A 71701-nucleotide genomic window follows, 5' to 3' on the forward strand; every position below is an offset into this window, starting at 1 on the left:
GAAATCGATTTAAGAGCCCTTTAAGTCGAAAAAAGGGCTTCATCGTGTGGACGGGTGCAGGTTTACATCGATTTAACGCTGCTAAATTCGACCTAAAGTCCTAGTGTAGACCAGGGCTTGGAGTCATTATGGATAGTTTTCTGAAAACATCCACTTAATGTGAAGCATCAGTCAAAAAAGCAAACAGAATGTTGGGAATCATTCAGAAAGGGATAGATACCTCTGTGTAAATCCATGGTACGCCCACATCTTGAATACTGCATTCAGATTTAGTCACCCCATCTCAAAAAATATGTGTTGGGATTGGAAAAGGTTCAGAAAAGGGCAACAAAAATTATTAGGGGTATGGAACAGCTTCCGTATGAGGAGAGATTAATAAAACTGGGACTTTTCAGCTTGGAAAAGAGACAACTAAGGGGTGGTATGATTGAGGTCTATAAAATCATCACTGGTGTGGAGAAAATACATAAGGAAGTGATATTTACTCCTTCTCATAACACAAGAACTAGGGGGTCATAAAATGAAATTAATAGGCAGCAGGTTTAAAAGAAACAAAAGGAAGCACAATGCACAGTCAACCTGTGGAAATCTTTGCCAGAGGATGTTGTGAAGGCCAAGCCTATAACAAGGTTAAAAAAAGAACTAAATAAGTTCATGGAGGATAGGTCCATCAATGGCTATTACCCAGGATGGGCAGAGATGGTGTCGCTAGCCTCTGTTTGCCAGAAGATGGGAATGGGCGACAGGATGATCACTTGATGATTACCTGTTTTGTTCATTCCCTCTGGGGGCACCTGGCATTGGCCACTGTCAGAAGACAGGATACTGGGCTAGATGGACCTTTGGTCTGACCCAGTATGGCCATTCTTATTTTCTAGTAATAATTTTTATTTATCACTGTTTATTTTATTTAATTTATTTATTTATTTGGGAAATGTGATACCGACATTGGTGTCATTATCTTGCCTCCAACAAGTAAAATTTTCTACAAATTTGTCTCCTCATTATTATTATTATTATTTATTTATTATGGGAGAGATTTTAGAACCAGAAACACCACTATCATCAATAAGAGCTTTGTCATTGACTTCAGGGAGTGGAGGATCAAGCACTAAATGCACAAGTCTTAGAACAATACAGTTGATAATATTAGGGCCTGAAATTACACTCCTTGCATCCCTAAAGCTCCCAACAAAGTTGCTGGATATGTAGGATATGCCAGGAAGCAGGACTGGGCTCTAATTCTGCAGGGAATTCAGAACTTTCACAGCTTGGAAATACTCACTTTTTGATATTGAACTCCAATGTAGTCACATGATTAGTAAAACATAAGTTTAATGTTTATCGAGGTTCTAAGGATTCATATAATTGTAAGCAGAGACAGGGTGGGCTCCACCCTGACATCTGGTGGTGAGGTGTGGCAAGTTGTGGAAAAGAACTTCAGGGGCTGATCTCATTTGCATAGGCACACCCACCCCGCCTAGAATGAGGCCATAACTGCCCAAATGGTCACTTTGGCTGCTGTGGGATCCCCAGTGTCTCTGTTATTGGGGTGGGAAGAATAAATTGTTAGTACCCTGATTATGGGAACTGTGCTTGGAACTGTACTTGGCCTTTTTGTTATGATGGAGGACTCACCATCAACTGAGTAGCACTCACTAGGCAAGGGACATGGGTTCCAAAACTCTGTGAATTGAGAGAGACTTGAGGTGGGTATTAGTGCCTGGTGGTGTAAGCCCCTTTGTGAGTGCCTGAGGCACCAATTGCACCTCTGTCTCTCTCCACTGTGGAATGTCAGAGCTAATTTTGGGTCTATTAAGAGTTTTGTTACAGGTACTGTGCTGAATTCACTTCAGCCTTATGGTGCACCAGCACTAAGGCTCCCACTACTATGAGCTGAAATCACTGAACACTGTGTCAAGTAGTGGGGAGCCGGAAGATCTAGTGTGCAGTGGAGCCGGTCGTGAGACAGCAGTGTGTTTGTGAGACGGCGAGCTGAGCAGAGCCGGTCGTGAGACAGCGGTGTGTTCGTGAGACGGCGAGCTGTTCAGAGCGGAGCCGGTTGTGGTGGAGTGGAGCAGAGCCCTGTGGGGCAGTCAGCTTCAGGGCACGTAAGGTGCCCCTTACCTCTTTCCCCCACACCCAGGCACATTTTAGCCAGACTGGGGAGTAACACTCTGCAGATGAACTTTTGAACTCCGGGGCTGGACTTTTTTTGGACTTTGGGTGATTTGTGGATTGCTGGACTCAAGAGCCTGAGGGAAAGGATGTGGCCCAATTTTTCTGGGGTGGGTCGGTGTTCATGGTTTGGTTAATGAACACTAGTTGTGGTGTTTCCCCAATTTAATGCTGATGTTGCTTACCTCATGTTATTAAAGATTCTCTACTATACCAAGACTTTGTGCTTGCGAGAGGGGAAGTATTGCCTCCTTGAGGCGCCCAGGGGGTGTGTAAGATTTTCCCAGGTCACTGGGTGGGGGCTCGAGCCAGTTTTGCATTTGCTTTAATGAGAGGACAGTGAAGTACAGGGAGAAATGGAGATAGAGACTGAGGAGTTTTAGGGATAGCTCTGTTTCCTTATTATAACAACATGATCTGGTCAGTGATATAGAAAATGACTTTGTTGAGCTTTACCATTGTCACATGACAAGTATCAGGTCAGCAGAGAAATGGGAGTGAAGCCGCCAGGCCAGGATTTTGTAGATTCCAGATAGGGGATGTGCAGGAGCTGCAGCTCAGATCAAAGTGAGTACACTGGCCATTGCCAGGCTTCAGAGGTGCTCTGTGTCCTGCCTGTGGTATCTTTACTGAAATCTCTTTTTGCTAATAAAGTGCAGTGCACCTGAGCTCTATAGTGCTGGGCCCTACAGAAACACCCCATGCTAGGTAAGTAAATAAATCATCTATTCCAGGGAGGAAAAAGTTCCTAGCAACTTTCAGGTTTAAAACCAAGCCCTTTTTGAATCATCACAGCTAAGTATTATCAATTGTAACATCTCTCTGCCCAACACTCCCATAACTCAGACACTGCCCTCTTTACCGATAGTGTGAATTTCATACATAGAGAATACAGCCTTTCAACTGTGTATCCAGGGGGATAGAAGCTCTGGACGATAAAACTTGATATAATAATGAATATTTATTTCTCTACATTTTTAGGGAAACTTACTGCAGAGCTTGGTAAGTCTTCTTTTGCTTCTATTTTTTGCACACACTTGTATACTGATCAGAGTGTTTTGTCGTCATTGTAGTGTTGACGTTTATTTAGCTTTTTTGTTAGGTTGATTGATTTTTGGGGGGGAGGGTTGTTTTTCTGATTATTTATTTCTTGGGGGAGGTTGTTTTTCTTTTTTCAATTTCGATTTTAAAAAATGTGGAATAGAGGTAAGGCTGATCAATGTCACACAGAATAAACAAAATAATTTAAGGGATTTGAAAAGAAAGGAGCTGTCAGATTTAACTTTGATCCTGACAGTACTGAGAAATAGTGCAGAAAAGAAGTGGAAAGTGGATCTTTGTCATAAAATTGAAATTAAATTGGCAATGTTTTGAAGAAAAATGTTTGTTTCTGAAAAAGGCAATTTGTCAAGAAAAACACTTTTAATTCAAAAATTAGGATTAGCTTTCAGATTTGACTTGCTGTATCTGAGTAGAACTCATGGGACTCAGTGGAGTGACTCCGATCTGTAAAGTTAAGCACGTGCAGCCATCTTTTCACGATTGCTGCACATATATGTTCTATTCTGCTCCCTCTAAAATAGATGGGAGATTTTTCACTGACCTCGGTGGGACCAGGTTCAGGCTTTTCTGACCAGGTATTTTGCATCCTAATTCGAATGTGTCCGTTGAAAAATCTGATCGTAAGTTTTTTGACAGTTGCATAGTTAATGGGACCTGACATAATATAAAAGAGTGTGTTAAAGGTGTAGCCTCTGTGAGAGAAGCACTTACACAATCTAGGTGTGTTTCTGATTCTTTATTTTATCATAAACATCTGATAGACATTATAAATCTATTTTTCCCTCAGTATACCATTCTGTACCCTATTGAATCCTAGAGAATTTGTTCTGGGGAATTCTCATCTCTGATTATGTGGTTGGTTTCAGGCTGGAGAAAGTTTGCTGCCCCTCTGGAAAAAGGTAATTGAAGATCATACTGTATCAATGTCCATCACCTTTCATAAGAAAATGTTGCACCTTCTCCTTGATTGCAGCAGTGAGTAGTTCAGGGCAGACCTCACAAGCATCCTGTATGTCAGTGCGCATCAGGATGTGAGGCAGGTTTTATGCTTATGTCCTGCCACAACACAATGCATCCAGATTGTACACAGCTCCTCCCACTCCTCTGTCTGCATGTGCACTGCCCCCTGCAGGGCTTTCTGAGAGCACCTCCCAGTCATTGTACAATGGAACATGACCCTGCCCAGCTGCTACCCCAGGGCCAATACCTGCCCTGTCTTCCCATCAATCGCCTTCCTGCTCCTGCTCATGTCTCCTCCTCACTCTTCTTCAGCCCTCACTACCTGGGAGAGGGACAGAGCCATGCTCTGCAGGCAAGGAGCAACTGAATTCTGTGTCTGGTGTCTAGATACCATGATGATGGAGATGGGAAAAATGTTGACTAGAATTACAGCTAGAGGGGCTGGGGTAAGTGAGGAAATAAAATGTAGGGGAGGAAGATCCTGCTTCCTGCACATGAGCCAGAGTGAGCAGCGGAGGAGAGATGGGTGGGGGAGTGAAGGTGGTGGTGGGAAGGAGAGTGTTGCCGGCACCCAGTGCCGAGAGGCTGAACAACAGCTTGAGTTGGTTCGTTACCCGGTGTGCTACACCCAATAATCACAACGGGGTGGAGAAGCAGAAAAGTTTATTTGCAGCTGCAAAAAGGTACAGGGAGAATAAAATCTCAAATCCTGCACACAGAGCAGGAAGTTACACAGGCTTTTATACATCCTTTTTCCCAGCATACTTATCCAATAGCAAGCTGCCCCAAGTATCCATATAGCCAGCCAATCCAGTTCCCAGCTAGTTCCCTGATTCTCTGTATCATTTGTTAAACTATACATAAAGCTTCTTTATTCAGCATTGTTCTTCCATATCTCCCGTTTGGCCTTGCTTAGTTTCAGGCAGTCTGACTCTGCAACATACTGTTGCAGATTCTCAGCATAACTGCTGTGTGTGCCTCCAGGCAGGGGGGCCAAGGACACTTGGGCCTAGTACGCAGAGCTGCTGCGAGTGCCTCCAGGCAGGAGGGGGGGCCAAGGACACCGGGGCCTAGCGCAAGGGGGCTTCATCGACACTCGTGGTCTTCCATCCCCTCGAGTTACCTAGTGGCCATGCCCCAGTGTTCCCAACAACTCCCCCCTTTGAGAACACTCAACAGCCTTGGCTCTGAGTTTTCTCACTTAGGCTACTTATTTCTTTACAATAGGACTTTGCCTAAGCACTTTGTGATAGCCCTGAAGAGAGTGACTTATTAACTTTTGCAAAAGGACCCTGACACATGACACTGCACAGCATAATACCAGTAATACAAGCAATACAGGAAAGAGAAGTTTCAATAACAGGCTGTTGGGAAAAAGCAGCTTTATGTAGAGTTTAACAAATGATACAGAGAATCAGGGAACTAGCTGGGAACTGGATTGGCTGGCTATATGGATACTTGGGGCAGCTTGCTATTGGATAAGTATGCTGGGAAAAAGGATGTATAAAAGCCTGTGTAACTTCCTGCTCTGTTGTGCAGGATTTGAGATTTTATTCTCCCTGTACCTTTTTGCAGCTGCAAATAAACTTTTCTGCTTCTCCACCCCGTTGTGATTATTGGGTGCAGCACACTGGGTAACGAACCAACTCAAGCTGTTGTTCAGCCTCTCGGCACTGGGTGCCGGCAACAGCTTTTGGCGTCCCTAGGTGGGCGACGAGGCTGCAATTTAGCCTTGCCCGGACCCCTCCTGGAGGTCGAAGATTGCGGCGAGAACCGACGCCCAGCGCGCACCGGTGAGTTCATCGGGGGCCTCGGAGGAGACGCGATTTGATCGACCCCAGAGGGCACAACGGTGCAATGCACTCATATAGTGGAGAAGCTGTTGTGGACGGCGGTGAAGAACCGGTCCCTTAGACATGGGGGAGGAGCAGCTGCAGGCCACGGTGAAGAACCGGTCCCTTGGATAAGGTAGGAACCTTTTAAAATCCGGATTATATGCTCTGTTGGAACCTGGGGACGCCCAGAGTTACCCTGTAGGTATGGGACAGGGACAGAGCTCAGAGGTTAGGGCACGGTGTACGCCCCTAGAGTGCATTCTAGCAAACTGGAAGGTATTTGGTGCGGATCCAATGACTAAGAGCCAATTAAAACGATTCTGTACAGTTGACTGGCCTCAATATCAACTAGAGGACCAGGAGTGGTGGCCACCAGGAGGGTCAATTAATTACAACACGATCCTTCAGTTACTCCTGTTCTGTCAGAGAACAAGGAAAGGGAATGAACATATGTATGCGCATTTGTTTCTGACTTTATGTACTCGACCAGATATTTTACAGCGCTGTAATCTGACTCCGACTGGTTCGGTAGCAGCTAATGTTAGTCCCCAGACCCCCAACCCCCTCTGTAATGGCAGAGCCGGTGTCCCCTTCGGCCCCCACACTCCCACCGTATAAGGGTAGGATGCCTCTGGTTACAGAGATTGCCCCCTCGGTGGGACTCTATCCTTTGCTTACCGAGACTGTTGTGGCTTGCCCAGGGGCAGACGGACGTCAGGCTACCACTATGCAAGTTTACACCCATGTGCCATTCAATCCAATAGACTTAGCAGCTTTTAAAACACAGGCTGGGGAATTCTCAACAAACGCAAGCAGGTTTATTTCAGTCTTTGAGGGGTGCCTCAGTAGTCACAAGCCGATTGAGACGACTGTAATATCCTCCTGAGAACCCTGTTGTCTGAGGTGGAGAGGGATCAGGTTACAGCTAAGGCAAGGGGAGCGTCAGCATTCAAGCGAAAAAAAAGAAAGGAATCTATCTGTCAAGTTCCTCTCCAAATAATTGTAAGCGGCTCATGGCATTTCTGGGTATGGCAGGCTTTTGCAGGATATGGATCCCAGAGTTTGGACTGTGGGCTAAACCCCTGTACGACTGTGTAAAAGGAGCAGATCATGACCCCTTCTATTGGACCCCAGAGGCTGACAGGGCATTTAAAATCCTGAAAAGAAAATTGATGGAAGCCCCGGCTCTGGACCTGCCGGATCTCTCTAAGCCGTTTCAGTTGTATGTATATGAACGAAGGGGGCTGGCCCTAGGAGTGCTTACACAGCTGTTAGGAGCATGGAGACGTCCCGTGGCTTATTTTTCTAAGCAATTGGATCAGGTTGCAAAGGGTTGGCCGGCATGTTTACGGGCGGTCGCAGCTACTGCCGTATTGCTTAAGGAAGCGGAGAAGCTAACATTGGGAGGGGTTATGCAAATCTATACTCCCCACATGGTCCGAGCCTTATTGGATGCAAAGGGAGGGCTTTGGCTCACCCAGGCTCGGATTGCTCGGTACCAGGCTAAGCTGTTAGAGAACTCTGAAGTCACCTTACAGCCTTGCCCCTCCCTTAACCCAGCCACCCTCTTGCCAGAAAGAGAGGAACAGAAACATGACTGTTTAGAGATCATAGATGTCCAGTACTCCAGCTGTCCGGATTTAAAGGATGTACCCCTCCCAAATGCAGATTATGAGTGGTACACTGATGGTAGCAGTACTGTAATAGATGGGCAAAGGAGGGCGGGTTATGCTGTTGTGACCCTCCATGACACTGTGGAAGCTGAAGGTTTGCCTGCTGGGACCTCTGCCCAGCTTGCCAAACGAATAGCCCTGACCCGTGCACTTGAACTGTCAAAAGGAAAGCGGGTCAACATTTTTACTGATTCCAAGTATGCTTTTGGTGTGCTGCATGCTCATGCTGGCCTATGGAAGCAAAGGGGAATGCTGACAGCCCAAGGCTCCCCAGTCAAGTACGGGCCCCAAATCCTCCAGCTCCTAGAAGCCGTACAACTCCCCTCGGAAGTGGTGGTGGTACACTGTAAAGCCCATCAAAGGGAGGATCAAGATGTGGCCAGAGGTAACGCTTGGGCAGATAGAGAGGCTAAGCATGCTGCCACCCTGCCATCCCCTCAGACTGAGAACGCCCATATGCATGCCCTTATCCCATCAGTAGGGGAGCTTCCAACCCCTCAGTACTCTGGGGAGGAGAGACAGCTAACTGACAAACTCAGTCTCCGGGAAAAGGAGGGATGGCTCCATTCCCCAGAAGGAAAGGTCCTCTTACCAAAGGGCCCAATCCGGCCAGTGCTTCAGAAACTACATCAAACCACTCATGCTGGCAGGGGAGGCCAACAGTGTGGGTGTAATGGTTCCTCCCCTTTTAGGGAAACACTTACAAATAATCTTACCACAAAAAAGGGGTTTGGAAATGTAACTTGCTGTCCAGTTAATATCTCCAATGTAGCAAGCCAATGGTGGGTTTGTAGTGATCCCTATGGCGAGTGTAATTTGAACAGCACAATTAGAAACGCCCCCACTTGTACCCAATCAAAAAAATAAGATGCTCCCATAGAGGCATATAAATTGTTTAAAAAAGCAGCCAAAGCAGCCTTAAATATCCCAGGAATCCCCTTAAGAAACAGTCCTTACTGGGCCCTACAAAATCACTATTTTGTATGTGGCCGAAAGGCTTACAAGGTGCTGCCAGCCAACTGGACAGGTAGCTGTTGTATAGCTCATGGAGTTCCTCATCTTTCTATAACTGCCACACTGCCCAAAGGAAAGATTAGAAATGCCCGAGACACCTCTGTTGAGTCACGAGAAAAGACCCTGCGGTGACTGACTACGGCATTAGAGGGCAATATGAAGAATCCCCTCACAACCGAGAAGCTGGTAGGGTGCTCTGTACTGGGAATAGCACCACTGTTTACTGGGCCAGCCATGGCATGCATAGGCTGCTATACTGTAAGGCTGCAGATGGTACTTAAGAAGGTGGCCTTAAAGTTAAAAAACTCGGTTAGTAATTTAGGGTCAGCAGTAAAAACATTAAATAAAGAGGTACAGCAGCTCAGGATGTTTTCCCTCCAAAACAGGCTGGCTTTGGACTATCTCTTGGCATCCCAAGGAGGGGTTTGTGCCCTCGTCAGGCCCCGATGTTGTGTATATATAAATGATAGCAGTTATGAAATCTGTAAAAAGGTGGTACAGGCTGAGGCCCATGCCCGAGCCGGAGCACAGGTTGCCTATACTGCCCCCGAGAGCGATTGGTTGCAAACCTTGTTTTCAGGCTGGGGTTTGTCGTCTTGGCTTGGTGGTTTATTTAGCCTGCTATTGAAACTTCTCTTTCCTGTATTGCTTGTATTACTGGCATTATGCTGTGCAGTATCATGTGTTAGGGCCCTTTTGCAAAAGTTAAAAAGTCATTCTCTTCAGGGCTATCACAAAGTGCTTATGCAAAGTCATATTGTAAAGAAATAAGTAGCCCAAGTGAGAAAACTCAGAGCCAAGGCTGTTGAGTGTTCTCAAAGGGGGGAGTTGTTGGGAACACTGGGGCATGGCCACTAGGTAACTCGAGGGGATGGAAGACCACGAGTATCGATGAAGCCCCCTTGCACTAGGCCCCGGTGTCCTTGGCCCCTCCTCCTGCCTGGAGGCACTCGCAGCAGCTCTGCGTACTAGGCCCAAGTGTCCTTGGCCCCTCTGCCTGGAGGCACACACAGCAGTTATGCTGAGAATCTGCAACAGTATGTTGCAGAGTCAGACTGCCTGAAACTAAGCAAGGCCAAACAGGGGAGATATGGAAGAACAATGCTGAATAAAGCAGCTTTATGTAGAGTTTAACAAATGATACAGAGAATCAGGGAACTAGCTGGGAACTGGATTGGCTGGCTATATGGATACTTGGGGCAGCTTGCTATTGGATAAGTATGCTGGGAAAAAGGATGTATAAAAGCCTGTGTAACTTCCTGCTCTGTTGTGCAGGATTTGAGATTTTATTCTCCCTGTACCTTTTTGCAGCTGCAAATAAACTTTTCTGCTTCTCCACCCCGTTGTGATTATTGGGTGCAGCACACTGGGTAACGAACCAACTCAAGCTGTTGTTCAGCCTCTCGGCACTGGGTGCCAGCAACAAGGCTAAATAAACCACCAAGCCAAGACGACAAACCCCAGCCTGAAAACAAGGTTTGCAACCAATCGCTCTCGGGGGCAGTATAGGCAACCTGTGCTCCGGCTTGGGCATGGGCCTCAGCCTGTACCACCTTTTTATAGATTTCATAACTGCTATCATTTACATATACACAACATCGGGGCCTGACGAGGGCACAAACCCCTCCTTGGGATGCCAAGAGATAGTCCAAAGCCAGCCTGTTTTGGAGGGAAAACGTCCTGAGCTGCTGTACCTCTTTATTTAATGTTTTTACTGCTGACCCTAAATTACTAACCGAGTTTTTTTAACTTTAAGGCCACCTTCTTAAGTACCATCTGCAGCCTTACAGTATAGCAGCCTATGCATGCCATGGCTGGCCCAGTAAACAGTGGTGCTATTCCCAGTACAGAGCACCCTACCAGCTTCTCGGTTGTGAGGGGATTCTTCATATTGCCCTCTAATGCCGTAGTCAGTCGCCGCAGGGTCTTTTCTCGTGACTCAACAGAGGTGTCTCAGGCATTTCTAATCTTTCCTTTGGGCAGTGTGGCAGTTATAGAAAGATGAGGAACTCCATGAGCTATACAACAGCTACCTGTCCAGTTGGCTGGCAGCACCTTGTAAGCCTTTCGGCCACATACAAAATAGTGACTTTGTAGGGCCCAGTAAGGACTGTTTCTTAAGGGGATTCCTGGGATATTTAAGGCTGCTTTGGCTGCTTTTTTAAACAATTTATATGCCTCTATGGGAGCATCTTATTTTTTTGATTGGGTACAAGTGGGGGCGTTTCTAATTGTGCTGTTCAAATTACACTCGCCATAGGGATCACTACAAACCCACCATTGGCTTGCTACATTGGAGATATTAACTGGACAGCAAGTTACATTTCCAAACCCCTTTTTTGTGGTAAGATTATTTGTGTTTCCCTAAAAGGGGAGGAACCATTACACCCACACTGTTGGCCTCCCCTGTTGGTCTTTATTTAATACCCATCAGCCCACTGTGTAATAACACAGGAGCTCTTTCCCACAGGGTGCCCATAGTGATCAGATTGGTTTCAGGTAAAACATAATACTCCCTCAGTGAGTACTGCAACTGAATACTCCTGGTCCTGATAGGTGGCTTGCTGTAAAGAGGTCTTGTTCCAGAACGGTGAGTCCGTTCTTTCCTGCTCTTTGGTGGTGGCTAATTCTGCTAGGGTCAGGGGCAGCATATCAAGGGGCATTCCCGTTTTGGGGGATAGTGGAGTTGGAGCACATACCCAGCAATCAGTCTGGTTTGTTAAATTAGCAACATAGTGCGCAAGCAAAACAAAGGAGTTATGCTCCCGATATGCACAGTTTGGAAATACCAATACAGAGAATAACAATGTTACCCAATTAATTATGACCAGAGTCTTCCCAACCCAGGGTCTCCAGTACCTGGGTGGGCCCATTTTAGCATTAAGGTGCCCGCTATTTGTGTCTTTTAAACAGTAGCTTTAGCCCGAGATCTCACTAGATGAGGAGTCAGCAGGTTGGACGGTCCACTGTCCTGCTGACAAGGGGGTGGTTACTGCCTTCAGACGAGAGTGATGGATCCAGTTCTTGTGTCCCTCGATCTTTGCCGCTGTATGGGAGATCAGCAGGACGGTATAGGGTCCTTTCCACTTTTCCTGGAGAGGCTCGTCTTTCCAGGTGCAAACAAGCACAGAGTCACTGGGCTGTAAGGAGTGAATGGGAGAATCCAAGGGGACAGGCTGGGAATCCTTGGTATACCTGTGAAGAGACAAGAGAACAGCAGACAGGGAACACATATACTGTGACAAAAAAACATTACCCAACTCCCATTCCCCTGACAGAACCAGGGTGCCATTCATAGGCCATGCTCTTCCAAACATAATTTCAAAGGGACTGAGCCCTAATCTACCCTCGGGAGAATGCGGATACGGAGTAGGACGAGGGGCAAAGCATCAGGCCATTGCAGTGAGGCTTCTTGGCACACTTTTGAGAGATGCCGTTTAAGGGTCTGATTGGTATGCTCCACTACACCACTGGCTTGCGGTCTCCAGGGCGTATGGAGTTTCCAGGGGATCTGTAAGGCATGTGAGATGCTTTGAATGATTTTTGATTTGAAGTGTGTCCCATTGTCAGATTCCATCCACAGGGGAAGTCCAAAGCGAGGAATGATCTCCTTAACAAACTTGAGGGCCACTGTTCTGGCAGTGCAGTTACGGCATGGGAAGGCTTCTGGCCATCCGCTGAACCGATTTACTATGACAAGGAGATATTTGAACCCTTGGGTCCGGGGAAACTCAGTAAAGTCTATTTGCCACACTTGTCCGGGGCCCGGAGTGGGTTCTAGGGCAGCTGGTGGCACAGGATGTCCCGGTCAGGGGTTATTCTTTTGGCAGACTAAGCAGTCCGCTTATACCTGGGCAGCCAGGGGTCGGAGTCCGGAAGTGATAAAGTATTTTCCCATTAGCTGGATAAGTGCTTCCCTGCCAGCATGAGTGGTTTGATGTAGTTTCTGAAGCACTGGCCGGATTGGGCCCTTTGGTAAGAGGACCTTCCCTTCTGGGGAATGGAGCCATCCCTCCTTTTCCCGGAGACTGAGTTTGTCAGTTAGCTGTCTCTCCTCCCCAGAGTACTGAGTGGTTGGAAGCTCCCCTACTGATGGGATAAGGGCATGCATATGGGCATTCTCAGTCTGAGGGGATGGCAGGGTGGCAGCATGCTTAGCCTCTCTATCTGCCCAAGCATTACCTCTGGCCACATCTTGATCCTCCCTTTGATGGGCTTTACAATGTACCACTGCCACTTCTGAGGAGAGTTGTACGGCTTCTAGGAGCCGGAGGATTTGGGGCCCGTACTTGACTGGGGAGCCTTGGGCTATCAGCATTCCCCTTTGCTTCCATAGGCCAGCATGAGCATGCAGCACACCAAAAGCATACTTGGAATCAGTAAAAATGTTGACCCGCTTTCCTTTTGACAGTTCAAGTGCACGGGTCAGGGCTATTCGTTTGGCAAGCTGGGCAGAGGTCCCAGCAGGCAAACCTTCAGCTTCCACAGTGTCATGGAGGGTCACAACAGCATAACCCGCCTTCCTTTGTCCATCTATTACAGTACTGCTACCATCAGTGTACCACTCATAATCTGCATTTGGGAGGGGTACATCCTTTAAATCCGGACGGCTGGAGTACTGGACATCTATGATCTCTAAACAGTCATGTTTCTGTTCCTCTGTTTCTGGCAAGACGGTGGCTGGGTTAAGGGAGGGGCAAGGCTGTAAGGTGACTTCAGAGTTCTCTAACAGCTTAGCCTGGTACCGAGCAATCCGAGCCTGGGTGAGCCAAAGCCCTCCCTTTGCATCCAATAAGGCTCGGACCATGTGGGGAGTATAGATTTGCATAACCCCTCCCAATGTTAGCTTCTCCGCTTCCTCAAGCAATAGGGCAGTAGCTGCGACCGCCCGTAAACATGCCGGCCAACCCTTTGCAACCTGATCCAATTGCTTAGAAAAATAAGCCATGGGACGTCTCCATGCTCCTAACAGCTGTGTAAGCACTCCTAGGGCCACCCCCCTTCGTTCATGTACATACAACTGAAACGGCTTAGAGAGATCCGGCAGGTCCAGAGCTGGGGCTTCCATTAATTTTCTTTTCAGGATTTTAAATGCCCTATCAGCCTCTGGGGTCCAATAGAAGGGGTCATGATCTGCTCCTTTTACACAATCGTACAGGGGTTTAGCCCACAGTCCAAACTCTGGGATCCATATCCTGCAAAAGCCTGCCATACCCAGAAATGCCCTGAGCCGCTTACAATTATTTGGAGAGGAACTTGACAGATAGATTCCTTTCTTTTTTTTCGCTTGAACGCTGACGCTCCCCTTGCCTTAGCTGTAACCTGATCCCTCTCCACCTCAGACAACAGGGTTCTCAGGAGGATATTACAGTCGTCTCAATCGGCTTGTGACTACTGAGGCACCCCTCAAAGACTGAAATAAACCTGCTTGCGTTTGTTGAGAATTCCCCAGCCTGTGTTTTAAAAGCTGCTAAGTCTATTGGATTGAATGGCACATGGGTGTAAACTTGCATAGTGGTAGCCTGACGTCCGTCTGCCCCTGGGCAAGCCACAACAGTCTCGGTAAGCAAAGGATAGAGTACCACCAAGGGGACAATCTCTGTAACCCGAGGCATCCTACCCTTATACGGTGGGAGTGTGGGGGCCGAAGGAGACACCGGCTCTGCCATTACAGAGGGGGTTGGGGGTCTGGGGACTAACATTAGCTGCTACCGAACCAGTCGGAGTCAGATTAAAGTGCTGTAAAATATCTGGTCGAGTACATAAAGTCAGAAACAAATGCGCATACATATGTTCATTCCCTTTCCTTGTTCTCTGACAGAACGGGAGTAACTGAAGGATCGTGTTGTAATTAATTGACCCTCCTGGTGGCCACCACTCCTGGTCCTCTAGTTGATATTGAGGCCAGTCAACTGTACAGAATCGTTTTAATTGGCTCTTAGTCATCGGATCCGCACCAAATACCTTCCAGTTTGCTAGAATGCACTCTAGGGGCGTACACCGTGCCCTAACCTCTGAGCTCTGTCCCTGTCCCATACCTACAGGGTAACTCTGGGCGTCCCCAGGTTCCAACAGAGCATACAATCCGGATTTTAAAAGGTTCCTACCTTATCCAAGGGACCGGTTCTTCACCGTGGCCTGCAGCTGCTCCTCCCCCATGTCTAAGGGACCGGTTCTTCACCGCCATCCACAACAGCTTCTCCACTATATGAGTGCGTTGCACCGTTGTGCCCTCTGGGGTCGATCAAATCGCGTCTCCTCCGAGGCCCCCAATGAACTCACCGGTGCGCGCTGGGCGTTGGTTCTCGCCGCAATCCTCGACCTCCAGGAGGGGTCCGGGCAAGGCTAAATTGCAGCCTCGTCGCCCACCCAGGGACGCCAAAAGCTGTTGCCGGCACCCAGTGCCGAGAGGCTGAACAACAGCTTGAGTTGGTTCGTTACCCGGTGTGCTACACCCAATAATCACAACGGGGTGGAGAAGCAGAAAAGTTTATTTGCAGCTGCAAAAAGATACAGGGAGAATAAAATCTCAAATCCTGCACACAGAGCAGGAAGTTACACAGGCTTTTATACATCCTTTTTCCCAGCATACTTATCCAATAGCAAGCTGCCCCAAGTATTCATATAGCCAGCCAATCCAGTTCCCAGCTAGTTCCCTGATTCTCTGTATCATTTGTTAAACTATACATAAAGCTGCTTTATTCAGCATTGTTCTTCCATATCTCCCGTTTGGCCTTGCTTAGTTTCAGGCAGTCTGACTCTGCAACATACTGTTGCAGATTCTCAGCATAACTGCTGTGTGTGCCTCCAGGCAGGGGGGCCAAGGATACTTGGGCCTAGTACGCAGAGCTGCTGCGAGTGCCTCCAGGCAGGAGTGGGGGCCAAGGACACTGGGGCCTAGTGCAAGGGGGCTTCATCGACACTCGTGGTCTTCCATCCCCTCGAGTTACCTAGTGGCCATGCCCCAGTGTTCCCAACAAGAGGAAGGGAAGGGAAGGGTGGGATGATGAGCAGTTTTGAAGATAATAGGAATTAACAGGAGGGTGAGTGCAGTTCCCCAAAGCAGCCGCCCTTGGGAGAAACGGGACCTGCTGCTGAGCAGTGAAATCTGAGGCATGTCAAGTCCTTGCCCCATGTGGCCTGTTGCTGTCTGAGGCAGGAGCACCTCAGAGATCCAGCATTTGGAGAGGGGAGGAGAATGAGGAGGCCCATATCACATTGAAAGGAGGAAGCAGCTGGGAAAAAAAAGGACTCATGCTGGAAATAAGGCACTTCAGGGGGAGGGGAGCTGTGTCAATATTCTTGACTTCATATAATCTGCTGTGTCCCCCAGGGGATACCAGGATTCCTGTGTCCCCCCAGGGATACTAGTCCCCTCCGTGGGGAGAGGTGGGGCCAGGAGGGGATAGACCCTGATTCTGCGGCCTGGCCCAGCTGATCCCTTCACTCTGTTACTGACACATCTCTGCCAGGGGAGTGACTCTCCCCTGCACTGTGCTGAGATCTCAGAGCTGCTCCCCATTCTGGAGGAAGGCGATTCCCTAAGTCACACTCCATCTGGGGCAGATTCTGTCACTGACATGATCAAACTCTTCCGCAGGGCTGAGCTCTGCCCTTAATGCTCTGATTTTTTCTTTCCCATAGAATGTGACTCTGGATCCAGACACGGCTCATCCCCATCTTCTCCTGTCTGTGGATTGCAAAAGTGTCAAACGGCTATTCACACGGCTGGATTGCCTCGACAATCCTAAGAGATTTGATTATGAACGTTGTGTGCTGGGCTATGAGGGGTTCACCTCGGGGAGACATTACTGGGAGAGGGAGGTGGGACGTAGGGGATACTGGGCTGTGGGGATCGCCAGAGAGTCTGTGAGGAGGAAAGGAGAGATCATATTTAGCACTGAGGAGGGGATCTGGGCTGTGGGCCATTGGGGGAATCAGTACCTCGCTGTCACTTCTCCTCGCTCCCCATTGGCCCTGAAGCCGGTGCCCAGGAAGATCCGGGTTTCTCTGGACTATGATGTGGGGAAGGTGGCATTTTTTGATGCTGATAAAGGGGTATTGATATTCACTTTCCCACCGGCTTCCTTTGCTGGGGAGAAAATCCACCCTTGGCTCTGGGTCTGGGATTTGCAATCACAGCTCAGACTGTGTCCCTGAGACACAGGAAGAAATACCCCTCTGGGACACTTGTCATCAGCCACTCTAGCCTCACGGATCCTCATCCTAAGACGCTGGAGGTCTCCAATGTTCCTGCAGAGCCTGTAATGCACAGTATCTATAAACCTGGGGGAGGGGTGGTGTCCCTTGATTTAAGAGCCATTGAGAGCAGAGATGGAGGAGGACAAGCCAATTTCCTTGGTCCTAAAATTGTGCAGCCTGTCTGTCACTAGCCTCTGCAATCCAAGAGAACTCTAGCCACTGGTCAGGTTAGTAGCTAAGGGTGTGTCTACACTGCAGCGTGTGCTCCATCCTGCCTTGCACACATGTGCACACATTAGTCAAGTCCACTTATAAAAGTCCACACTGCCGAACTGCACATGATCCGTACCCCATACACGTGTGTTGACATGAATGCTGTAGTTTCGTGTCTGGCACTAGGATTTCTAGGGACATGGAGTGCACATTTGGCAGGCTGAAGGCAATATGGTGCCACCTACAGACCATTTGGACACCAACATAGCCAGTGCCATCCATATGGCTGTGGTCTGCTGTGCTCTGCCTAGCATCTGCGAGGAGAAAGACACTGCTGGTTTGCAGTCCCATACAGACATCCAGAATGTGCACCTGTCATCCAGGGGTGCTGGAATGGGGAGTCAGGGGTCCATGGCCCCATCACTTTTAAAAATGGGGGACTATGCCCTCCAACTTTTAACAAGCCGTAAGAGCAAGCGATGGGGGGGCAGAGAGGAGTGAGTAGGGGTAGGGCCTTACGGGGCAGAGGTGGTGTGAGGGTGGGGGCTCAGGAGGAAGGGGTGATGTGGGAGCAGGGCATTGGGAGAAGGGGTAGTGGGGGAGGGCAGGGCCAGAGTTTAGGTGCCGGTGGCCCCCCACACTTTTATGGAGCTTCCATCGCTCCTGCTGTCATCACAGAGGTTGGGTCCAGGTGAACAAGGGAAACAAGGGATGGCTTACACACCTACATCCTTGCAGCACTGGGTGATGTGGAGATGTGATGAGGGACTGTAATGCTGTACATTGGCATTGTGTCTATTTCCTATGTGCTAATTTGCTCTTGGTTATTTGCTGTTGCTTTTAAAAGAATCTGATATTTTATTTAAAATCTTTGGATACAACTTCCTGACTCTTCCTTTATTTCCTGACACTCATATGCCAATGTATTGTCCAACCCAGCCAATTCATTAACAAAACAAAATGCTGAAATAACCCAAAGACCATTGCAGGCACCATAACTTCCTGTCCACAAATAATTCTTCAGAAGTGTGCAGTGTTAAATAAAGTGCAACCCTGTGCAAAAGGGGACCAATAGCTAAAGTCCAAGCTCCATGGGCTCACTAATAGTGGAACTGGAAGTCAGAAGGGCACCTCCAGTTCTCCTTCCCCCTAGTCAAAATGTTGATCTTATTGAATCCTGTTTTATGGAGGTGGAATGCACATGGTACATCTGCCCATTTCACTCCATGCATTGCTCAGAGCCCACCCAACCCCAGAGTTTTCCAGTGGCTGCTGGACGTGGTAGCATGGAAGTCGGTCTGCAGGCAGTGGGGATGGTGCTGAAGGTGGTGCTGGAGCTGGTATTGAGGGCTGCAGCTATCAGGGGGTAGCCTTTAATTTTATTTAAAGTGAATTTTGCAATGTGGTATTACACCACCATGGGTTCGGCTCTGGCAGCTACAGTTTTAAGCTTAACACAGTGAAAGTTACCTTTGCTACTTGCTTTAGATTTAGAGTTTTTAGGAACACAAAGACCAAAGGTAGTGACCACACATACATTTACCAGTGCAAGGTTTATTTTATTTTATGTTTTATTAAAGTTACAATTAAAGTTATAATTACCCAAGCATACAGAAACTTTATACAGACCTCTGCACAAGTTACAAATATAGTTATACTTTCTTAATAGTGTTAGGGATTGAATGGGTCTTTTATGGCTTGATTATTAGTAAAGGGATGGTTTCTGCTGGAGTTTTCCATAGGGAGCTCAATTTTTCCATGTTGGGCATTTTTTTTAAATAATGTGATTTTTCTGATACCTACATTGTGTGCATGTTTATGAAAGTGTTAACCTTTTATTATGGGTTTGTGTTTCCTGAAAACTAAAGGGATCCCAATTTTTTTATATGTGCAAGTTTTTTTAATTTTTATGAGCATTGACACACAACCTGTATTTTGTGGTTAAGACACATGTTGGAGACAGATGTGCCTTTACAGTATTTTTATGATTTACTATTAATTTTGTGTGTGGAAGGGGTAATTTTGTGCAATATTGCCACTTGGTACCTTTTTTACATAATTTTATGGCATTGCCATAAACATTTAAACATTGCCCCCCATGCAGGGAAGAAATAATCACCCCATATTACATTCTGTGTCAAGACAAGGCCAACATGTTTGAACTTTGTCATTGATCTGGTATGTTTTTATTCCATCTTCATATTACTGAGAAGCTCCTTCTAGCAACAAACCCAGACCGAAGACACAGCATGGTAAAAATTTCAGGGTTAATTCATTAAAAATAAGTAAGTAGGCAGGTAGGTAGGGTCTGGTTTGGGGTTTTGGGTAATCAGATCAGAGGCCTGTTACCTGTATTAGTTTCAAGAAGGAAACCTTGAAGCCCTGAGGAAGCCTTGTAGGACATTACACAATGGGAGAGAAAGCAATGGAGAGAGCTAGTTAGCTACCAGGGTGGGCACTGGAAATGTGCTCATCATAGGACTTTCACTCCCTGCCTGGAGTTTCTCTGTATGAAACATTGTCAAGAATCAAATGCTCGATTTGGGGGAAATTCAGGTGAACATTAACTAGATATAGAGCTAGGATGCAGAGGAGTGATTACAGCAGAGCTGATTTCCCTGCTGTCCTTCCACCACCCCATTCAGGACAGGGTAGCACAAATGCACAGAACCAGGAAGCCAAGTACTGAGGCCAATAAAAGACTTTTCTACTGAATACAGCCACTGGGACTCATAATCTACACTGCCAGGGACAAAGCTTTAATGCCAGTGACAGCAGAACTCGATGTCATTCTATCGGTGTCACAGAGCTACAAACGCAGCAGGCAATGCAGAGATATGCCATCATGCTTGCTCAGCCTGCAGTCCTGAATCCTTTTAAATAAAACAATAAGTGCAAAGATAATAAAAATGAATCACTAGCTGCATGTTTAATCACATGAATGAATCACATGGCAGTGTTCTCTGGAGCTGTCTCTATCTTCTTTCCTCTGGCAGTGGTGAAAGTGAGCCGGTACGGCGTACCGGTAAGAACCCGCACCAGACCATACCCAGCCTGCCCCTTTTGCCTCTCCTGTCGGCGGCCCTGCCAGTAGGGTCCGTACTGGCAGGGCTGCCAGCAGGGGAGGCAAAAGGGGCAGGGACATTAAAGCGCTGCTGCTGAGGCAAAGGACCCTGTAGCACTTTAAAGTCCCTGCCCCTTTTGCACTCCCCGCCCCCGCCCCGGCAGCCAATGGGCCTGGGCGGGGGCAAAGGGAGCAGCTGTCCTGGGGCCAGCTATTTAAAAGGGCCTGGGACTCGTGATGCCACTGCCGCTACCGCAGCAGCGGCGTCCAGGGCCCCGAGCCCTTTAAATCAACAGGAGCCCCACGCGGCCTGGAAAGGCTGGGTGGGGGATGCTGACCCCCCAGCCCTGCCCCTTCCGCCCGAAGCCCCGCCCCGTACCAGTAAGTGTCCTCAGTTACTTTCACTTCTGGCCTAAGCACGACACGGCCCCTGCTCAGAAGCATGTCATGCAAGGCTCTGTGCTCGGAACAGTGCTGAGCACCCAGACTCCTCATTTCACGGGCAGCTGGCACCTGACCTGTTGTTGCCATGGTGCTAGAGGGTCTTCTGGTTTCTGAGGTGCTCACTGAACTGCACACCAGTACAGTTGATTCCCCCTCCACCCGCCACTGTGAGCCAGTCTCGTACTGGTGCTAGTTTCAGGTGCTTTTCCCAAGGTCATGTTCCTTGCTGTATTCACACCACATGTTAAGAAGAATCCCAGAGTGCTCCTCAGAGTAGCTAGTACCACACTGGGTGGTGAGCATGAGATTGCTACCTAAATTATTCAATATCTTCATAAATGATCTGGAGGATGGTGTGGATTGCACCCTCAGCAGACACTAAACTGGGAGGAGAGGTAGATACGCTGGAGGGTAGGGATAGGATACAGAGGGACCTAGACAAATTAGAGGATTGGGCCAAAAGAAATCTGATGAGGTTCAACAAGGACAAGTGCAGAGTCCTGCACTTAGGACGGAAGAATCCCATGCACCGCTACAGACTAGGGACCGAATGGCTAGGCAGCAGTTCTGCAGAAAAGTACCTAGGGGTTACAGTGGACGAGAAGCTGGATATGAGTCATAGAATCATAGAATATCAGGGTTGGAAGGGACCACGGGAGGTCATCTAGTCCAACCCCCTGCTCAAAGCAGGACCGATCCCCAATTAAATCATCCCAGCCAAGGCTTTGTCAAGCCTGACCTTAAAAATTTCTAAGGAAGGAGATTCCACCACCTCCCTAGGTAACGCATTCCAGTGTTTCACCACCCTCCTAGTGAAAAAGTTTTTCCTAAAAGTCAACAGTGTGCCCTTGTTGCTAAGAAGGCCAATGGCATTTTGGAATGTATAAGTAGGGGCATTGCCAGCAGATCGAGGGACATGATCGTTCCCCTTTATTCGACATTGGTGAGGCCTCATCTTGAGTACTGTGTCCAGTTTTGGGCCCCACACTACAAGAAAGGATGTGAAAAAATTGGAAAACGTCCAGCGGAGGGCAACAAAAATGATTAGGGGACTAGAACACATGACTTACGAGGAGAGGCTGTGGGAGCTGGGATTGTTTAGTCTGCAGAACAGAAGAATGAAGGGGGGATTGGATAGCTGCTTTCAACTACCTGAAAGGGGGTTCCAAAGACTCTAGACTGTTCTCAGTGGTAGCAGATGACAGAACGAGGAGTAATGGTCTCAAGTTGCAGTGGGGGGAGGTTTAGGTTGGATATTAGGAAAAACTTTTTCACTAGGAGGGTGGTGAAACACTGGAATGCGTTACCTAGGGAGGTGGTGGAATCTCCTTCCTTAGATATTTTTAAGATCAGGCTTGACAAAGCCCTGGCTGGGATGATTTAGGTGGGGATTGGTCCTGCTTTGAGCAGGGGGTTGGACTAGATGACCTCCTGACGTCCCTTCCAACCCTGATATTCTATGATAGCTTGTCAACAAAAATGTCCAAACTCCAGCCTAGAAGGGGCTCTGTGCCTGTAGCAGGCACACCAATCTGTGTGGGCACCGAATGGGCACCCTGATAACAAATGGGCAAGAGTAAAGTGTCACAATCTCTAATTAAATGAAACAACTTTGTTCCCTTCCCCCGATATCTCCATCCACCATCCGTTTAGCAGGGATCTGCTTAAATACATCACAATGACTGCAAGCGTGACCATTCTTTGAGTAACTACTACAGCACTTCAGAGTAGCAGCCGTGTTAGTCTGTATTCACAAAAAGAAAAGGAGTACTTGTGGCACCTTAGGGTATGTCTACGCTATGAAATTAGGTTGAATTTATAGAAGTCGGTTTTGTAGAAAGCGTTTTTATGCAGTCGATTGTGTGTGTCCCCACACAAATGCTCTAAGTGCATGTAGTCGGCGGAGTGTGTCCACAGTACCGAGGCAACTGTCGACTTCCGGAACGTTGCACTGTGGGTAGCTATCCCACAGTTCCCACAGTCTCCGCTGCCCATTTGAATTCTGGGTAGAAATCCCAGTACCTGATGGGGCTAAAACATTGTCACGGGTGGCTCTGGGTACATATCGTCAGGCCCCCGTTCCCTCCCTCCTTCCGTGAAAGCAAGGGCAGACAATTGTTTTGCGCCTTTTTTCTTGAGTTACCTTGGCAAGCATGGAGCCCGCTCAGGTAACCGTCACCGTATGTCTCCTGGGTACTGGCAGACGTGGTACTGCATTGCTACACAGCAGCAGCTTATTGCCTTTTGGCAGCAGACAGTGCAGTGTGACTGGTAGCCGTCGTCGACGTAGTCCTGAGTGCTCTTTTAACCGACCTCGATGAGGTCAGGGACGCCTGGGCAAACATGGGAGTGACTCAGCCAGGTCATTTCCCTTTTAAGTTTTGTCTCATGGCGATTGAGTCCTACCAGCAGCAGCCAGCAGAAGATGATGGCCAGTAGTCATACTGCACAGTCTTCCGCCAAGCACCCAGGAGATGACGATGGCTAGCAGTAGTACTGCACAGTCTGCTGCCAGCAAGATGTATAAAGATAGATGAAGTGGCTCAAAACAAGAAATAGACCAGATTTGTTTTGTATTCATTTTCTCCTCCCTCCCTCCGTGAAATCAATGGCCTGCTAAACCCAGTTTTGAGTTTTATCCTTGAGGTTTTGAGTTATACCCTTGAGGGGGCCATTCATTTTCTCACAAAGCGCCCCCCTTTGTTGATTTTAATTCCCTGTAAGCCAACCCTGTAAGCCATGTCGTCAGTCGCTCCTCCCTCCGTCTGGGCAATGGCAGACAATCGTTCCTCGCCTTTTTTCTGTGCAGACGCCACACCACAGCAAGCCTGGAGCCTGCTCAGATCACTTTGGCAATTAGGAGCACATTAAACACCACACGCATTATCCAGCAGTATATGCAGCACCGGAACCTGGCAAAGCGAAACCGCGCAAGTAGGTGACGTCAGCGCGGTGACGAGAGTGATGAGGACATGGACAGAGACTTCTCTCAAACCACGGGCCCTGGCAATGCAGGCATCATGGTGCTAATGGGGCAGGTTCATTTGGTGGAACGCCGATTCTGGACCTGGGAAACAAGCACAGACTGGTGGGACCGCATAGTGTTGCAGGTCTGGGATGATTCCCAGTGGCTGCGAAACTTTTGCATGCATAAGGGCACTTTCATGGAACTTTGTGACTTGCTTTCCCCTGCCCTGAGGCACAATAATACCAAGATGAGAGCAGCCCTCACAGTTGAGAAGCGAGTGGCAATAGCCCTGTGGAAGCTTGCAATGCCAGACAGCTACTGGTCAGTCGGGAATCAATTTGGAGTGGGCAAATCTACTGTGGGGGCTGCTGTGATGCAAGTAGCCCACGCAATCAAAGATCTGCTGATATCAAGGGTAGTGACCCTGGGAAATGTGCAGGTCATAGTGGATGGCTTTGCTGCAATGGGATTCCCTAGCTGTAGTGGGGCCATAGACGGAACCCATTCTTGCTTCACATTCATGCATTCTTTATTAATTCATCACACAAATAGGGGGATAACTACCAAGGTAGTCCAGGAGGGGTGGTGGAGGAGAGAAGGACAAGGCCACACAGCACTTTAAAAGTTTAAAACTTTAAAACTTATTGAATGTCAGCCTTTTGTTGCTTGGGCAATGCACTGGGGTGGAGTGACTGGGTGGCCAGAGGCCCCCCCCACCGCGTTCTTGGGCATCTGGGTGAGGAGGCTATGGAACTTGGGGAGGAGGGCGGTTGGTTACACAGGGGCTGTAGCAGCGGTCTGTGCTCCAGCTGCCTTTCCTGCAGCTCAACCATACACTGGAGCATATTAGTTTAATCCTCCAGCAGCCTCAGCATTGAGTCCTGCCTCCTCTCATCATGCTGCCGCCACCTTTCAGCTTGAGCCCTCTCTTCAGCCCGCCACTTACTCTCTTCAGTCCGCCATCTCTCCTCCCAGTCATTTTGTGCTTTCCTGCACTCTGACATTGTCTGCCTCCACGCATTTGTCTGTGCTCTGTCAGTGTGGGAGGACAGAATGAGCTCAGAGAACATTTCATCGCGAGTGCGTTTTTTTCGCTTTCTGATCTTCGCTAGCCTCTGAGAAGGAGAAGATCCTGTGATCCTTGAAACACATGCAGCTGGTGGAGAAAAAAAAAGGGACAGCGGTATTTAAAAAGACACATTTTATAGAACAATGGGTACCCTCTTTCATGGTAAACCTCGCTGTTAACATTACATACGTAGCACATGTTCTTTCGTTACAAGGTCGCATTTTGCCTGCCCCCACCGTGGCTACCCCCTCAACCCTCCCCCCTCCCCGTGGCTAACAGCAGGGAACATTTCTGTTCAGCCACAGGCAAACAGCCCAGCAGGAAAGGGCACCTCTGAGTGTCCCTTGAAGAAAAGCACCCTATTTCAACCAGGTGACCATGAATGATATCTCACTCTCCTGAGGATAACACAGAGAGATAAAGAACGGATGTTGTTTGAACACCATCAAACATACACTGCAATGCTTTGTTCTACAATGATTCCCGAGTACGTGCTACTGGCTGGGAGTGGTAAAGTGTCCTACCATGGAGGATGCAATAAGGCTGCCCTCCCCAGAAACCTTTTGCAAAGGCTTTGGGAGTACATCCAGCAGAGCCGCGAATGCCAGGGCAAATTAATCCTTTCACATGCTTGCTTTTAAACCATGTATAGTATTTTAAAAGGTACACTCACCAGAGGGCCCTTCTCCACCTGGCAGGTCCGGGAGGCAGCCTTGGGTGGGTTTGGGGGGCGGGACTGGCTCCAGGTGCAGGGTGAGAAACAGTTCCTGGCTGTCGGGAAAACCAGTTTCTCCGCTTGCTTGCTGTGAGCTATCTACAACCTCATCATCATCATCATCTTCCTCGTCCCCAAAACCTGCTTCCGTGTTGCCTCAATGTCCCTTGAAGGAGTCAAACAACACGGCTGGGGTAGTGGTGGCTGAACCCCCTAAAATGGCATGCAGCTCATCATAGAAGCGGCATGTTTGGGGTTCTGACCCGGAGCGGCCATTCGCCTCTCTGGTTTTCTGATAGGCTTGCCTCAGCTCCTTAAGTTTCACGCGGCACTGCTTCCGGTACCTGTTATGGCCTCTGTCCTTCATGCCCTGGGAGATTTTGACAAAGGTTTTGGCATTTCGAAAACTGGAACGGAGTTCTGATAGCACGGATTCCTCTCCCCATACAGTGATCAGATCCCGTACCTCCCGTTCGGTCCATGCTGGAGCTCTTTTGCGATTCTGGGACTCCATCATGGTCACCTCTGCTGATGATCTCTGCATGGTCACCTGCAGCTTGCCACGGTGGCCAAACAGGAAATTGAAATTCAAAAGTTTGCGGGCCTTTTCCTGTCTATCTGGCCAGTGCATCTGAGTTGAGAGTGCTGTCCAGAGCAGTCACAATGGAGCATTCTGGGATAGCTCCTGGAGGCCAATACCGTCTAATTGTGTGTGGGAGGGAATGAAGGCTCCAGCTAGGGGGCCTGAATGGTGTAAAGTGAGATCCAGCCATGGGGTGGCGGACTGGAGTGAGGGGTTAGGGGCATGGATGTGGTGGTTGATCAGAGTGGGGATGAGGGGCATAGCTGGAGGGAATTTGGGACAGGACGGGGGTGAGTGTAGCAGCATAGGGGTGATGGGGGACTGGCTGGAGTGGGCAGGGAGGATGCCCTGCTTGGGGGGCTGGGCATAGTGAGGGTAAAGGGCCTGGCTGGGGGGAGGGGCTATAATGGAGGAGAGGAGAGGAACCTGGGCATACAGGTCAGCTTACATAAGTAATGCAATGTGTGACCCCCCTAGCAACTACCTGTCATACATATAGACAGCAGCAGGGGGAGCCAGAGAGATTCCCCTGCCCACATTACCCTGGGTCTTTGTGGGCCTGATTTTAGTGGAAATTGGGCTTTTCCAGTTTTCTGATTGTTCCCAAAGTCAGCAGGGTTCTGCCCGTTTGTGCCTCGACCAGGCCCATCTGGTCCGGAACTGAGCAGGTGTTCTCCAAAGCTGTCGTGTGACAGGGCAGAAATGCCTCATCAAGTTGAGTGGGGGCCTGGCTTCCTTGTACCCCAAAGATCCTGACATCAGCCTGAGCAGCCAGTTCACACACGCCCAATACACAGAAATAGTGTCATTGATTGGTCCCCCAACACCCTTTACTCTGCCCCGGCAGTGCTCATGGACATTTCTGGGTGGGGTTGTCAGGATCATCTTAGGGAGTCAGGAGCACAAGGCAAGTCCCAATGGGCCTTGTGCTCCTAACTCCATCAGGTGTGCCTACAAATCCCACCCTATAATGAGGAAAATGGAGCAGAGGGGCTGCTCAGAACTGTCTCACCTTTTCCCCTTCCCCTGGTTTGAGGGGCTGTCCCCCCAGAACCTTTCCTCTGGGCTGGGCTCTCCTGGGGGAGCTGAGCTCTGCCTGAAGTGCTCTGCTTCTCTCCCCAGCGAGTGTGACTCTGGATCCAGACACGGCTCATCCCCAGCTCCTCTTGTCTGTGGATTGGAAAATTTTGACCTGGGGCATCATATGGCTGAACCTCCCTGAACATCCCCAGAGATTTGATTCATCTCCTTGTGTGCTGAGCTCTGAGGGATTCACCTCCAGGAGACATTGCTGGGAGGTGGAGGTGGGCGGTGGGACAGCCTCTGCTGTGGGGGTGGCCAGAGAGTCTGTGAGGAGAAAAGAGGAGCTCAGTGTGGCACCTGAGGGGGGCATCTAAGCCAGAAGTCTCAAACACGCATCCCATGGGGTTATTTTCTGCGGTCCACCAGCTCCCCGCGGCCCCCCCAGCATTTACCTAGAGCGGCTCCAGCCTGGCGCGCACCGGGGGCAGGGCAGGCTCCCTCCCTGCCCCCGCACTGCTTCGGGAAGTGGCCGGGACCTGGGGGAGGGGGGGCACAGGGGGTCTGTGTGGTGCCCTGGCCGCTACTCCAGGTACCTCCTCTGAAGCTCCCATTGGCCAGGAACAGGGAACCGCGGCCAATGGGAGCTTCAGGGGAGGTACCTGGAGGCGCGGCCAGGGCAACACGCAGACCCCTGTGCCCCCCCTCCCCCAGGTCCCGGCCGCTTTCCAGAGCTGCGTGGGGGTAGGGCAGGCAGACAGAGAGGGAACCTGCCCTGCCCCCGGTGTGTGCTGGATCGGACCCACCCTCCGAACCCCTCCTAAAGCCGAACCCCCTGCCCTGAGCCCCGTGCTGCACCCTGCACCCCTGCCCCACCCTGCACCCCGACCCTCTGCCCTGAGCCTCCTGACGCACCTTGCACCCCTCATCATCATTTGAGTTTGAGACCCCTGATCTAGGCTGTGCAGAGGTGGGGGTTCCAGTTCCAGGTTCTCACCTCATCTCCAACCCCCCTGTCTCTGAACCGGGTCCCCAGGAGGATCCAGGTCTCTCTGAACTATGAATAGGGCAGGTGGCATTTTTTAATACTGATAGCGAGTCCCCGATCTTCAGTTTCCTGCAGGCCTCGTTCATGGGGGAGAGAATCTACCCTTTCTTATGGGTCTGGGGTGTAGGGTCCCAGCTCACTCTCTATTCCTGATGCACCGGGTGGCACATGGGTTCAGGTCTCATGAAATGAGTTTCTCTAGCCCATAGGTCTCCGGTTCTAGTGTCTTTGACCCTGCATGGCTCCCATGTCCCAGCAGAGACATTTAAACACAAAGTGAACAGACCAGAGAAGCTGCTGTCTCTGCCCCATCATGGTCTTTCCTGCTTGTCTCTGTCTCTCTTCCTCCGAGGGACTATGACAGCTCTGCAAGGAATGGAGAATGGGGTTTACAATCTGCTTGAAGGGGGCAGAGGGATTTCCCTGGATCCCCAAGGCTTGTATGACTCTGGTCCCACAAAAGGGAAGATGCTTGTCATTTGAAGGGAACCTGGTCATGGTCATAATGTAGTGCTCAAACTGTGGCCTGCAGAGAGCTGTCTGATTCCTAACCCTTGTTTTCAGCTGCTGTGTGGCATTAAAATAACCTTAGGTGCCTCCTTAGGATTCCTTCCCCAGGTGAACGATTGCTGTGGTTGCCACAGGAATGTTGAGGAGAGGGAAGGTGGGCCCTGCAGTCATGTCTGGGAGAGAAGATGGTCCGTGGGTCACTATGTCTACTAGTCTGGGTGTACACTGTGGGGAACCACTGAGATCTTCCGGTGTCAGAGCTGTGCTTCTGTTTAATGTGTGTCCCTGCTGTAAAACATCAAGGCCGGTGCTCCCTTCTGGAGGGCAACCACCATCTCATGTCTGGTTAGACGCAGAGAGCCCCGTGTGCAGCACTCACAGAGACTTTACTGTGTTCTTAAATAAAGGCCTAGAGACGACAAGTCCCTGGCTGTTCTTGGTGAATTGGGACAATGCTGTGCGAGCCCTGGCCATGCGGATGGGATTGGCAGACACAGCAAAGAGCTCATGGGAAGTGAGGGACCAGTGGACAGGTCTCCTGGTTCAGAAGAAAAAGAAGGTGAAATGGACACTTAAGGTGATGGGAGCAGAGGAAGATGGACAACTAAAGAATCTCTGGTTGCTTTGAGTCCCTGGCTGTGACTCATTGACAGACCTATCAATCATGCAGTGATGTGGGATTAGAACACGAGGCCGTGCACAGAGCAAAACCAGGGGAGGAGGGGAGTGGCTGCCACAGGTAACATCACTTCCCCAGCACCAGCCCAGGCAATTGGGTCCCTTCTCCTTCAAGGGACACCATGGAAAGAGGAGCTGGTGTGAGTGAGCCCTTGCATGTGAATGAATGAAGTCTGAGGGGGTGATATTAGTATGGACTCCAATCCTGTAATGACAGTGCCCTCAGCATGGGGTGTTGCTGGATACATCCCCAAGTGCATGGAATGTGGGAAGGCCAGGTGTGCTGATCTGTTGATACAGTTGATGTAAAAGTCCATGAGATCCCTGTGAAGGCTTTGCTCTAGAGGATGGGTGTGGTGAAGTTGGGGTGTACAGTGCATTTTGAGATGTGTCAGATATTAGTGAAAGCCCTCTGGAGTATTGGAGGGTGTTATCAAAAGTCCTGTAAACAATGTAAATGTAGAAGATTTTCCCCTTAAATTCTTATTTCCCGTCTTCCAAGGTTTTGGGTGGATGGGGAGGGTCCTGCGACAGTGCGATCAGGGTCTGCCACATTAGACACCTGGGTTCTTGGCCTCCAATGATCTAGCATAAACTCTCCGTTAACTAATTTAAATGGTAGCGAGCATTCTGTAGCTCTTCCCTGGGGCTAGATTCACAAATGGACACAGGTGTTGGGATGCTCAGTGGCACTTGGGAAACCCCTGGGATTCACAAAGCCTGAGTTAGGTGCTCAGGTTTCCTGTACAATGAATGGAGGAAGATGGGTACCTAAGAATGGGATTCACAAAGCCCAGCACACTCCTGTGGGGAAGTCCCCCCTCCTAACTGTTCACCCAGTGATTAAGTTACTCACCTGGGACATGGGTGTGACCCAGGGGCCTCTTTGTGCCAGCTGGCAGAGGGCACAAAGGGGCATAAGGACCAAAAGGGCTCGCTTGGTCTGGCATCTACATATTAGTTCACCAAAGAGTGTCCCGTAAGGTCTCCACAGAAAGTCTGTGTCACTCTGGTCTTCATGATCCTTGTGAGATGTATGCATGGAAAATAAGTGAGAAGTTATGTGTATAGATGCAGAAAAAATATGCTCTTAAGGTTTGTGAGTTGGGGCCAATCATAAGAAGTTGATAACCAAGTGTTTTTCAGGAAAAGGATGTTTATCTATCGGACTGTCTTTATGTACACTGATATTGTATACTTCGCACTCAATGCCCATTCTCAGTCTGTGCCAAATGCTAATCAAGTGATTGTAAAGTCTCCAGGGGAGACCCTAGACAGTGGAACACAAGCAGCAGGAGTTTTGCTGTCTGCAAGGGAAGACAGTGGATTTTGGGACTATAGCGGTAGGGACAGAGACAAACTGCATCTTTCCACTGAGGAGGCATGAGGGCAGCAGGGCTTGTCTCATGAACAGAAGATCACAGCCAAGCCCATCTGTAATACGCTGGAAGGATCTGGGGAGAGCTTTTGCTCTATATGACATGACCGTGTCTTATTGGTTGAATTTAGGCCCTAGACAGCATGTTATGATTTTATTTGATATGTAACCCTTTGTTTACAATATTTCTGCTTGCTGTCATTGGATTCTCTGTTCTTTGGTAAATAAACTTATTCTTGCTTTCCCTATAAACAAATCTAAGTGCCGTGTGTGGAGCAAAGCAGTGGTCCTGAGGTGAAACTGGCAAGCTGGGGTGTCTGTTCCTTTGGGAACAGAGAATCTGGGAATTCTGTGGGTGCCCAGTGGATCAGGGGCTGGAGGCTGCAGGCAGGCACTTGGAGGGCTTGGAGTGTGCCTGTCACTAACAGGTACAGAGAGAGCAGGTTATGCAAGGAAGTGCTTGTACTGCCAGAGGCTGGCTGAGTCACGGAGCTGACCCCCAGCAGGCACAGCCAAGACTGCCTCACACCGAGGGTAGCGAGTTGCCTTACAACCCTGGGCAGCCCCAGGAAGCCTCACAGTATGAGACCCCTAGATCAAGTCATTCTTCCACTTGAGGGCGAGAAGGGTGTGACATAATATACCCATGTCCACACCCTACACACTATTGTAATAATCTTTGTGCAAAGTGTGCCTTGTGAGGTATCATTTGAAAGCTCGTCATTAGTGTCCTGGTAAAATATGCGGCAATATTGTATGAGAAGTTATAACACCTGCATGGTGTTATTAATACATATTCCAAACTGAGGTTGGCAAATAACCTAAAGAAAGGAATGTATGCTCTGCTTAATTTGCATTTAAGACATAAACAGAGTCATCAAGCAGGAAGGGAAAGAAAAGGAATTCAAACAGGTGGAAAAAAAAAGCAGGGACCATCCTTCCACAGATACTTTTGTCTGCTGCTACCCAGCTGGAAATGTTTTTCAAGAGGAGTGAAACTATAAAAAAGAGGGTCAAACTGCCCAAGAAACCCCATTCTCTCTCCCTGCTTAGCACATTCACTGCACCTGAAGCAAGAAAGGAAACATTTGTTGGACTCTGCAGGAAGGGTCCTGACCTAAAGAGTTTGGTCAGTAAGACTGCTGAAAGCATGTAGTGAGAAGACTTTGTTTTGAATTTAACAATTTGTTAAAATAGGCACCACTGGCATTTTATCTTTATTTTTCTTGTAACCATTTCTGATTTTTATGCCTCATCACTTATACTCACTTAAAATCTCTCTTGTTGTAGTTCATAAACTTGTTTTACCTAATCCAGTGTGTATAAATTAAAGTGTCTGGGAAACTTCATTTGGGGTGGCAAGATGTGTGGACTTAATCTAACTTATATTGTCCAGGAGAGGGCTGATAAGAACAAAACATAAATTGGAGCCGGGGGGGGGGGAACGGAATCTCAGACTGGGGGTGTCTTGGGGTCAGCCTGCAGTATAACCAGGCTGGGGAGAGCCAGAGTGTAACCCAGATGTGTCTGGCAGCCTGCAGTCACACACAGACACTCAGAGTGTGGCTTGCATGCTGGAAGGCTGTTTGTGAGCAGCCCAGGTGGGACCTACTGTAGCAAGGCACTGTAAGGCACCTAAGGTTGCAGGGCAGGGGTCACACAGGTGCTCATTACTCTGGATTGTACCCTGGCATGTCACAAAGTAATTTGAGGAGGGATCTATCATGTTACAGGTGAGTGCCCTAACCACTGGGATATAGGCTATTCAGATCGGGGGTGGGACACTCTCTCCGTCTCTCCTGTTAGAAATGTTCCAGTCTGTATTAAACAATTAAAGAATCACAGGGCCAGAGAGCAAAACAGTGAAAATGACTCTCTAGCCTGGTGGTTAGCGCACTCAGCCACAACGTGGGAGACCCAGGATCCAGTCTCCCTGCTCCAGTGCTGCTTTACTTATTTATTCAAAGCGTCCCCATGGCAAAGTTCCTTTGTGAATCCAGCCCTAAGGGGAGAGCAGCATGGGACCCATTTTGCATGTCAAGTGTGTGGGGGAGAGATGTGGGAACCTAGGCCCAGATTCTCAAAGGTATTTCAGCATGTAACATCCATTGATTTCAATGGCAGTTTGGCACCTGAATGCTTTTGAGGATCTGGGCCTTTATGTCTGCAGTGACCCCTGTTGCAGAAGTGTGACCAGCTATTTGCTCTATCCAATGTTAGCAATCAGGGCACAATTAGATATAAGACTAGTTCTTTTAAGGCTCTCTTGGGCAGAAAAAAGGCAAGAAAACAACACACACAAACAACAGAAATCAGACGGTCTCATTTCTGCTATCATTTCACGTCCAAAGGCTGGATCTGTGTGTGTGCGTCTTTCTGGGACCACTGATGAGTGTATTGTTAAAAATGACAAGTTTCCTTCTGAGTTCCTTACCCATAGATAACTCACAGCTACTTACAACAATACCTGCTGCTTAGCCAAGCTTGTGCCTGTGAGTTTAATAACACTCCTTTAGGTCGGAGTTTACATTTTTCCCCAGAGTCTCCAGGGTCTGTGACTTTAACACAGAACTCACTCTGGATCAGCAAACAACATGAGACAAGTCCAGGCAGGGAAACACCCATCTGTGGCTGCCAGTTGAACACAGTTCTTAAACACACAAAAATGAACTTTACCTGACTCACTCCCTGCACAGAGCCAGGACCACAGATAAACCTGCAGAGTCTTCAAGTTGAAGCAACTTGTTTCATCTCTCTAGAGTATGTTGAAGAACCAGCCACCATGGACTCTGTGTGCTGGGAGGGACAGGACACAATTGTCTCTTCTTACCTCACATATTTCCTTATTTATTTTTTCTCTTCTCCTTTTCATTCTCCCCCCCTTCTAGCTCCTCCTTTTTCTTTTCCTCTCCCTCCTGATTCCTCCCTTGTTCATGTTGTTCACATCACAGAACCTCCCATTGCTAACACAGCACATGTGATACACAGCGGAAGGCAGAGGCAGCAGAACCACAGTGGGACCAGCAGCCATGGCCTCTGGAAGTTCAGCGGGGGCACTGCAAGATGAAGTAAGTTGTACCATCTGTCTGGAGGATTTCAAAGATCCAGTGGTTATAGACTGTGGCCACAGGTTCTGCCGAGCCTGCATCACTCAGTACTGGGGGGGATGGGAAGAGAGGGCACATGGGCCTTTTGTGCTGCCCTGTGTGCAGAGCATGGATTCAGATGGGGAATCTCCGGCCCAACTGGCAGCTGGCCAGTGTGGTTGAAAAAATTAAACAGCTGGATTTAAAAAATGCAAAAGAAGGAAACGAGAATCTGGACATAAACCCAAAGCTGTTCTGTGAGGCTGGGCAAGATGCCATCACCGTGGTGCACCCAGAGTCCCAGCCTCATGCATGTCACCTGGTGTGCCCACCGCAGATAGAAAGGGCTTCCCAGGACCACCAGTTAGGAAGAATCACAGACCTTGGATAACTGAACACTTACACTTTACTGTTGACACTAACAGCCTAATTGGATGGACTTTTCTTTGTGGTACTGAGTTTTCTCTAATGCACTTTGCTGTATTTAAACTAGGGCTGTCAAATGAATAAAAAAAAATCACAATTAATCATGAGATAAAAAATAATAGTGATTAATTACAGTTTTAATTGTACTGTTAAACAATAATAAAATAACAATTTAAATTTATTATAAATATTTTTGGAAGTTTATTTTACATTTTCAAATATATTGATTTCAATTACAAGGCAGAATACAAAGTGTACAGTGCTCACTTTATTTTATTTTTTATTACATATACATGCACTGTAAAATAGATAAACAAAAGAAACAGTATTTTTCAATTCACCTCATATTAGTACTGTAGTACAATCTCTTTATTATGAAAGTGCAACATACAATTGTAGAATTTTTTTATCCATAATTGCACTCAAAAACAAAACCATGTAAAACTTTAGAACCCACAAGTCAACTCAATTCTAATTCTTGTTCATCCGATTGCTAAGAGAAACAAGTTTGTTTACATTTATGGGAGATAATGCTGCCCACTTCTTATTTGCAATGTCACCTGGAAGTGAGAACAGAAGTTCACAAGGCACTGTTGTAATATAATATGAGCACTATATACTTTGTATTCTGTGTTGTAAATGAAATCAGTATATTTGAAAATGTGGAAAAATATACAAAAATATTTATAAACAATGTAAATTAGTATTCTATTAGTGTTTAAGAGTGCGATTAAAACTGCGATTAATCTTGACTATTTTTTAATCTAGTTAATTTATTTTGAGTTAATTCCTTGAGTGAACTGTTATTAATTGACAGCCCTATTTTAAACAGTAAGGCACAGATTCTCAAAGGTATTTAGGTGTTTAACTCCTATTGATGTCAATGGGAGTTAAGTGCCTAAATACTTTGAGGATCTGGGCCTAAGCTCTCTGGGCAAGGGACTGCTTTTTTAATGCTTGTACAGCACCTAGCACAATGGGGTTCCAGCCCCTTACTAGGGCTCCTCAGTATTACTGCACTACAGAGAAATGTAATAATAATTAACACTAAATACTATATTGCTATTGTGTATTTTACTCCCTGCAATCAACATTTCCAGCTACCAAGATGATACATGCACTAGCCTTTCCTCAATGCTTCCCACACCACAGCCTTTCACTGCCATAAGCAGCTACACCCTGCAGCCTGTAGCAACATAAAATCATAGGGCTGGAAGTGACCTCCGTAGGTCATCTAATCCAATCCCCTGCTCAAAGTAGGACCAACACCAACTAAGTCATCTCAGCCAAGGCTTTGTCAAGCTGGGCCTTAAAAACCTCTAAGGATGGAGATTCCACCACCTCCCTAGGTAACTCATTCCAGTGCTTCACCACCCTCTTAGTGAAACATGTACCCTGCACACTGTCACCAGTGTAGACAAGGCCTTAGATTCACTGGGACAAGGACTGTGTCTTCCTGTGAGTTTGGATCTAATTCCAGTCAGTCCAGAAGACCCCAGCAAGTAACATGCCCTAAAATTGTGGGAAGCAGACTGAGCAATGGCTTTGCTTTGCCTATATGCTGTCCAGTGAAAGTGGATAAGTGGGAGTAGTATAGTACCCCACACAGGCACATTGCTCTCCCCCGAGGCAGTAGAGATGCTCTGGGAGGCATTTAACCTAAGGTAGATTTATTATTATAATTAATTAATTACAGTAGCATATAGGAACCCATGTCAAGGACCAAGTGTTCTGATTAGCAATGGTCAGAAATTTTACATAGAAACTGTTCAATGGAAAAATGGGATTTTGACTAACTGAAAATTTTCACAGAAAGTGTCAACTTTTCTCTTTCTTTTTTTTCCTTCTTTTCAATTTGTGGTAGAAAACTAAAATCCTGAAAGGCAAAACTTTTTTCAAAGTTTTCAGCTGAAAATTTTCAGCAGTTTTCATAATGGTCCCTTCTATCCTTAAAATGTCTGAGTCAATAACAGCTGTTGTAACATGAATCTTTATTTAAAATATACAGACTCATACATTTAACTCAGGAAGTCCCTTGCTGAATCATTGATGGTGGCCCACACACTTCCATGTATGACATCTGCTTCTACTTGTACTGTAGCACAATCACTTCAGCCATCCTCATACTCAACATGTCTGGCCTTGCAGCATCAAAGACAATGTGAAATACTAACGGGTATGTTTGCACAGGCTGTTAGTGAACATGGAATGTGAACTCATTTTTTCTTTTCCCCTTTTAGGATGAGGAATATACATTCATAAGGTATCGTGTGGTTCACGTTCTCCTTTTTTATTGTATTCCTATTACAAGCACTGAAGAAATACAAAGAGTGAACAACTGAGCTGGAGATATTAATAAATGTGCTGTTTTTAGGACTGAACATTAGATATTTCGGGGCTCTGAAGATGTCCTTGCTGAATATATGCCTAACGTCCTTGCAAAATGCATTAATATGAGGTTAATAGAAAACAAATATAAGGGTAAGTGAATGCTACTATCATCTAACATGCATAACATGTACTATATTGATGAAGGGTGAGAGAAAAGATAGGGATGAGGTGTATGCTGCACCTTAACTGTGCATTTCTTCATTCCACATTGTCTAGTTTTAAATAACTGACAAGTTCCAATTTGGATTTCAAACCATTCATAGAATCGTAGAATATCAGGGTTGGAAGGGACCTCAGGAGGTCATCTAGTCCAACCCCCTGCTCAAAGCAGGACCAATCCCCAATTAAATCATCCCAGCCAAGGCTTTGTCAAGCCTGACCTTAAAAACTTCTGAGGAAGGAGATTCTACCACCTCCCTAGGTAACGCATTCCAGTGTTTCACCACCCTCCTAGTGAAAAAGTTTTTCCTAATATCCAACCTAAACCTCCCCCACTGCAACTTGAGACCATTACTCCTTGTCCTGTCCTCTTCTACCACTGAGAATAGTCTAGAACCATCCTCTCTGGAACCACCTCTCAGGTAGTTGAAAGCAGCTATCAAATCCCCCCTCATTCTTCTCTTCTGCAGACTAAACAATCCCAGTTCCCTCAGCCTCTCCTCATAAGTCATGTGTTCCAGACCCCTAATCATTTTTGTTGCCCTTCGCTGGACTCTCTCCAATTTATCCACATCCTTCTTGTAGTGTGGGGCCCAAAACTGGACACAGTTCTCCAGATGAGGCCTCACCAATGTTGAATAGAGGGGAACGATCACGTCCCTCGATCTGCTCGCTATGCCCCTACTTATACATCCCAAAATGCCATTGGCCTTCTTGGCAACAACGGCACACTGCTGACTCATATCCAGCTTCTCGTCCACTGTCACCCCTAGGTCCTTTTCCGCAGAACTGCTGCCTAGCCATTCGGTCCCTAGTCTGTAGCTGTGCATTGGGTTCTTCCGTCCTAAATGCAGGACCCTGCACTTATCCTTATTGAACCTCATCAGATTTCTTTTGGCCCAATCCTCCAATTTGTCTAGGTCCCTCTGTATCCTATCCCTGCCCTCCAGCATATCTACCACTCCTCCCAGTTTAGTATCATCCGCAAATTTGCTGAGAGTGCAATCCACACCATCCTCCAGATCATTTATGAAGATATTGAACAAAACCAGCCCCAGGACCGAGCCCTGGGGCACTCCACTTGACACCAGCTGCCAACTAGACATGGAGCCATTGATCACTACCCGTTGAGCCCGACAATCTAGCCAACTTTCTACCTACCTTATAGTGCATTCATCCAGCCCATACTTCTTTAACTTGCTGACAAGAATACTGTGGGAGACGGTGTCAAAAGCTTTGCTAAAGTCAAGAAACAATACATCCACTGCTTTCCCTTCATCCACAGAACCAGTAATCTCATCATAGAAGGCGATTAGATTAGTCAGGCACGACCTTCCCTTGGTGAATCCATGCTGACTGTTCCTGATCACTTTCCTCTCATGTAAGTGCTTCAGGATTGATTCTTTGAGGACCTGCTCCATGATTTTTCCGGGGACTGAGGTGAGGCTGACTGGCCTGTAGTTCCCAGGATCCTCCTTCTTCTCTTTTTTAAAGATTGGCACTACATTAGCCTTTTTCCAGTCATCTGGGACTTCCCCCGTTCGCCACGAGTTTTCAAAGATAATGGCCAATGGCTCTGTAATCACAGCCGCCAATTCCTTTAGCACTCTCGGATGCAACTCGTCCGGCCCCATGGACTTGTGCACGTCCAGCTTTTCTAAATAGTCCCTAACCACCTCTTTCTCCACAGAGGGCTGGCCATCTACTCCCCATGCTGTGATGCCCAGCACAGCAGTCTGGGAGCTGATCTTGTTAGTGAAGACAGAGGCAAAAAAAGCATTCATATTTGTTTAACAGCTGAACCCAGCCATAAGGACAATTTTGTTAAGTAATTTTCTGAGGGACAAATTCTGCCTTCACTTGCACCACTTCAAAGAGTGGGAACAAATGGTCAATTTTTTAACACGGAGAAGAAGATTTTCAATGGGATACATCCTGGGACCAGAAGTGGTGAATATATTGATGATCTAGAGAATGGGTTGACAGATCACCTAGCAAAACTTGTGGACTACTCCATTGTCTAGGTTTCTTGTACACTTAACCTTAACTCTGAAAATGTTGCCTCGTCCCATCAACCAAAATGCTCTGTGGAGGATTCTCACCCTCATGCTTCACATTGCCATGACAAAGCTGGTTTTTGTTTGTTTATATTTTAAAAAGCCTTGTTGTAGGTTGGGGTTAAACCTTGCTGAAGTCACACTTTGAACTAGTCAGTTGAACTAGTAGAAAACATTACGCTCACTGATGAAATAAGAGTGATCTCAGTCCACAACAAGGCGCCTTCAAGCTTTTCCCGCCTGCATGAGACTTAACAGCTGTCCCGGGCAAACCTCAGAGCCCTCCAGGCCACAGGTTTAGGAGGTTCTCATTTGAGGCCCACTGCAACCAGCCTTTTAGCCACTAGTCTGATGAGTCAACACTGACTCTGATTCTGTCACTGACATGACCAAACCCTCCCCAGGGCTCAGCTCTGCCTCTAACCCTCTGATTCGCTCTCCTCAGAGAATGTGACTCTGGATCCAGATACAGCAAATATCGAACTCATTGTGTCTGAGGATTGGAAGAGTGTGTGGTGGGGAGATTTTACCTCGATTATTGTGTCCTGGGATCTGAGGAATTCACCTCAGGGAAACATTACTGGCAGGTGGAGTTGGGGGATGGGGCAACCTGGTGGATAGTAGGGGTGATCAGAGAGTCTGTTCCAAGGAAAGGAGGTGTCAGATTTTACCCTCAGCATGGGATTTGGGCTGTGGAACAGTACAGGGGACAGTACCATGCTCGTGGCTTCTCTAAATACTCCCTGCCCCTGGATGGTAGTCTGAGAAGGATTGGGATTTATCTGGACTATGAAGGGATGCAGGTGACATTTTATGATACCATTAAAAGGACCCCAATTTCCACTTTCATTGCTGCCTGTTTCAAAGAGGAGAAAATCTTCCCTGTTTTCTGGGTTTGGGGTGAAAGATCCCAGCTCAGACTGTGTTCCTGAGAAGGGTAGCACATGATGCTGGGACTCTGTGCTGTCAGTCCATGGAGAGTGGGAAGGGATCAGGAAAAAATAAATCATTGTCTCTGAAAGGATGTCCTGCCTCTTGTTCATATCCTTTGTGATCATGAAGGATCACAGTAATCTGCAGGGTCAATGAATGGCATGGGGAACCCAAAGGTAATGGTGGAGAAGATGCAGGGGATTAAGAGTTGAAATCTGAGAAGCAGGAAAAGGTGACTGAAGAAGTGGAAACTGGTAGGAAGGTGGAAGAATGTGTGACTGGAGAGGGAAATTCTTGGAGAATGAGAAGGTCGGGGCTAGAGAAGGGAGGGGAATCCAGGAGTGAGGTGGTGTGGATGAAGAAGGGGAATCTGGAAGTGGATCACAAGCGGGAGATGAAAGGTGTAATCTGGGGGTGAAGGGGAAGGTGTTAAGGACTATATAATTCAATCTTGACACAAGAAAAACCTGCTGTGGTGATGAACTATAAGATGGCCCCAGCTATGGGAGGGGAGAGATAGAGATGGGACAGGTTGTATTTTCTTTGGAGCAGGGTGTCAGAGAGGCTGTATTTCATGCTTATGGTCCAGCAAGTCACCTCCTCAGCCATCACCCTTCTTCAGCAGAGACCTGCATCTCTCTCTCTTTCCTGGTGGGTTTTTCCATGCTGTTCCCTGCCTATACTGTGAGTTCCCCAACAAGTCATACTACCTCAGCAGTCCTGCTTTGCCTTCTCCTCAGAGGCTATAAACAGCGTAACTGCCCACAGTTATGTTACAACACAGCGGTCTCTTAGCAAGAACATTTATTCTTCAGGTGAAAGCATTAGAGAGAAAACATATTTAAAACAATAAAAGAACATACATGTATGTTAATAAGCTTTACCAGAGATCACCCTGAACAGTCGTTCAAACATCACCATGGGGTCTTATTTTGATGACAAGTTCTTAACAGTTTCAGCTCAGAACGAGCAAACCCATGAATCTGTGAGTTGCTCCTTTATACAGTTTGGGCCCTTGATCTTGGGACCATGACAATGGTTCTCTCCTCAGGGTGTAGCTTCAGAAGGTTGGGTCTAGAGGTAGGAATTTGCATTCACTCCCCCACACTCCCCGTATTTCCTAGGAAAGCCACTTAACTTTCTTTATCCCAAAAGTTCCTTCTTATCTGGTACATGGTTTAAAATAGTCCTTTGAAGCTCATAACACTTCCTAGGGTTTACAATAATAACCAAACTCTGTATTTATCATAAAATGGTCTCCAAAGCAATTTAAAGTTAATTTAAAAAGATCTCCTAAAGCTACTGCAGGAAATTGCAATATCTGTCACACAGGGACCTTTTTTTTTTCTGTGTTTTTGTTCTATGTTTTTGCAGCACCCAGCAAAATGGAGTCCTGCTCTATGACTCAGGTCCTTAGGTGCAACTGCAATACAAATAAATAATTATAATAGATAATAACCAGAGGTAAAGAAAAAATGGCTACTGGGTTTTATTCCTCCTTATTTTCTCATTCCTCTCTGGTAGGGTGGGCATGGCCCATGGACTTGGTCAGTGGCCAAACAATTCTAGAAACATGTCTGGATTCCAGTATGATTAGGGCCTGGGCATTGTTGTGATGCACTGCTCAAGCTCTCCAGGCACCTGGCTGGTCACATGTTCCTGGCTCCTCCTCCTTATTTGCAGCTACTAAATCACAGGGTAAATGTATATCAAATGCTTTCTTAGTATTTATTCTCGATGCGAGGGGCTGCTATCACTGCCACAGAAAGGTTAATGGTGTGGGAGGGGATCCAGGCAGTCATTAACAGACGGAAGAGAAGTTGGTCCATGAGTTATTAGATGTTGTCCATGTAAAATTCTAAGCCTGTCTGTGTGAGTGAAGCATTTTTGTTTTTTCTGTTCTCCTTACTGAAATGTCTAGAACCCCGCTCCCTGCTGGAGAACAGTTGTCATTTTGTGTTCAGTCTGGGGCAAATTGCTATGTAGGCTACAAAGTGCATTATTCTCAGAGAGACTTTATTATGGTTCTTTCCTGTTCATTCTCCTGAATGATATTAAAACACAGTCATGACAAGAAAGAGTGGGCATGCTGTTATCAATATCACAGTCTGAAATCTCGTCTTTTATCCTTTCCCGCTCCAGACAGTCTGGGCTCTGAACTGGAGACAAAAATAGGAGAATCTTTAGGATCACACAGACAGGGTGAGATTTCAGGTGGAGAAATTAAGGGAAAATTCCCATGAAAACATTTTCATGAACACACACCCCTAAAAAATAAATCACAAACCTGAAATACTGAGAAGATTCCCAAGCTGAAGTCACACAAACAATCCTGACACCAATCTTAGTGCTGAGTCTATGCACCCACCGATAAACAGAAACACTCTCACTGAGCAACATACAAACATCCTTAACTCTGACCCTGGTGTTTCCATACGCATTCAGATGCCTTTGAAATATTGAATTCAGAGGGTTCTGACATTCCTCCGCTTTCCCCTGAGTGAGGGGCTCTCTCCCTTTGCTATTCATCAGCATCTCATCTTTCTGGGTTGGGCTGAGCTCTCCCATTTGAGCTGTCTCCCTTTTCCTCTGTTAGAGATATGGTCCCCCGCTGATGCTGCCACCTCCTCCCTTCTCTCTGGGCTCGGGAAGGGACCATTCTTTCCAATTTCATCTCCAATCTCTGGTCTTGAATGGTTCTGCCCCAATTCCCCATTCCCTTCTCTTCTTCCAGGCCAGGGAGAGAAGGCTGGGCTCAGTGTACAGCTACCCCTGAGTTTATCTCTGTTGCCTCCTGACTCTCACTCACCTCTCTGCAACTTCACATTCAGACCTTCCTCTATAAGCCTCAGAGAAGCAGCTCCAGCAGGGAGATGCATCAGGGAAAGGCAGGGCCAGATTAACTTTTTGTGGGCCCAGCGACAAACGTATTTGTGGGCCCCCATGGAGCAAGATGGAGGGTGGTGGGATGGTCAGTCTCCAGAGTGAAGGGCGGGCTGGGGGCAATGAGGCACAGCACGGCGGGAGCAGCCCCACTCTGTGCAGCCCAGCTGGAGGGCACTGTTTACGAACCTGCAGCTGCCAGATGCACACTAGCCTGCCCAGCCCTGTGCTGCCAGCATGCCCCTTCCCCTGGAGGGTGGACCCACACCACACCACCCCCCTGCCCAGTGCCTCACCCTTATGCCCAGCGCCCCTTCGCCCAGAGACATCCACCACAGATCTCTATTCCCAGCCCCCACCCCTCCCAGAGACCTCCCCCACTGGCCTCCCACCACAACTACACAGCACCCTGCACACCACACTGCTCGTCCCGTGCCCCCTGCCCCTAGACCTCCCCACTGCCCACCACCTTCCTCACAGTCCCACCATCACAGCTGCACAGCACCCCATATTCCTGAGGGGATTCTGCACCAAAACATTACAAATTTTGCGCACAATATTTTAAAATTCTGCAAATTTTATTTGTCAATAAATAAATGTGGAGGCTCCAACATGGCAGAGGGGAGCACAGGCCACTGGTTGCATGGAGGTAGGAGATTACCCTGCAGCTTCCCCCCACCCCACCCTGGGACAGGGACTCAGCAGTGAGGCTGTACCCAACCCTGACACAGTGCAAGGGTCAGGCCTGCCCCAGAAACACCCTGGGGTCCTGTCCCTCGGTATGCCACCCTGTGTGGGTGAGCAGGCTCAGCCCGGCAGCAGGATCCAAGTGCAGAGGGACTTAGTGTGGGGGGGATCCAGGTCGGCATAAGAGAGTTCTCTGTGGGGCAATCTGTGTGTGGTTGGCTCAGTGGGAGATCTGGATGCACAGAAGCTCATTGCAGGGTTCCAGGTGCAGGGGAGGTGGGGTTCATTTGGGCAGGGGTCCAGGTGCAGGTGGTTGGGGCTCAGTGGGGAGGGTGTCTGGGGCAGCTCATCAGGGTGGTACAGATGCAGGGAGGTGGGGCTTGTCAGGATGAGGGTTTGATGAGCCTGCTTAACAGGGGAGCCCCAGCTTCTGCCAAGGGAATGCCACATGCTGGACTCCAGCTTCCCTCCTGCCCCCATCCCCTTCTCTTTCCCATCCCATGCCCCTTTCCCACTGCTTCATCTCCTCCTCATCCCACCCCCTTCCTTCCCCACTGCCTCTTTCCCCTGCCCCAGCTTCCCCTGTCCCTTTTTCTTCCCCATCCCCCTTCCCCACGGCTCCATTCTCTCCCCAGGCTTGGGGGGCAGGGGGGAAACCGCCCTCCAGCACAAGCAGGACCGACCCCCCACTCACGGGGTGGCGGGAAGTGGAGTGACCCGGCCCCAGCCCACTCTGCTCCCCTGGCTCCTGGACTTGGGGGGCAGGGGAGAACTGCCCCCCAGCACGCACCGGTGGTGCGGAGCAGGCTGGGGATGAGTCGCTCCACTTTCTGCTGCCCGGTGAGTGCAGGGTGGGCCCGACCCCTGCCGCAGTCCCCTGGGAAGTAGCTCAGGGGAAGGGGTGGAGCGGGGGCAGGGCTGGGGAAGAGGCAGAGCAGGAGCGGGGGTAGATTTCCTGGCCAGCTCAGCTGGCCCGGGGATCAGGATGGCCAGGGCCCCCTTCTGATTGTGGGCCTGGCACCAGTAAACCCGGTACTGGGGAAAGGGGGAGAGGGGCAGTTTCTGCAGCCCCTACAGCAGCTCCCAGCAGCCAGGGGGAGAAACTGCCAGGGCATCTCTGCTGGGTCTCAGGCACTCAGGGCAGAGAAGCAGCTCCCCAGGCTGGGGTTGTAAACCAGAGACCATGTGCTCTCATCTCTGTGACCCTTTCCCCCTCCAGACTCTTTGCCATCTGAGCTAGAGCAGGGAAGGGGGGATCTCTGGGATCACACACCCAAGGTGAGCTCAGGCGGAGATTTTCCTTCAATTAACAGAAAATGCCCATGAAAGCAACTCTCCCCCACACCAGTAACCAAACACACTCTCCCTGCCCAGCTCCCAAACCACCTTAATTGTGACCTGGTCATTTGTATTGTCATTGCCATGCCTTTCCAATAGTAAATTCAAGGCAGTCAGTAGAGAGATCTCTCTCCTCATGGCTGTCACGTCCTTCCCTTTTCACCTAGGGGAGAGACTCTCCTCCTGTCTCTTCTCCAACATCCTACCTTTCCTTCAGCCAGGGCTGGGCTCTGCCATTGCAGCTGCTTTGTAGACTGGGGAGATGGTGTCTCTCCAGTGTTTCCACCGCCAGTCCTCTCTTCTCTCTGGGCTGGGGAAGGAGCTAGCCCACCCAATGCCACTTCCTTCTTCCTGCTCACTGCCCTTGAACCGTTGGCTCTTCCCCAGTGCTGTATCTTCATCTCTGTTCCTTGGCCTCGGAGTGGAGATAGGGGAGGGAGCTTTCCTCTGGGGTTCAAATCTGGTACCTGCCTCCTCTCAACCTTCCTAATAAAAACTTTGGTGCCTTCTTTGCTGTGTCTCTGCTGTTGGGAATGAAGCAGCCCCAGCTATGGAACAGGGAGCTGCAGCCTCTATAGCCAAATTAGAAAGTACAGAAGTGGTTCCCGCTACCCAGGCTGAAGAACTGCAGTGACATCTTTGCTCAAGCTCATGTGCTCAGCACAGAGGCAGCTTTCTGGGATCCAGGATCCCAGCTAGAACAGGGCTGCATGGGAAGTGTGAGAAATGGACCAGGGCTGAGCTCTGCCCCTAACAATCTGATTCTCTCTCTCTCATCAGCGAATGTGACTCTGGATCCAGACATGGCTCATCCCATACTAGTCCTGTCTGAGGATCAGAAAAGTGTGAGACGGGGAGACACACGGCAAGATCTACCAGACAATTCTGAGAGATTTGACACTGAGCTGTGGGTGCTGGGCTATGAGGGATTCAACTTGGGGAGACATTACTGGGAGGTGGAGGTGGGGGATGAGGGACATTAGGTTGTGGGGGTTTCCAGAGAATCTGTGGGAGGAAGGGAAGGATCAGCTGTAACCCTGAGGGGGGGATCTAGGCTGTGGGGCAGTGGTGTGTGGGGGGGGTCAGATCAAAGCTCTCACCTCTACTAAGATGTCCCTGAGCCTGAGCTGGGTCCCCAGGAGGATCCAGGTTTTTCTGGACTATGAACAGGGGCAGGTGACATTTTTTGATGTTGATAAGGAGGCCCTGATCTTCACTTTCCCACCAGCCTCCTTCACTGGGGAGAGAATCCACCCCTTGCTCTGGGTGTGGGGATCCCAGCTCAGAATATTTAAGATATACAGGGGGAATATCCAGGGGGCACCCTGAAATCAGCCTCTCTAGCCTCACACATCCTAGTCTCCATGACCCTGGAGGACTTCTCTCTTCCTGAAGACTTTCTGCAATGCAGCGTCAAGGACCCTGGATGCTCCATGGGCTCCCAGGTCTGGACTGTCAAACCACAGAGATTAAGGAGTGATCAAGATGGAGAAGCCAATCTCATCACTCCAGGAATTGTCCAGTCTGTTTTTCTCTGTTCTCTATGGTCCAGGAGGACTCTGGGTGTCCTGGGTCATGAGAGTGTCACTGAGACTTGGGAGGACTAGGCCATTGGGAATTTTAGAAAAACAGGCTTCTCTAGCCACAGTCATCCTAGTGTCTATGACCCTGGAGGACTGTCATCTAACTACCTCTCACTCATCTCTCTGACTGTGGAGGACTTCTGGCTTCCCAAACCCCAATACCTCATCTTGATGACACCTGGGATCTGCTCCCTCCTCACTCCTAGGAACACAAGGGAGGTGGTAAAAAAATCCTGGAGCTGCAGAAGGAGTAGATAGGCCTGGAGGGGTAGGGGTAGATGTGGGGACTGCATGATCAGAACTGATGGAGTTTCAGGGTGAGAAGTGATGTGGGGACTGGTGCCCTAATTGATAGCTGGGCTGGCCATTAATTAACACACAAACACTTCATGGGACAAGAAGGGAGCAGGGAAGGGCAGACCTTCAGAGCTGGGCATACATTCAGCTATCATTTTGAAAGCTATCCAATGGGGTGGAGTGAATGGGAAACCGAGAAGTTCTGGAACGCATGAGGGATTGTGCGGGTGGAGTTTTGGGGGGTGGGGGCTTGAAACAGTTCTGAATTTGCTGCAGGGAAGGGCATGCATGCATCTGTTCTGACTGCAGAGTTATGAGGGACTTGAGCATCTCTGTTTGCTGCTCCATTACTTTTATCATTTGCTCCATGGCATCCTTAACAAAGTCATGATTTTCTTTTTTGTCCTGCCTTTCAATGTATCTCCACTCCCTGTATTCCCTTTTTCTTTCATCAGAGTATTGCAGGACCTCCCAGAACATGTCCTTCTTGCTCTGTCTTGACCGCTTTCTTATCTGGCAGAGGGGCTCCGCCGGTGTGTAGGGGGTTCCCCTGAAGGCCACATCTGCATAAGAACAAGAAACAATACACAGGAGCATGATTGTTAGTTCAGGCATAGCAGTGAATCATTACAGTTTAGCACTCCTATTGTAACATACCAAGCACACATCTCGGCGAACACCCTAGGCGTGATGAGTTTAGCCCTGAGCAGGAGGGGGGCTTGTACCTGGGTTAAACAGCAGTGGTGCTTATGAAAGGATTGTGATGCTGGCGACTAGGGACAATATAGTAAATTCTCCAACCATTTTCCACAGGCAGATATCTCATCCTGAGAGTAACCAGGGAAGCAAGGTTGCATCTGCTGCACGCTTGCGGCTTCTGACCCAGTACCTATGCGGCTCACCTGTGTGCAGCTTTGGTCCCTGCACAAGTGATTGCAGAGTGGCATGGGAAAGTTTCCTTCAATGGGGGAAGGAACAAGTCAGCTCTGCCAAGGAACCTCCGGCAGAGGATTTCTGCATACCTCCAGGAAAGTTTCATGGAGATCTCTCTGGAGGATTCCCATGAAATCTCAGTGTGCATCATCACACTGTTATGCTGTATTGTTTAGTTGCACAGGGTAATGTCCAACACGCAGAAACACAGCCAGTCATGTCCATTTCTTTCCCTTTACCCATCATGTAACTGAGCACTGTCAACTTTAAAAAAAAAACTTACCAGGGGTCTCCTCTCCTGCTTCTTGCTCACTGGACTGGGAATACCAGGACTAGCTAGACCACTCTGGAGTGGATAACAGTTCTTGATTGGCCTGGCCACTTGGTGACCCCACTGCAGGCTCCACAGCATCCTCTAATTCCACCTCCTTGTCCATGACCTCATCCTTTGGGTTAGGTATATTTTCCACTATCTCAAGTCCTGCCAAAGTGTCCACGGTGTTCTTTGCAGTAGAGGTGGGGTCACCACCGAGAATATAGTCCAACTCCTTATAGAACCATCAGGCTTTGGTTTAATCCTGGGTGTGTCAGTCAAGAGGTCAGCTGATAGGAGCTGTGAGGAGGCGGCTGGAGAGATGAATCCCTCAGTCTGTGTCATATGTAGCTGACTGTGCCAATGAGACAATTCCCAGACTGCTCAGCGGAACAGCAGGATGGGGATGTGGGGATGCTCACCAGCAACCATAGACAACAGAGAGAAAAAACATGGGTTGGGGTAAAGTGAAACAAGCTAGAAGACAAGAGGCCATGAGTACAAATCTCACCTCTACTAAGAGCTGTTTGTACTTGCAGGCACTTCCAAGCTCTTATCACTAAGGCTATGCTTTAGTCATGATTTTTAGTAAAAGTCAGGGACAGGTCACAGGCAGTAAACAAAAATTCACAGTCCATGACCTGTCCCCTGACTTTTACTATAAATACCCCTGACTAAATCGGGGGGGGAGGGGCAACCTGGGGGTGCTGTGGGTGCTGGGGTGGCAGCCCAGGGAGTGCTGGGGGTGTGCTGGGGGGGGAGGCCCGGGAGTCCTGCAGGTGTGTTCAAGGGGGCGTCCTGAGGGCACACAGCCCGGGACCCCCGTTGATGCTGGATAGCGGGGTTGGTGGGTCTCCCTACATGACTCCGCGCCTCCCTGGAAGCGGAGACCTGGATGAGGTCTCGGGGTGGTGCTTACCTCGGGGCACTCCCCGCAAGCTGCGACATCCCCCTCCCTCAGCTTCTAGGCAGAGGCGTAGCTAGGCAGCTCTGTGCGCTTCCTCTGCCCTGAGCGCCGGCTCTGCAGCTCCCATTGGCAGGGAACCATGGCCAATGGGAGCTACAGGGGCAGTGTGTATGGGCAAAGGCAGCCCACAGAGTTGCCTGGCCACACCTCTGCCTGGCAGCTGAGGAAAGGGGGATGTCACCGCTTCCGGGGAGCCCCCTGAGGTAAGCACCACCCTGAGATCTCATTCCATCCTGTGCCCAAATCCCCTGCCCCCTCCCACACACAAACTTCTGCTGCTGCTGGGGGAGGGGGCCATGGTGGCCTGAGACTGCCTCAGCAGCAGCCAGATGCACAGGCTGCTGCAGAAGTCACGGAGGGCCCGAAAAGTCACAGAATCCATGACTTCCTTGACCTCCATGACAAACTCGCAGCCTTACTTATCACTAACCAAAACTTCACATGCCCTAGAAGCCAAATAAATATCGGGCTCATTTGCTGCCATTTTACTAATAAGTTAAGAAAGAAGTTGCAGAAGGTCAGTGTAGTCAAAATAAGGACTAGAAAAAGGGTCTCCTATGTGGAAGTCCCAGCTCTTAGCTACTCAGCCCTGCTGCCTTTAGTCTGGAAGCATCTAATATATATTATTTTTTTCTCCTATTGGTAACCATTATACCACAGCAGAGTCACCAATAGGAGTCTGGAGTCCTGATCACAAATGTTCTACTGATGACCAACAAATACTTGCGTAATCCACTGGCAAAATGAGTGTCAAGTCCCCCTTTAGTGGCTGGTCCATGAACAACACAGCAATTATTCCCAGAGCTGACGTGGTGGAGTGTGCACTGGGAATCTGAAAAGACTTGATTCAAATCCTGTAGCTGAGCCAGGGAGGGGAACTTTATAGTTCAATGTGAGTTGTTTCTTTGTTGTATTCTTTAAAAAAATCTTTGTTTCTGGTTTTAATGGTTTGTTTTATTCACACAATGTGGAAACATTTCAAACAGGCTCAGAGTTTATAAACAATTTTATCTGTAGTTTATGGGGTGAAATGTAACAATGTGGAACTGCCGCTGTTCCACATCTCAGCAGTTCGTCACATAAATTGCTTGTTAGTGTCAAACCCTGGCACATTTGAAAGCTAACAAGTACAGTGACCAGCGAGCTCCCTCCAGAGCACGCTGACCAGTTCCTGATTTACATGGTTATATGTAGTATAAACCCAGACAGGCTGAATAGCAGCATCTCATTGTAAAGCCGATACTCTCATCATAGCGACAGGCACATTCCCCATTATTGCTGGGGTAACACAACAACATGGAGTAGTAAATCCCATGATCCTACCCCCAAAAAATATATTCAATGGAAAATTAAAGTGGAACAAAAAAGAATTTAAGAAAATATTTTATTTATAGTAAGTAACTTGAGCTTAAAAGGAGCCAAGAGGGATTTTTAAGAACAAGAAAATTACCACAAATATTGATAACAGATTTTAAAAGCACTTAAAAGGCTTCCCATGGGATAAATGAAATGCAGTCTCACTTGCTGTAATATTTTGTAAATCTCCCTCTCTTGCTCTGTTTCCTTCTCCCTTTCTTTCATTCTATCAATACTTTTATATGTAATTTTTTCCAGCACTCATTTCCTATTTCTGTTTATTCCTCTCTTTTTCCCCAACAGTCAGCTCATCGTCTCCAGTTCCCTCTTGTAGCTCCTCCCCACAGCAGCTTCCCCTCCCAAGTGTCTTCAAGGTATCACTCTCCATTCACCATATTGCCATCCCCTTCCCTGGGTATCCCTGTCTCAGGCTCTGACCCAGCAGCCTTTTAGAGTCCTCCACAGCCACAGAGAATAGTGACAAGCAGACTGAATGACAACGGCTGCAATGGGATTGGATTGCCTATCCAGATCACTGTGTGCTCTCTGTTGTTATGACAAGCACCAGGACACAATGAACGCACCTGCAGGTGTGTAACCAACCCTAAGCTCACAGATTCCCACCTTACACAGCGAGAGTCAATGCTGCCCATTGCAACAGCCTGCCATTACAGCAGGGAGCTGGGATTCAGGGCCCATCTGTATCCGAGCAATCTGCACCAGTATAATCACAGTGACGCAGTGACATCAGGGCAAACACCTCCTGGAGATACGCTGGAGCAATGCGGCTCGCTCTGGTAACTTCCTGCAGCGAACTGCACCAAGGCAAGCTGCTTTGTGCACCAGTGCGGTGCGTCTCCTTTAGCGGTTTGCCCCAATTCAACGGCACGGATGTCATGACATCGGCACAGAGGATTCCTAATGCAGACAGACCTGGATTCAATCCCCTCTGCCAGCTGCTAAACCCTCCTGGGGCCCAGTGATCAGATCCCAGGGCAATAGAGAAATCCCACCCCCGACAGTCTCCAGCATCCCCTGACCCAGACGACGGGGGGATACAGCAGGGTTCATGTTCACCGCAAACAGAAGCCCTCTGCACGAGCACACGCCGTCTGTGCAGCCGGGGGGAGCGAATGGTGCTACGGGAGCCTTCATGGCCACGCTCAGCGATTGGGGGGTTTCCACACTGCGCTGGTGGAGGGGTCTAGACTGAGCTCTACGGCTCCTTTCAATAACACGGCAGCACCTGCCGCCCAGCCACAGGCGTGACCTGAAGATCCAGGAAGGCCAGGCTGGTAACCTCAGAGCAACACAGGGAAGGCAAAGGGCTCAGGGTTGCACTGCACCCTGTCCCACTGGACACCCTGGTCAGGGACTGCTTCACGGTGCGTGGCAAAGGTGACTTGGACCCAAAGTGCTCAGAGATGGGCTGGGGGGGCTAATGTCAGTCAGATCATCCCGACACAGAGAGTGCCCAGGTGCAGGGGTCTGGGAGGGAGCAGGAGGAGGGTCGTGGAGGAACATCCCCCAGGAATCCTCTGTCCCAGGGGCAGAAGTCAGACAGGCCGGGAGGAGAGAGGGACCGTGGTAGGTCACGGGGGAATGGGATGCACAGAGATCGTAACTGGAGGGGAAGGGGGCAGGGCGGAAGCTGGGAACTCACCTGCCAGAGCAATGATGGCAGCGATCAAAGCAGACAATACAACTATCAGTGCAACCACAACTCCACAGGTTGGACTTTTCTGGCAGTTCCAAGGAGGGTCTGAAACAGAAAGACCCGTCAGGCAGGGCTGGGAGGACACGTCTCACTGACAGCACCAGGGCTGGAGCTGCCCTGGAACATGCACCGTTCTTGTCTAGTTTTTGTAAAGCTGTCCAACACCACTTTCTACAAACCATTACCCTCCGATCCCACTGAGGGTTTCCAAAAGTTAGTGCCTGTCTCACCCCCCTCAACTTGCAAGGTCTCGTGCCAGCAAAGGGAAGCTGCTCCCAGATCTGGAGCTGCATTCGCATGTCCTGAGGGCTGTCCTGCACCATGGTCACCACGGGCAGGTAGGTCATCAACCTCCATCTCTGTCCCAGCTGCAGGATGGCCTTTGGTTTCTGCTCCCTCAGGCACCTGGAGATGCTTAAATAGGGGTGGGGTTGGCAGAACAGGAGAACACCCCATGAGGTTAAGAGATGGCAGTGAGAGCCTTTTCCCGCCCTGGGAGATTACGGTGTCCCTCGGTGGGGACTCCCTTCCTGGCAGATGCTAGTGAGCTATTGAAAGAGCTCAGCCTGTTTAGATTATAAAAAAGATCGGGAGGTGACATCATTGAAGTGTTGAAGTGACTTCATGGAGAGAAAATATCGGGTATTAAAGGGCTCATTAATCTAGCAGAGAAAAGCATAACAAGACCCAGTGGCTGGAAACTCAAAAGAGACCAATTCATATTAGAAAGAGGGTACACATATTCAACAGTGAGGATGAATCACCAAAGGAACAAACTAGAAAGGGAAGTGGTGGGAATTCCCCACCTCTTGACGTCTTCTAATGAAGACTAGATGGCTTTCTGGAACGTGTGTAGTCAAAAACTAGCTCCTATGCTCTACAGAAGGCATGTGATACCCAGGGGGTCAGAAGACATGCTCTAATTGTCTCTTCTGTCCATAAAGTCTGCTAATTGATGAAAATCTGAGCATAGTATGGGGAGAAGCCTCTAATGTTTTACTGTGTTTGCCTTGAGCCCACAATGAACGCTCATTGAGTGGGGTGATCCAGGGGAAGCAGCTCAAACATCCAGTGTGGCTTGACAGGGGTAGGACATCAGCAGTGCAGGAGAGGGGTGGGTGTGGCAGTGACATCACAAGGGCCTTTGGCAGGACCTCAGCCTATTGGACAAAGGTGGTGGGGAGGCGATGACCTCACAGAGAGAACTTGACATCAGCCAGGCAGGACAGGGGTGCAGGACAGGAGCAACCTCGGAGATCCCTGTGGCTTTGCTTCAGCACGTCTCCTTCTTGAGGTCTCTCCTGGAGGACTGAGAGAGCATTCACTTGCACGTACGTGAGTGCAAGGAGGACCCTCTTCGGAGTTTTCTCCTTTTCTTTTCGTGGTTTTGCTCGAAAAGAGACGTCCCTGTATAGAAGGTAAGAGCCTCGGAGAGGTATGGAACCTGTTCAGTCTGATCCATCAGATGCCGGCTGATTTTTAGGAAAGGAAAACATTAGATTGTGGGGGCAGTATTTTATTTCCGACCTAGGACTTTGTCCCTTAGAATTACTGGGGACATTGGGGTTTCTCCTTTTTGTTTTCCCTTTTCCTCTGTCCCTCCTACCTTTCTCTTCTTGCTTCCTTTGTCCTTTTCCTCTGCTCTCCTCCCACCACCAGGAGCTCTGTGTGTGGAGCGGGGCCCGGAGGGGGTTGTGGGAAGCCCTCACAGAGAGGTGAGACTGGACTAGTGCTCCGAGAGTGATCCCCTTGGTGGTGACCAGGGCCATTCTTTGGGCTATTTGATGAGAACCCTTAGCCTCCCACCCCTCAAAGTCTCCACCTTGATTGGCTGAGGAGGGGGCTATTGACAGGGAGGAAACTCTGGTCTTTGTTGTTCTCTTTTATGACCAAGCAAATAAGTCACAACCAGTTAGATGTCTGACCAATGTTGATGCTGCTCTCCATTCATTGTCTCGGAGCAGTTCATGATCCCCTCAAACTTTCCAATTCTTCTGAAATAATTGCTGAATAATTACTAGGAACAATTGTTGGTCTGTAGCTCATTTGAGAGCAACTCTGCTACTGACTGGTTGCATCAGCTAAGACAAGTCCCCGCTCCTTTCTCAGCCTTCGTTTCTCCTTCTGTCAAGTACGAATAACAATCCTCTCCCACCTACCTCACCATGGGTGGATGCTGGGGATGCACTGAAGAGTGTCACTCGGAGCAGTGCAGACTACGGGGTGTCCTATCACACTGAGCCATAGCAGAGTATGACCAAATATTCGATTTCATTTGTATTTTATTGTTTTGAAATTGTGAAGAGCAGCAACTACTTAGCTCAGACTGAAGCATCTCATCTAATTTTCTAGAGCATAGTGTCTCCCCTTTCTGTACGATGAGACAGTTTAATGCGCTGTGACGGACAGGAGATGCTCTTGTTTTGCAAACAAATATTTTTGCAAAGAATTTTCCTCCTACTTGTTACGATTTCAAGAAACAAAGTGGTTTTGTCTGAATGGATTTTCTGACAGAAAACGGTTTCCATGCAAATGTTCACACCTTATTTTCTGGACTTTATCACTGCCTCCGGGGGGGTTGTTGTCTGTTAGAACAGGAGTCAAGACTGTTGTCTTCTCTTTCTGGCTCCGTGACAGCTTTGCTGTGTGACACCTTGGGTAGGTCCAATGGGAAAAGGGTCAATTCTCTCACTCCAAGCAGCAGTGAGCCTGGGTGAGATAAGGGATGTTAAGGCCGTCTGCGAAGGAGAAAGGGATGTTTCCAGGTGCTGAATGTCAAGAACTCTAAACTTTGCTAAAATGGCTAGTCTCGAGAAACAAGAACTAGCTGGGGCCAAACTTTAACCATTGTCTTTTTTAAAGCCCATTCAGGGATGTGAGTCCCAGAGAGCCATAGAGAGGGGGAGCAACTTGCCCAAAGTCCCACAGATCAAGAGGCAGCAATGGAAGCAGGAGTGACCCTCCCTCTCAAAGGCAGGGGGACCAGCCATTAGGGCCTGGTTGCAATTGCCAGCTGTGGGAGGGACTGTGCGGCAGCGGTTAGTGAAGGGGTCCATCCATGGCTCTGACACTCAGTGTGACCCTGAGCTGGAAGCTGAGGCCCGTTTGCCGTCAGTCGAGTTGGGGTCCCATCGCTCCAGCCCAGCGGGGTTGGGAGACTCCAGGAAGGTGTGTAAAGTGCTGGGATGTCAGGATCCTGGAGGCGCTGTCACCTCCGCCCTAGGGCAGTGTTCGGCACCCCCCTGCTGCTGGCTGAGTTTCTCCGTCCCTTGGCAATAAGACAGACTCTTGTTTTTACAGCCAGTTGATCGCCCTCGTGTCATCACCCTGCCTGCTGGCTGGGCAGGGTAACTCCTGAGGTCACCACCCTCTCCAGCCTGCCTTGGGCTTGGAGAGTGAGGAGGAGGGCGAGGGACGTCTGCTGACCCTGAACATCCGCCATCCATCATACCATCACTGAGAGCAAGTGAGTGGCATTTGGGTTCCTCGGTGGCTTCCCCTGTCTGTCTGGGGAGAGGCAGAAACAGGAGGAGAGAATATCTCCAAAGGGGGATTTCATTTGCAAACAGCCCCCAAGAGCCCCTCACTCTTAGGCCAGGCAGAGGCTTCTCCAGAGCCGTCTCCAGTGTGTTAGGAAAGGTTCCAGCAATGGGGCTCCCAGCCCTTCCCTTGTGGGACACTGTTCCCCAGGCTGAGAGTCTCTGAGCTGGGCCAGACCCTGTGAGCTGCTGAGCCTGGAAATCAATGGGGAACGAGGAGGACCCTGGTCTTCCTGTCCTTAGGGTCTTTGTGACTTTGATGTGGAGAATGGTTTCGCAGGAGAAGTCCGGGCTCCTGGGTTCTGTTCCTTCTCGAGCCTGGGTGGGAGAGTGGCCTGGGATGACAGGAGGGGGCTGATTGTCCAGAGTAACCGATGGTCTTCGGGACTGACCCCCTTGCTGGAAAAGGATGAGACTTCCTGGCTATTGCAGCAGCAGGGATTACGAGGGGGAATGTTGGGAGCAGATCATGCAATGAACTCCTGCCCGTGTGTGTAGATGGCACTCCCTGCACTCCTGTGCGGGGGCAGAGGGTGCGGCTGTGGTTGGAGCAGGGAGGAGGATGGACGGAAAAGGGCCAGGAGTGAAAGGCTGCCTTGAGCCCAGACTCACCCCTGCTCCCCGCTCGGTTCCAGGATGGCCAGGCTCCTGCGGATGTTGCGGAAGAAGGCTCTGCAGGCGGCCCCAGAGCCTGAGGGAAGCAGCTGCCGTCTTCCCAAGGGGCAGAGCAAGCCCTGCGTCCCCGCTGGCGGGGAAGCAGGTCCCGTCCAGGCCAGACGGCGGAAGTGCCCGGCCTTCTGGAAAAGGACCCCGGCTCCCAGCGCAGGCGCTGAGCTGGGAGAGGCCCCGACCAGGCCCCAGTGGAGCTGGCCCAGGCTGCGGTTTGGCAGACAGGACCCAGCCCAGGAGGGGCGCCGGGCAGGGTGGCTCTGGGGCTTGTTGTGTGGGCAGCAGCGGCCCCAGGAGCCCAGCCCTCCTTCCCATCAGGAGGCATTGCCCTGCCCGCTCTCTGAGGCCCTTCCAGCCCCCAACGGCCAGGAGGGGAAAGGTCCCTGTCTCAGCACCGGCAGCTCAGCCTGGGACAGTGGCAGCACCTGGGCCTCTGGCAGCAGCCAGGCCGATGGAGGCCACTGCTTTGTTCCAGGTGAGGAGCCAGGCTGGGCTGAGGGAGGGCTGAGGATGGGATGTGAACACTCTGGGCCCAGACGCTGTCCCAGGGATACAGGCGGGGGGGTCCCCAGCCCAGGTGTCTGGCCTGAGCTCCGCGAACCCCACGGACAGCAGCAGCCATCACACAGCTGCCCCTTCCGCACGGGGACCTGGGGGTGGGGGCGTGAAGAGCTGCTGCCACTTTGGTCCTTGCTGCCCCGGGCGGGGGGAACAGGCACCTCCCCTGGATTCCTAGGCAGGGGAGGGGGGCTGTGCTCTGGGCTTCTGCAGCTGTTGGGGCTGAAGGCATCCCTGAGAGGGAGGTTTGGGGCCCAATCTGCCCTGGGGGCCTGAGGTGGGAAGGGGGGTCTTGAATCCTGCTCTGCCCACCACGCCCCTGTCCTTCCCTCCCTGGTGCAGGGACCCCCCTGGATTCAGAGCAGGAGGAAGGGGTGGACGTGGCCAAAGATGAAGCTGCTCTCAAGGTCATCCGAGAGCAGCTCCAGTGCAGAGATAAGGTACAAATGTTCCCCACCTAGGCTGGAAGCAAGATTGCCCTGTCCCTTCCCAGCATCCCCACCCCCTGCCGAGGATCTTGTCCCTCCTGATCCACCACCCCTAATGGGGCCCTTTTACATCCATGAGGTGGGACCCTCAGATGGGGGTCTTTGTCCCACAACAGCCGAGGTCGTCTCCCCCGACAGGCACTGTCCCAGTTCCTGATCCTGCTTGTGTAGGAGTGGTGGGGCATTTGGAGAATAGGTGGGTCCCCACAATCTCCCATTGAGGCCTGAGCCCTGGAGCTGGTGTGGGTGGGGCAGGAAGGTCCCTCGCTAACAAGTTCTCTCTCGCTATACCCCACTCCTGGTGGGTCCAGGATGAGGGGCAGCAGCTCCTGTTCCTTCAGGCCATCTACCCCGCATGTCTGGCTGCACGGGAGAGAGGGGAGGACATGCTGGAGCCGCGCTGCTGCAAGGCGGCTGTGGTGAAGAGGATCGTGGTGAGTGAGACATGCCATACGGCAACTGGAGGGAGGGGGGGAATTGTGGGGCTGCGGGGCAGCTGAGAGTGGGGGACAAGGAATCACATGGTCCCAGCTCGGTCGTCGGGATGGGGCTGAATGGGGGCAGTTTTGACAGGGAGGAGGAGAGAAGGGGATTGGGAGTGAGCTGGGCAGGAATCCGGGAAGGGGGTAGTCAGATGGGCAGGAAGGAATCGGAGGAGCGGGAGGTGGTGGGGGATCCTGCTGGCCATGTGGGGCACTGGCTGTGTCATCTCCTCCCTGGGAGGTGTCAGTCGGGCCTGAATCTCACATGCTCCATTGTGTCCTTCTCGTCTCACAGGAGCTCATCGAGGAGCTACCCGATGACTCGTCACCCAGCGCCGTCTTCGCCCACTCCCTGGCTGCAGTGGGCAACCTCTGGTACCGAGACAGCCCCACCCCCCCACCCCCCTGGCTCCCCTCACCCCAGTGCTGCTCAGGCCCAAGGCTGGGAGTCACCGTCACTGTCCCGCCCAGGTCACCTCCCAAAAGTGGTGCCTATGGCAGAGATGGTGGGGTGGGAAGGGTCACTCTCTCCTGGCAGGGCTCTTCTTTTCACTTCCATAACATGACAGGGGCCTTGGGGAGGGGCTCACTCCCGGGCTCAGATACAGGAGGGGCAGCAGGCTCCAGGGAACAGGAGCTATTCCTGTCCTGCCACAGTTTGTCTGGGACGCCTTGGCCTTGTCATTCCCAAGCTCAGTGCCTCAGTTTCCATTGTTGCCAGCCTATGCCTCTATCCCTGTGGGTTGCTGTCCGTGTTGGTGACAGTCCCACCCCGGTACTGCACAGTCTAATACCAGCTCCTCTCTCTTGCCAGCACCATGAAACCTGCCCTGGAGCCAGCCCTAGAGACCCACCTCTTGTGAGCTGCCCTTCACTCCGTCTTCACCCTGGGCACGGAGAAGGACACCACCGACATCCAGGTACCTCCTCCTCCTCCATCCTCTTACTTTTCCAGAGTGGTCCTTGGTCCCTGCTCCCTTGATTCGCTGGAGCTCCAGATTTAGGGGTGGGGTAGCGAAGATGGAACAAGCTGCAGGGTTGGATCCTTGCCTCCAGCAGGGAAGAGATTGCCCCTCCCTGGGGGATTTCTTTCTTTCTTTCTTTCTTTCTTTCTTTCTTTCTTTCTTTCTTTCTTTCTTTCTTTCTTTCTTTCTTTCTTTCATAAGCCCTGTTTTGCCCAGAAGCCCAGCTTCCATCCACAGCAACTTGGCTGTTTCATACTCTTCTGCCTACAAGGCCCTCTGCAGAGACCTGCTAAGCTCATGGATCAAAGGTCCAGGGGTCATCAATTCTTGTGAATTGCCTGCAGTGGGATGTGAAGGGGAGAGGCCAGGAGTTGCGTTTGGGAGTCTTCCCAGTGCTTCCCAGAGACCCCTCTTCCCATCCTGTGGCACGTGTAGGCCCAGGTTCCCTAACTCTGACCCATGCTTTGCAGGCTCTGCACAAAGTCATCCCAGAGGTCCTGGATGCCATGCTGGGGAACCTGCTGGCAGAGTCCCCAGACACAGACAGGCTCCATTTCATCTTGGAGGTGAGTCCCATTTCACCTGAACTCTTTGGAGGACTGGAAAGGAGAGACTGGAAGATCCATTTTCTACTGTGTCCTCCTAGCTGGGTCCCCAGTGGGCCGTCCTTGGTTGGGGAGGTCAGTGCAATGCAGGATCAGGTCCTTCCTTCTTGAGGGACAGAGGAAGGAACTGGGACTTCAAGCCAGAGCTCTGCCTGGTTCTGCTGAGCACTAACCACACGGCTCCTGGCTGTCTTGGGGAGTGAGAGTCTGAAAACCCACCTTTCCCCCACCCCTCCAACACACACACCCCATGAGATTTGGGAGATGGTTCTCAGAGAAGAGGCACAAGCTCCTTCCTAGAGAAAGAGGAGGAGCCCAGGGAATCAGCCCTTCCCTCTGATCTGCTCTGAAATTCCTGGGGGGATTGTGTTCTCAGTCACTCCCTACATCCCCCCAAGGATTTTCGTAGCAGGGAAGGGCCGAGGGTTCAGTCTCCTTTCTGGTGAACTCTTCAGGAATCAGGAGTTCTGGGAGGAGGGGACCAGCCCCGACCCCGAACATTGTCCCAATCTAGAGAGAAGCTGACAAGTTGTGACCTGCAGGGTACAAGCTGCGTCCTGGGGGAAAGAATCCCCTTCTAAAGCTCTGCCATCAAGGCCTCAGATATTCCCCCTGCGCAGAATGTGTCAGGCCCCTGGGGCTAGGGGCGTGGGGGGCTCATTTGCAAAGCAGGTACACCTGGCCACTGAGTCTGACCTGCCTCCTTTCCCCACAGAATATCAACTAGTGGGTCGTGTCCAGGGTGTCGCAGGAGCGAGCCAGGGCCATCAGGAGCAGCACAGCCCTGCTGAGATACGCAGTCACCCTCTCTGAGTTTGACGTAAGTGACCTCCAACCCCAGCTTGCTGGCTCCAGGCGGAGGCGGGCTGGCTCCAGCAGGCTGCAGGATCTGCTGCTGCCGGGGCTGTGGCTTAGGAGGGTTCTTCATAGGGAGGCAGAGTCAGAGCAGGGACTGAGCTAGGCTTGAGTCAAGTTCTTCTTGTTCTGGTTCAGTGTTGCCCCTGGGCCTTTAAGGGGCCCATGCTCCAGCCCCTGCTTGGCATCCCAAAGCAGCTCTGTGCTCCCTTGGCAGCAGAGCAAATGAAGGGTCGATCTCAAGTTCCTCTCCCCCAGCATCTCCTGCAGAGGAGCTAAGGGGAAGGAGCCCTCTGGCCCAGGGGAGCTGACAGGAAAATGCTGATGGAGTCCCCTCTCCTCTCCCTTCCATTAGATCTCTGCCGAGTTCCCCAGGATGGGTCACCATGTGGCCCAGCTGGTTCTGTTTGTCAGCGATCCAGACAAGGTCATCAGCCGGCAGGCCAGGGAGGGGACTTACCGGCTCTACCAGCTGCTGCTCCAACAGAGGGGTAAGGAACCCAACTGGGACACCGAACCCAATAGGGGACTGAGAGTGACCACAGGTGGATAATGGGACCCCAGACCATTTCTCTGAGACTGACTCCAGCTGGAGGACAAGTCTCTCTCTGCCTCTGTTCTTCTCCACTCCACTGTGGAGCCACCAATGGGATTGGAAGGACACAGAAACTGCAACCAGAATGAGGAGAAAAGTCTCTCTCTCTCTCTCTCTCTTCCATGGCTGACCATACATGACGCGGAAGATCTCTGGTGCTATGACTGGCACCAGGACAGAAGGCTCTTAGGCTACAAGAATACAGCCAGAGTGGGGGAGGTAAGGGCACTGTGCCAGGGTCTGACACAGCTCAGGGGGTGTGGCTGGCTGGGTTCCCTGCAGTGGATGCCTTCTGGAGACAGGAAAAGAGCCCACTCCTTATTTCCAGCTCAGAGTTCCTCATCCAGCAACCAGTGGGACAGGCTGGTGCTAAAGGTCCCACATTGGAACCTCGCTAGTTGCCGTGATTTGAGTGTCTTACATGGCTGCATTGCTCCGTGGCATAAGGAGGATCCCCGGGTGGGTGAGTTAATATAGGATTATGGCTCTGGGTGTCTCTCTGCTCCTTGTCCCCCTGGCTGATCCCCAAGTGTCTGAGAGGAGAGCCCTGAGTCAGTCAGTCACGATTGCTTGATCAGACCCTTGTTTAATTCCCTGCACCCTGTACAAGCAGAGAAAGGAGGTGGGCTTTGCCCAATTCCATTGCTGGTTAGGAAGCAGAATGCCCCAACCTGGGAACTGGGTAGGGGACATAGTGAGCTCCAGAGCCAATATGGACCACATGCGCCCCCCTCATGTCTCCAGACCCGGCCAGGGAATGGCAGAGTATCTGGACCTCAGCCACTGTTCCAAAGAAGCACATTGTCACTGACCCAAGTTGCGGCTACTTGCTGCACAAGTAGAAAATCAAAGACACGCCCCCTCCGCCCCGCCCCCGTCTCACAACTGTGGTGAGAATATCCAATCCTTCAAACACACCATAACACAGTGCCCCCAGACTGGAGTCAAAGGTGAAATGGGTGATTGCCACAACATCACAGAGGAGGCCCTGGAGCGGCTCCTGGATCGACAAGGGCATCGACAGAACGCTGCTCCACAGACACCCTGTGAGAGAGACTGTGTGAGCTTGTCCCGCCTCCCACAAGCTGAATTGCTGCAGCGGAAGAAAAGTCTCCGAGGAGTGTCTGGGATGGGGACTGGGCCATGAGTCTCCTTGTCCTTGTCAGGCTGCAGGTTGGATTCCCTGTGAAGAAACCAAGGAGATGCAGAGGCCATTCCCAGCAACGAGACAAATCACTTAGCTGCGGGGAAGAGACCTTTGGTCTGTCAGCTACAACCCGCTCCCTACCTCCCCCCACATACACTCCTCTAGCCGCTGAGATGCAGGAGATCTCTCTGCTGGAAGCAACACAGGGTCCCCTGTCATCTCTGTGCGCTGCACAGCAGAGTGGGCCTGCTCACACACATTAGAGATTCATTTCCAGCCCATCCTGGCCCCTGCCAGAAATTGAGCCTTCCGAAAGAGCCACTGGAGGCTTTGGTCCCTAAGCATCTGCGACCTTTTAATAAAGGGGCTTCCCTGAGCTTTGGGACCCTGAAAGCCTCCTGGGGAATGAACTGCCTTGGCCACAGCAGCTCTCTTCCCCGCCCTTTGGGGCACTAGACGCCATTGTACCGCCAGGACTTGGAGGCTGGCTCTGGCCAATCTGCTCGAGCCTCGTGTCCTCTTGGTTTTAGGTCTTTGGAAAATTCTTCTCCATTGGTCAGAAGAGATCCTTCCTGCAGACAGCAGTGCTGGCCATCCACGACCCCCTGTTGCGTGTCAGCCAGGCTGGGCTGGTGCTCGTCTACTCCCTCCTGGGGGAAGCCCAGCAACTGATGGGGGTCACGGTAAGCAACTGCAATCGACTCAGGAGCTTGGGGTGGGGGCCAGGGCCTCATTCCCATCCTATCGCCATTCGCTGGCCCGTTCAGCAGGGCTGCCATCCTGTGGCTTTAGCTTTTGTCACTGGGGTGACTTGGGGAAAGGTCTCAACCTCTCCCCATCCCACTTCACTGCTGCCAGAATCCCTTCTGCCCCCCGCCACCCTGACAGAGCCCCCTCCCTGCCCTACCTGGGTGGGGATGGAGGTAGGGGTGGAGGAGAGGGTTCTAGGAACTTGAGCGGTCTCCCCAGGTGGGTTGGAGGTGGAACAGCTGTCAGGGGCACGGATGGGGAGGTGGCAGGAGCCCACCCGACAAGGAGCGGGGTTGGTACTGGAGGTCACTGGAGAGGACAGCAAGCCTCCATCCTGGGCGTCAGGAGGGTGAATCCACCACTCAGACATGAGCAGTTGCTGGGTGGAAATGATGGTGCTGGTTCCAGGTGCCCCTATTTCTCCCTGATTCCTGGGCAGTGTCTCCGTCTCTGACATGTTCTCGTTCCCCTGCAGCACGAGGATGTCACAGCCAAGGTCATGTGCCAGCTTCACATCATCAGGCACTTGCACCAGATGCCCGAGGCGTTGCAAGGGCTGTGGCTCGTCTGATGCTCTTAAAGGTTCCCCTCCCTGTTCAGCAAGTCCCGCTCCCTGCTGCAGGTACTGCTCTGTATCACTGTAAATGCGGGGCTAGTGGAAGCGGAAAGGGAGGCCCCTGGCACTCACAGAAATTCTCTGCCCTCTCTGTGGAGCTGGTCCTTCCCTCGGCCCCCCAAATTCCTTCATCTGGGGCAGGAGCTCTTTCCCTCCCACCCATACCCCTCCCCTCTTTCCTTGATCTCACCCCCATCCCATTCCCCGTGCTCCCAGGCAGAGATCTTCCTGCCCCATATGGCGCAGAAGGACCTTTGTGTCAGGGCGACAGACTGTCTGCCCAACTGAAGCTCAGGAAGCTCCACATTTGAGGAGGTGAGGATGGGACAGAGGCTCAGGGCTAGCTTCATCTCCTGCCCTTTATTCTTCCTTTGGCCCCTCTATGGGCTCTCAGAGTCTGACATGAAGAGGAGCCTCCTCCCCCCGTGTCTTCTAGGCCCTGGGGTGTGTGACAGCCTCCCAGATGGGTGCAGTCAGAAGCTGAACCACCTCAGGGAGCAGTAGGGGCAGGTCCCTTGTCCGAGGAAACCAAGCAGTGGTAGTTCTCAAAGAGGCTGAGAGGGAAGACCCCGTTCCCTCATGGAGGTAAGAGCCATTGACTTCTTTGGGCATCTGGGTTTCTCGGGGGAGAAATGGGATCCCTGCTGCATAGCCTGGCTGGGAGTTTCCCCCATCCCTGGGACAGAGACATCTCCATCAATGTGTCACCCTTGTTTTTCTCCTAGCAGGAGGCTCCCCAGAGAACTCCTCAAACCTGTTGTCTGGGAGCGTTTCTGGGAGGAGGCTCCCATCCCTCAGTCTCCAACTCAATCATGCATTCTCTTTCGCCTAACATCTCCGCTCTTCAGCTCCACTTCCCGCAGCAGGACAAAGGGACCTTCAGCTCCTAGAGAACAGACTCTGACCTCCTTCTGATCAGCAATGGGGTTTCACCATCCCCTCAGCAAACCTGTCAGCCGGGCTGGACCGGATTTGGAGTCCAGGGTAGGACTGGGTTCTCTCACCGTCCCTAAGGAAGGGGACACAGAAGACCATGGAAACACAAGAAGGGCAGGCCGATTCGAAATCAGGCTGAGGCAGAACTCCCCACGAGGGTGGAAGGCCTTGTTTGTGTTCAAGACATTTTTGGACTTTGTTTGGAAGGAGCACGACCCAGGAAGGAGTGGAGTAAAGGCCAGTCACCTAGTTGGAGGGCTGAGTTCCCAGCCAACAAACTGCAAGAGTGAGTATCAGCGGGGTTGCTAGCCCAGCTAGAAAGCCGTGACACGAGGCCTGGCCAGCATCTAGCGGTGAGTGAACTCTGGTACGCACCTGCTTCCATTCTGGAAACAGCCTGGTATTGGAGAATGGGTGGGGAGAGCAGGGAGGTGGGAGGGGTTCCTGAGGCTGGGGTGGGGAGGAAGCTGTGGGGCTGGCAGGGGAAGGACATGGCCCAGCTTATGGGAGGAATCCTGCTGGCTGTGTCTGGAGCCCTGTGTAGCCTCTTCTGTGGGAAGTTCCCATGGATCAGTGGGGCCTGAATCTCTCCTGCTCCTTTGGTCTCTTTGGGCTTCACAGGAGATGTCTGGTGAACTGCCCTTGGACTCTGGGACCAGCACCGCTCAGAAATTTTTCGCTACCTTCAGAGAGACAGGGCACAGCTCAGCCTGTTGGGTAGGCTGGAGACTCACACTTCACTCGAACACCCAACGCTGAGGTGCTTTGGGAAGCACAGTTACAAAGAAGAGATTTAAGTGAAACTAAGCAGGAGAAAGAGACAAATTTCAAACGGACAAAGAAAACAAAACAGACTTTGTAGTGACTTAAACTGAACCTTAACAAGTCACAATCTTTGCCTTAGCTGTTTCCAGACTAACATCTCAGCTTTCCTAACAGACCGTCTTTGATGTCCCTGTAGGGTACAAAACCACTCTCTCGAATCCGCTGTTTTGATTGCTTCGTCTTCTGGTTTCAGACCCTCTGTTCTCCTCCTGGCTGCCTGGACCCTGACTGTAACATCTCTCTGGCCCAGCCTCTTACACAGATGTGTGCTGCAGCCAGCCCAGCGCAGGGAGCAGTGGGGACAGATGATCTCATCCTGTCAGACCAAGAAACAGGGGTCCCAGTGAGGCTTAGATGGAAGATCCCAGGCATGTCCTGGAGGTAAGAACTGTCCACTCTTCTGGGCACTTGGGGTTGTTGCAACAAAGAGGGGGCTCCTGTTCCATAGCCTATTTGTCCTCATGACTGTGTTTTTTTATTCTCAGAGGATGCGTCCGGGACCCTGGAGACTGTTTCGTGCAGGAGGTTTGAGCGGGGAGAGATCACTCACTGTCATGACCCATGGGTCATTAACCCGGGTGTGCAGGGTTCCTGGGAGCAGCCACCCTCCAGCACGCCACCTGGAAGCCTACGAAAAACTGCTTACCTAGGACTGATGAAGTCCAGACCCAGTTTGAGGCTCCTATTGGCAGAGTCCCAGAGCAGCTAATCGGCCCCCAGGACCTCCTTAAACCAGCAGCAGGAACAAGAAGCTGTCTGAACACCCAAGCTCCTCCCCGCCCCCTCTGGACCGTGTGTTGGCTGTTCCTCCTCCCACTCCCCAGGCTTGATTTCCTGGCATCCGGACTCGGGGTGACTCATCTGACTTGAGGTGCTGAACACAATTTGGTCTTTTGCTTCTGCTCTTCCAGTGTCCTGACCCAGCTGACTCTCGACTCCTGTCTCGTGAGTGTGGACTCTTCCTCTGACCACTAGATCTGGCTGCCCATGACTCGGCCATGACACTGACTTTTCTACAATTCCTCCAGTGCCCTTTTCTGCTCTCCAGCTCTGCTCTCCCAGCAAGACACACTGATCCCTGGCTCCCAGAGTCCTGCTTGCCTGCTAGTCAAGGCTCAGGGGTAGAGCTTGTCTTGCCCCCTCCTCCACCACAGCTGCTTTTCCTCTGGGACTCTCTCTAGCGCAGAGGAGAATCAGTCCTGGCAGCAATTCAGGAAGTCACAGAAGGGACGGTCTGCTCAGCTCCCTCTGCAATGCCACAGCCCGAGACCATCACGAGTGGGTGCCCAGTGACTGCGCCGGCAGCTCCTTGAGAGACTCCTGGGGCAGGGCAGTCGTGTTTCCCGGTGACCACGGGAAGCCATGGAAAGAGTGCGGCATTGAGGAGACTCTCCTGCTGTCCCAAAGGGTTTCTGTTCTCCTGCACGGTTAGACCGTGGGGCCGGCTGGCAGAATGGGGAAGAGCTGGTTGGTGATGAGTTGGAGGATTCACCATAGACGTGGCAGGAGCTGCAAATCCTGGAGTCCCTGTGGTCGGGTTACCATGCGTCCGGATTTTCCCGGACATGTCCTGCTTTTGGGGTTTTAAATCGCCCTCCGGGAGGAATTTGTAAAACTCTCCAAAAGGCCGGGATTTCCCTCCCAATGCAGCACTCTGGGGGTGGGGGTGGGGAGCTGCGCGCTCTGCGGGGGAGCGCGGCACTGTGTCTGGCTCTGCACCCCAGACACACTGCTCTGAGCAGCAGGGTAAGGGGGCCGGGGGGCTGGAGAAGGGCATGGGGTCCCAAGGGGCAGTCAGGGGACAGGGAGCAGGAGGGGTTGGATGGGTCAGGGGTTCTGGGGGGAGCCTGTCAGGGGGTGGGCATGTGGAGAGGGGTCAGGGGAGACAAGGGACAGGGACCAGGGGGGTTAGACGGGTCGGGGGTTCTGCGGGGGCAGTCAGGGGACAGGTAGTGGTTGGATAGGTGTGGGAGACCCAGGGGTCTGTCAGGGGGCGGGGGGCCGGATAGGGGGCAGGGCAGTCAGGGGACAGGTGGGGGGGAAGTTCTAGGGAGACAGTTAGCGTGGGGGGGTCTAAGGAGGGGGCAGTTGGAGACAGGGAGAAGGAAGGCTTAGATAGAGGGCGGGGTCCTGGGGGGGGCAATCAGGGGACAAGGAGCTGCGGGGGTTGGATGGGTTGGCAGTTCTGTGTGGGGCAGTCAGGGGGCAGGAAGTGGAGGGAGTAGATAGGGGGCAGGGCTACAACACCCGCCCGCCCGCCCCCAGAGTGTCCTCTTTTTTGAAAGTTCAAATATGGTAACCCTACCCTATGGGCCAAGCCTCCACTCCTGAGAGTTCAGGCGAACCTCCCCCTGTTCTCAGGGAGTCTTTGGACAGAGGACTCAGTGTTTCCATCAGGCTGCTCAGTTGCAAATGCAGCCACCCAAAGGCGTGAAGAATGGAAGCGAAAGAGCAAAGCTGGACCCTCCGCTGAGCTCCTACAATCAAGTGAGCCCAGCCTGGGAGAGATGAGGTGTCTGCAGGAATCCAGGGGAGGAGAAATAAATAGTTCATGATGAATCCTACGGGCTTTGTCTTGTGTGGTGAAGGGTTTAAAATGGGTCTAGTTACTATCACATTAAACTTGACAATGGCTGTGTCTGATTGAAGGGCAGGTCTGGAAAGGTCAGAGGTCACTCGAGGAGCTTCACGTCTCCGATTCTGTCCCTATTGCCTGCTTTGACCAGCTGAGCTCACCCCAACACATCCCTCAGGTGGTTGCAGTGATGAGCTCTTTCCCCCTTTTTCTGGATTAGCCGGCAACATGGGGACAGGATACATGTGGCCAAGGAAATGGAGAGGCATGGGGGTCTCTTGCAAAGGCATGCAGAGAACTTGCAGAGTTGCCTGTTTATGCAGCTCCTCTTGGGGGTAGGGTACCGTGCACTCAGGGGCACCATTTAAAATTTTGGTGGTGATGGGGAGAATAATTTCACCATGATTCAAAGGGCTACTTCGGCACCTGAAAACTCTAGTGTTTTGGCAGATAACTTAGCAAAGAGCTGACAGGAACACTTGCCAGACTGCTTTCTGGGGAAGACAGCTGTAAGAATGGATCCAGGGAATGGTTCTGCATCTCTGAGCTGTTTGGACACTTTCAGGGAACATTCCAGATGCAAGAGAGAGATTCCCCAAAGTTATCCTGGGTAACCCTGAGAGAAAACTATGGAAAACTAGCAGATACCTCATCTCTGCTGTCACTTTGCACTGATAAACTTGGACTGTCCGAACCTGTTCATGTATTTTACCTGCTTTCACCTCTCAATAACTTGCACAAATAAAAGAAAGAAAATTAAATAAATGACGTAGTTACACCGATATAGGGCCGTAGCGTAAACCCGACCTCAGAGTTGTCTCATTGAAATGGAATTATTCACAGCAGTAATTAAAGTTAAACATGCACGTTAAAGTGTTTCCAGGGCCAAGATTAAGGCCACAGTTTAAGGCCACAGATTAAGGCCACAGAGGGGCAGACGCAAGAAGAGAAGAGCGGTGCAAAAACTGAAATACCACTTGGAACGTGGCCCAAACAATACATCATGAAAAATAAACTCATCTTGTTATACAGTAATAGAGCTGGTTTTACACTGACAATGCAACCTTGGAACTAAAAATGCCACGTTGGATTACATTGATCATTTGAAAAGAGTTCGCTTTTTAAAAAAAACATTTTGGATTTCCCTGCCCACTTGAGAGAGAACGTGGAGGTTTTCCCACCAAAACTAAACAAAAATGTGATCATTAAAAACATTTGCAAATAAGTTTGAAGAATATGGGGCAGGGGGGAATTGGTTTCTTCTTCAATTTTCATGACCCTCCCCACCCCTGCTATTTTTGACCAGTTCTAATTATGAATAAATGTCTGTCTGTCCATGAATGATAAATATGTCTGCTACTGAAACATTTACAAACAATGGCTCTCATGAGGAGCACTGAGGTCACATTACGCAGAAAAACACCCAGGCCTGCAGGGTTCACATTCTCAAAGACATAAACCGCCCCAGGACGGGAACGTAACACACAACACAGCGTCACTGGCCCGTTTTGTTGTTGCTGGCAAATTGTGCTTTTTTGAGATGGGGGGGAGTTATACTTGAAATGAGTTCTTCATCCTCTCCCACTCTCATCCAGGGGTGCTGGAACAGGGGAGACCAGGGCCCACCAGTTTTTACTGGCCATAAGTGTGAGCGGGTGGATGAGGGGGGAGAGAAGGGAGCGGGAGGGGGGCGGTGTTTTGGGGGCAAGGGGCAGTGTGAAGTGGGAGCTCAGGGAGAAAGGCGGCATGAGGGGGGGCCTCGGAAAGGGACGTTTTGAGGGGGCCCAACTTCGAGGAGAAGGGGTGGCACAGGGGCTGGGCCACAGTTTGGGTGCCAGCAGCCCTCCCACACTTTTAGGAAGCTTTTGCCCATCTTGCCCTCATCTCAAATAAATTTGTTACAGTAAGAAAACTTTGAGCAACAAGGAGACTCAGAGACCCACAATATGACCACTAAAATCCTCACCCGCCCCAAGAGCTGGGCAAACAGAATTTTTTGGTCGCTGACAATTCCAAAAAAAGAGATGGAAAAAAACTGGTTTCAGGTTGAACAAAACTAATTTTTTTCCAAATTTTTGATGAACCAAAAAGCTTTAAAAAAAAAACAAAAAAAACACAGGAACATTTCAAGGGTTGTAACTTTTTGAATTTTTAAAATAAAACTGAAGGACATTTTTAAACAAAAAATTGTTTCAAACTGAAAAATAAAAATGGATTGTTTGGAAAGTGTCTAAACTAAATGCTTCGACTTTTTAAGAACTCGGGGGAGGGTCTGGACGTGAACAATTCAGCAGACCGGATATGAATTCGCAAACTGCTGAATCTAAAATAGTTTTAGATGAAAAGTTTCGCCTAGTCTAGTCCCCACCGTTGAGGGGCATCGTAAGAGGGATAAGCTCTTCTAGCTGGTTCCCCAGCCCAAGTCTGTCTCCATTTAATGGGTCCCTCCCCCACTCCGGTTTAGGGTTGCCAATTTTAATTGGACATATTCCTGAAGATTTTATCACATGACAATTAATCTTTAATTACTGCAGACTCCCGGTCATCCAGGAGGATTGGCAATGCTACTCCAGTTTCCTGGGCCACACCCGTGTCCCCACCTAATGGATCCCTTCCTCTGGGTTCCTGGGTCAAGCGTCTGTTCCTCCATTAGCAGGTCTCCTTCCCCATTCTCCAGGGCTGGGTCTCGATTCCTGTTTCTGGTTCCCTGGGCCTGGTCTCCGTCCCTGTCACACACTGCGGGGAGCTCAGATTCCTGTGAATCCTGCGGACTTCCAGGCTGCTGGGAGGGATGAGTCAGCAGCTTCCTGAAGACGAGTCGCGAGTAGGCAAACGCTTTCCCGCTACCTTTCCACAACCCACATTCGTATAGTGAAACTAGCACCCCCACCACTGCCACCACTCCACGCACCAGGAGATGATTCCAGGACACTGGCTCTGAAACAAAAGAGAGAGAGAAAGGCCCCATGACTAAGGGAGTCCGTTAAATCATCCCACTGCTGCCATGAGGCTCCCAGAAGATGAAGACGTTCCTGGGATACAGTAAGAGCTGAGTTGGGTCGTGTGCACATGGTCACCACTCAGAGCAGCGGGAATGAGATCTCCAGGCTCATTATCCTCAACGGCCAACGTGACGGAGGGAGAAAGGTGAGCCCGGCAAAGCAGCCCCTGTTCCAGAGTCTGGGAACTGGGATTTTTAAGATGCTCCAGGATGGAGTCCCTCAGGTCTTAAGGTTAGAGGGGCCGGTTAGGATCATCTACTCCAGCGTCTCCTGAAGCGTGGGGAAGTGCTAGCCATGGTGGGAAGGGTGGGGTTTGAAGATGTATACAAGAAAATGGGGGGTGGGGTCGCTAACACATTGCTGACAGGTGAGGGGCACGATTGGTTTCTTTGCCTTGAGGAGGGGGTTCAGCTTTTAAAAGTTTTGGGAAGAATAATTTAGTCTGAGCCCTGACATAACTCAGGCCAGAGAACGTCGCCTACTGATTCCTGCACCCAGTCCAGTGATTTATGGCACTGACTTGGCATTGAGAGGGATTTTATCATACGCTGAAATCCAGCTGCAGAAGGGAAAGGGCATTAGAAGCTGAAAGACCCCAGAAGTGGCTCTGGTTTTCTACTCGAAATAACCACCCAGGGCTGATTTTCTCCGGCCCAGCGCCTTGCAGTCATGCACCCAGCGCCTAGTGAGTTCGGTGTGCAGGCAGGCTCCCAAATCCAGACAGCGGCACTTCACATCCACATTGCCCTGGCGTCAGGGTCTGCCCTGAGTGACCATCCTGCAAACACATACACACCTGAGCCCTCCCACTGCGATCCAAGGCTACTCCTACAGATGGAATTAAACACGTGGCTAAAGCGTTTGCAGAGGTTCCAAAGAGCTGAGGCTCTGTGCAAAAGGAACATTACTTCAGTTATTCCAATCTTGGGTTGAGGAGATGCTCCTGCCCGCCCCCTCCCTTCACAGCTGAGTCTCCCACCCAGTGGAATTCTCCAAGGAACTTCGCACTCCAAGAGACAGAGGTGCCTGAAGTGGCCATTAGCCTCTTAAGTCCCTTTGGGAATCCAGCCCTAATCAGGACAAGTCCTCAGTTCCCTGCAGCTCTTCCGTTACCCAGGTCGCACGGTGCAGGTTTCCTCTCACCCATCAGACTTCGTTTTTAAAGGAAAGCTGAGATGTAGGAGATCAAGGTGGCGCTTCCAATGAGAAAGTACCAGGTCACCCACCCCATGGGATTCAGCCTCGTATGGTCCTTGCTCCAGACCCCCAACTCTGTGGTTCTCAAGCAGGGGTACATGTATGCCTGGGGCACACAGAGCTCTTCCGAGGAGTAGGTCAACTCATCTAGATATTG

The 71701-nt window shown here is 50.3% G+C and overlaps 1 pseudogene; it reads left to right on the plus strand.

Moving 5' to 3' along the window:
• The first annotated feature begins 17368 nt into the window (after positions 1-17368).
• On the plus strand, positions 17369-46995 carry LOC144273980 (butyrophilin subfamily 1 member A1-like; annotated as a pseudogene).
• Positions 46996-71701: the final 24706 nt, after the last annotated feature.

This window comes from Eretmochelys imbricata, chromosome 14 (assembly GCF_965152235.1).
Source record: "Eretmochelys imbricata isolate rEreImb1 chromosome 14, rEreImb1.hap1, whole genome shotgun sequence".
Classification (NCBI taxonomy): domain Eukaryota; kingdom Metazoa; phylum Chordata; order Testudines; family Cheloniidae; genus Eretmochelys; species Eretmochelys imbricata.